This window comes from Rhinolophus sinicus, linkage group LG07 (genome assembly GCF_036562045.2).
Source record: "Rhinolophus sinicus isolate RSC01 linkage group LG07, ASM3656204v1, whole genome shotgun sequence".
Classification (NCBI taxonomy): Eukaryota; Metazoa; Chordata; class Mammalia; order Chiroptera; family Rhinolophidae; genus Rhinolophus; species Rhinolophus sinicus.
In genome coordinates this window covers 89,383-157,644 of record NC_133757.1, presented here as the reverse complement: position 1 = coordinate 157,644, position 68,262 = coordinate 89,383, and the positions used below count along the sequence as shown (strand labels likewise).

Sequence of the window (68,262 nt, the reverse complement as noted above, 5' to 3'; positions counted from 1 at the left end):
GAGTCACAGATCCACGTGTTAGACCACGCCCACTGCTCTCCCCACCTCCTCACAACAGGGAGAGGGGGAGGGGTGGGAAATCCACGGCCTGGGAGGAATGGGAATTACCAGGTGCAGGAGTTATCAGAAATTGTGCAGATGTTTAGCAGGCTCTCAGGGGTGGGGTTCGGACCCACCGCCTCCACCTCAGTCCCACCCAGTGTCTGGCTACGCCGCCCTGCCTAAGACCCACAGCTCCAGGAAAAGAGAAACCATGGAAAACGTTAGAGACCAGCTCCAGACGCCTCCGGGACCATCTGGGGAGGGTTCTGGAGTTTGAGCAGCTCACAAGGCCTGAGGCCAGAGGGGGGATCTTGACTGTCTGGAGTCCCCAACACTAGATCTGGGGAGGAGGGCCTGACCTGCCCGGACATAGCCCCGCCCAGGCCAAGAGCCAACATCCTCGTGACTACTTGGGGCTGACCAAGGCCTGCGCAGGTGCCTGGGTCACCCGCCCAGCCCTCAGTTTCCTAAAGAATGCCGTGGCAGGAGGAGTCCTATTCCGAGGCGGGATGGGGCAGCCAAAGCAATGCCGCCACCTCAAGACCCGGCTCTTCCCGGGCATGGGGAGTCGCCTCCGGCTGGGGACACAACCTGAGCCTGGACCCCTGTGGGGCCAGCAGAGGAGCGGGGGTGGGGGTTGGGAGGGTTGGGGTGCGCATGTCTCGCCAGACTTCTGCCCAGGAGGTGGGGGTCCCCGAGGCCCTGTCCCCCACCGGCTCACCGATCTCGTCTCCGTGCCCCATCCGCGCCAGGGCATAGAGCAGCTTCCGGGACAGCAGCACCGGGACACCATGCTCGCGGGGATTTGAGGGACAGACGAGTGTGATGCGGGGCTTGGAAGAGAGGGAGGGTCCGCGGGAGAGGGAGGAGATGGACGCAGGGTGGGCAGGGCCTACGGGTGCGGTGGGGAGGGTCCCGGAGACGCGCACCCAGGACTACCCACCGCGCAAGCTGAGTTGTGGGGTGGGGAGCCCGCGACACCCAGCCTAGTCCCTCAAGCGTCTTTCTGGGCCTTGCGTCCCTCGCCAGGTTCAAGACCGGAACGCCTATTTGTGTTCAGGGCTCCTCAACGCCCCTCACCACAGCCCCTCCATGGCTGCCTGCCCCCCTCCCCCCCCAGCAGCCCGCCAGGTCCCTGGTGTGGTGGGGTGGATAGGGACAGGTGGCCGGACAACGCGGACTTGCTCTGCGGACCAGGAGGGCAGGCTGGCGCGACATCCGGGCTGTGTGCTGGGAGCCCCCACCCACTGGGGGGGGGGGGCTGTCCCAGGCGTCAGGCTGCTGAGACCTCTCAGGATCATCGCTGAGGTACTGTGCCCTGCCCAGGAGAGCAGTGCCCTGACCTCTGATGCAGAGGCCCCAGGTGCCTGCATCTGCAGGGCTGGGGTGGGTGTGTGGGAAATGCACCACAGCTTCTTCCCTTCCATAGAGGGAGTTCCCTCCCCCTTGACTGATAGCCCCTGGGGATGCCTGGATTCTGGGCTCCCTGTTAAACCTTTCAGAGCTGAGACCACCATCCAGTTTTCTCCCTTCAGGATGCTACCACCTCCTAGGCACTGCCCACCTGGAGGTGATGCCCCCACTGCATTTAGGGCTGTGTCAGGATGGAGGTTCTCAGCCCTGATCCTGGTTGGGGTGTGTAGCCAATCGTCTTGTCCAAAAATGGCAGCCCCATTCCATCTGCCACCTCACAGTTCCATGGACACACCTTGGCTGAGAGGTGGGGTCTATCCCCTTCCCATGAACTAGGTGGACCTTTGTCACTGCCACCAGCAACAGAATATGCTGGAAATGGTGCTGCTGGCTTCTGGGGTGAGGTTAGGTCATGAAAGATGTATGGCTCCCTGATTCTCCTCAGGACACAACATGCCTCTGGGACACCAGGCAGTACTAGCAGAAGCCCAGGGCATATGGAGCCTGCCGTGGGCATTGCAGCCCACAGACCCAGCTGGGCCCAGCTGACAGCACCAACCACCAGACCAGTGACTGACCGGTCAGGCGCTTCCAGCTGAGACCCACCGTGGCCTGTCTGGATTCCTGACCCACACAGACTGAGAAAGAGTAACTGATGATGGCTGCGTTAAGCCACTAGGTTTAGGGGTCATCTGTTACACAGCAATAGCTAACACAGGTGGCTCCTGTGCCCTGCAGCAGTGTCCCTGGCCTCCAGCCCAGTGTCTGCTCCCTCCCAACACCCTCCCCGCAGGCTGGAGGCAGACACCAGCAGAGGTGCTCGAGAGTGCGCTGGCCTGGTCATACAGTCGCCTAAGAACCCACCGCCAAACCTCACCAAGCCTGCAGGCAGCCCTAGCCCTCTGCGCTGGTTCCTAATGCCTCACTTTGCAGGGCTGCCCGGCTGGAGATGGCCCAGCCAGGACAGGCCATCTCCCTTTGGAGCCCTCCATTGTCCACTTTATTCCCAAATGGACACCCTCGGCCATAGCCCTCGGCCTGGTGGTGACATGAAATGCTGAGGCCTGCAGGGGATGTTCTGTACGTGAACACAACAGAGGCGTGTTGCATTTTACAGCCTGGCGTCCAGCAGCGCCCAGCACACTGGGCAGAATTGCAGGTCAGTCAGCAGGACCAGCACTGGGCCACCCACTGACAGCTGTGCCTGAGCAGCTGCTACTTGAGAAGTGCCCAGATTCACAGCTGACACCCCCAAAGCTTTACCTTTAGTACAAATATGAGGGGAAAGCCGATTTTATATAGATGAGAAGGGTTCAGCTTCAAAAACATATCAAAACCCCAAAACGATATTGGGTGAGAGGTCAAGAGAGAGTGGCAGCTCGCTTTGGGGTCTGTGGTCCCGGGCCAGCCAGACTTGGGGTTGGTCAGCAACTCCAGCTGGCAGTCCCAGCGAAGCACGCGGTCACACACTAGTCTCCTGACAGCTAGAGGTCCCCGGATCCCCCAAGCCCTGGGGCCAGCATAAAGCCTGAGAGAAGGTCCCTTTCCACGAGGCCCAGGGGGTGGGCTGCTGTTCCTGCAGTTCTGGAACGCCGTGACCCTGAGGGTACAGACAATAGTGCCAGGTTCAGTGCTGAACCATTCTTGGCTTCCGGCTGAGCCAAGACAGATGCTGTCTCAGCCGCAAGGCTTGCTCCCTGGGTGCTCGCCTGGTCTGTTTGAATCGAGCAGACCCTGGCCACGCGGTCATGCATTCAGCTTCTGTATTTTCCATATGCATCACACGGCAGAATGCCCGGCCTTCCGGGCCCCTACCCCACAAGGTGGGCTGGATCTGAGCAGTGAGGCCTGAAATGGTCCCCTTGTACCTATGTCTATAATAAGCATGTGTCAAAAAGTCAAGATCCACAGGCTTATCTGAAGACTGTCACCCGTGGCGGCACTGTCACACGGGGGGCCAGCCGATGGCTTAGCCAACACCGCTGTCACCTCCTCTAACTCCTCCTTTCTGAATCCTGCTCTGAACTTGACACAGAGCAGACCGGGCCTGCTGGAGACTGCAGCCCTAGTCCCTGCGAGGGGGGACAGTGGGACGGTTCACACAGCACGTCAAACTCATCAAATGTGCTGTGCCAGCCCGGTGGCTCAGGCAGTTGGAGCTCCATGCTCCTAACTCCGAAGGCTGCCAGTTTGATTGCCACATGGGCCAGTGGGCTCTCAAACACAAGGCTGCGGGTTCAACTCCTCAAGTCCCGCAAGGGATGGTGCAACTAAGATTGAACAGGCACCTTGAGCTGAGCTGCCGCTGAGCTCCTGGATGGCTCAGTTGGTTGGAGCACATCCTCTCAACCACAAGTTTGCCCGTTTGATTCCTGCAAGGGATGGTGGGCTGCGCCCCCTGCAACTAACAATGGCAACTGGACCTGGAGCTGAGCTGCGCCCTCCACAATTAAGATTGAAAGGACAACAACTTGAAGCTGAATGGCACCCTCCACAATTAAGATTGAAAGCACAACAACTTGACTTGGAAAAAAGCCCTGGAAGTACATACTGTTCCCCAATAAAGTCCTGTTCCCCTTCCCCAATAAAAAAATAAATAAATTTAAAAAAACAAAAAACAAAACAAAAACTCATCAAATGTGTTTTGGTTGTGCCCCCTCCCTGTCAATGTAACCAAACCACAAGGGCTCGTGATCTAAGGTGTTCATAGCCAAAGTTTTGAGCAAGGTCATTTCAATTCTTTGGCAAAGGCACATGCGTTTCTCCTGGGTGTTCAGCTCAGGTCCTGGGTGGGGTGAGTACATACTTCCGGCTCCAGCCCAGCCCAAGGTCATGACCAGAACCCACACATGCAGAAAAAACCTCAGCCATGTTTTAACCAATGGCCTGGCTGGCGTCCCAGAGTCTGAGGCCATCAGAGGACCTTGGTGCGGGAGGCCTGTCTCCACAGCAGGTGGCACTAAGTGTGACAGCCGCTGACCACACTTCTGCTTGGGCACCTCCTACACCACTGGATGCCGCCAAGACTGTGGACAGCAGGGTCCCATGCAGTTCTGACCCAGGCCCAGAATATGCACTTTACGCAAACACCCCAGGGGCCCAGAAGCAAGCGGTCCTTATGTCAACCTTGGAGACTCGGCCAGCCCAGCACTAAGAGGCCCTCAGACATGTGGACGGGGCACTGGCTGGGCCCCAGCTCAAGCAGGCTGACCTCTCAGCATCACAGACATGCACAGAAGCAGTGTATCCATCAGTCTGACAACCAGCAACTGGATGGCAGTCCCACAATGCCACAGGAATTCTAAGTTACAACATACCAAGATCATGAAATACTTCCCGACCGCTGAAAAGAGTGCGGGTGGAAACATTCAACAAAGAGAAGGAACTATCACAGGCTATGACCTTGGTGGACTTTGGACATGTCATACTACATTCACAGGGACAGGAAAAGTAGCACAGAGAACACCAGGGCTGGGGAGGGAGAAACGGGAGCTACCGTTTAATGGGTACAGAGCTTCTGCCTGGGACGAAGCAGTTGCAAAACTCTGCGACTAGACTTAATGCCACTGAACTGCACATTTAAAAATGCTCAAAATGGTAAATTCTACGTTACATATATTTTACTATAATAGAGTGGTACTCAAATGAGAAGAGGGTGCCCTGGTGCGACAGATGTAGAAAGGTAACAGTGCACTTCAGAGAAGGGTGTGGAATGCAGATTCTGTACATAGCAGTGTGCGTGTGGGGACAGAGAAATCCTCAAAGCTACATACCTGTGAGAGTGACAGGGTGATTTACTTTAAGGACTTCTGTTGTTTGAATGTTGTCACTTAATAATGGCAAAACAAAGTTTAAAAAGGTAGACAGAACATTCAACTCTAGGGACGATTAAGAGAGGCACAGTGTGATTCCAAGTCTGTCATTTAGACAATGGAACGTCTCCTCCGAGCACCCAGCAGCAAAGCAGGCAGTCACCAGCTCTAGCCACACAGCAGGAAACGGGGATGCGCTTCCGTCTGAGTCCGATGTGCTGGACAGAGTGACAGTTTGGCATCGAAACCTCTCAGTTCCTGAAATCAGGTGGAAACTGAAACGCACCGAAGGCTCCTGGGTGGAACTTCTGCAAGCAGTTGTGTGGCCGAGATCTCCCCGTCCCCCCCAGCCAGGCCCCGCCCTGCCCCCCCAAACCCAGCGTCACTTCTGGGGCCTTTAAAAGAGGATTTATTTGCTCCTAGAACAGGATGACCGCATTTTTCCTTTAAGTAGCGGCTTGGTGCAAAGGCAACAGCTCTCACTGGCCTTTGAAGTTGGCCTTTCTCTTCTCCACAAAAGCGGCCATGCCTTCTTTCTGGTCTTCCTGGTGAGAAAGGAAAAGCAGGGAACATTCAGACATTCCATCTCCTGCCAGCTCACTGCGTTTGTCTTGTCTCAGGGCTCCCCCTGCCCCCGCCTGTCCACGTCTCCTAGGGGGTAGGAGGGGGTTCTGCTGTGGGGACACCTGGGGACCTGGGACTGGTCCAAATTCCCCCCGAGCGAGCAGGGCTGGCCTGGAGTGGGTATTTTTGTCTTCCAGCTGAAGGTCACTCAGGAACCATGACCTTGTGTGAAGGATAAATTCTCAGCTACAGAAAACCTCAGACACATGGAGGTGGGTCATCCACCAAGTAATCACCTGAGTTCAGTAGGACCCTGAATGACCAGGGTGACAACCAGGCAGGAACTCAGACCTGTGTCCTTTCCTGTGAGCACATGCACACATGCGCACACACACACGCCAAACCATTTTTTTCTTGTTATAAAACACCTAGGTATGACTTTCTGATGATAAAAGAAATGAATTTCGATGACTATTAGAGGAATAACTTCCATTAAGTTACTGGCAGAAATCCTAGCAAATATTGCTCCAAGGCTTCAGATCAGTATCAGAATACATTTGAACCGCAGCCTAAGTAACTGGGACAATACAGGAAAAGTCTGCAGACTGAATTTACGGTGCAATCATAAGACCTTTCGTAACAGGAATCACCCTGTTGCCGTCATTTTGAACTCCCACATACTGGACTTACTGGCAAAATCAATGCTCACTGAGAGAACACAGCTGAGCAGACACAGGGGAAGTGGACAGCTCTGACCGAGAGGAATGGGATGTGATGATACAACATCTACAGCCAGAACATGTGTGATTCCTTACTGAATGCTGTTTACTCACGGTAGCAAAAGTTGAATAGAAGAGTTTCTTCTCCAGCTTACATCCCTCTGTCAACGTCATTTCAAAAGCTAAAAAGAAAACCCCGAAGTTATGAACTGAGATGCTGACTGCGGGAATGCAGAACTTTTCTACGGTGATAGAAGCACCCCCAACAGCCCCTCCACTCTCCCCTAACGGCAGAGCCCCACCTGCATTCACAGACTCTTTAGCCATTGCCGTTACAAGTTTAGAATTGCTGGCAATTTTTTCTGCGCACTGGATGGCTTCTTCGACCAATGTGTCAACAGGAAAAATTTTGCTTACAAGCCCTGAAACACAAAAAGGTGAACATGTGGAAAGAGCACTTTGAATGTCAACGACGCTTCGACAGCAGAGGCCTTTCAGGGTGTGAACAGGGGCTGCAGCAACACGGGAAGGGTTCCACACCATCTGCCGTGGTCATGGGGTTCACGCAGACACAGGTCACTGAGGGTGGGGAGAGAGGGTGCGTGTGGAGGGTCTCGGAGAGCCCCCATTGTGTACTCTGAGCTTTGGGAAGCAGATGGTTTAATATTCTTCTTTAACCTATACATATGTTTCAGCTACTCTTTTGTACATACAGCATATCAAATAAAAGGCAGAGATCCCCTGGGTTCCCAGAACACCCGACAGCCCTGTGCTGACCACCCAGGAAACACCTAGATGCAGCCCTCCCTCCCCACTACCCACAGGGGCTCCATGGGGCGACCCTGGCTCTCACCGGCTTGCTTGGCATCCTGGGCTGAGATCCGGTCACCAGTGAGGACCATCTCCATGGCCAGTGACTTTCCAACAGCGCGGGTCAGCCTCTGGGTGCCCCCGGCACCTGCAGGGGCAGAAGGCTACTGGTCACAGCTGGCCCCGCGGCTGGTTCAAGCCAAGATGCAACAGACATGCTGCCGGCAAGTTCTAGGGCTGAAGGTGGACCTCTGGGGGGGGGGGGGCACTTCTGGTACCTGGGCCCTTGCATCAGGACCTCGCGTGTGGAGTCAGACTCTGGACAGGTGCACACGGCTCACAGCTCCTGGCTTCAGACACCTCCTGACCCCTCAGGGTCTGGATGTTCTGAATGTGCCCTTCTTTCTAACACCCTGTGGGTGGCCAGCCCCACAACACTCCCTCCCACCATCTGGAGAGTCATCCACACCACAGTGAACTCTGGGTGCCAGGGTGAGCCAAGGGGACCATCTGAGGGACACAGCACAGTCCAGCAGACTCAGGCATTGCCTCACTGAAGGGGACACCTTGGTATTGGGACGGGAAGAGCCCAGTGCTAGCGAGGCTCAGCAGGGCTCGCCTCACCCTCAGCCCATCGGACATACCCTCCTTCCCAGCCAGGCTGTAGGAGATGCCCCGGGCACCAGGCTCTACCCGCAGGGCAGATATACGCCCGGAGCCCTCATCAGGTGGGCCTCAGGGGGCAGAGGTGCCACTCTTTGCCCACTGCTCCTGTTGACCTCCATTTGAGGGTCTGATTTCCTGCTCTGAACTTGAGTGAGGTCATGGGACTTGCTCTGGTCACTGAAACCGGAGCAGATGTGACCTGTGTCACCTCTGGGCACAAGCTCTCGGCACTGGCCATTGGTCACCATGTTCCCTGTTCTGAGCTTCTGACCCACAAGGATCCTAAGCCACTGCGTAGTCAGCCCTTTCTAACAGCATCTGACACAGGATCTGGCCATCCCTCAAGAAGCCGGCACAGCTCCGTGGCCCCATGGCCACTCTGGAGTGCTGTTGTGTCCACTCACACTTAGTGTGCTGGTCGGCAGAGGGAGCAATGGCTCAGACAGGCCCCCCACACCCCCGCAGGTGTAAGCAAGCTTTTGTCTACTCCTGAAAAAGCCCATAAGCACCTAAGACCTGACAGGCTCTGCAGAGTTTATGCTAGAGATGGCGCCTCGCTTTACCTGGGATGGTTCCCAGCAGGATTTCCGGCTGTGCAAACTGGGCTTTCTCGCCAGCATAAATGATGTCACACATCATAGCAAGTTCACAGCCACCACCAAGCTGCAAAACAACATGAGGCGTCACTGGGGGAACTCACTCAGAAAATCACTGTTTACTTATTTGAATTGTCTATTAAAATGAAACACAGTCCAGGGTACAGCAAGTTAGCTAAGTGTTCCCATAAATCACGAATAGTTGATGCCGTCCAACTCTTTCTGTAAAGGGCCAGACAACAAGCACTGCCAGTCTGCTGAGGGCAGTGAGCGAACCAACGGTCCCAACAAACTTTACTCGCTGGCCCCAGCTTAGCCCAAGGGAACTTGACTAAACGACCACAGACTGAAATGCTCGTCACTCTCTACAGGCTATCAGCCCAGCACGTCTGAGCAATCCACATGCCCCAGGAGACTCCGGGGCCCCAAGCCAAGCACACAGCTCTCAATGGCAGCGAGAGGTAGTTTCTGGGTGCAGCGCAGGTCGGAAAGTCATTACAATGGCACAGAAATCCAACACGTGTGCCCTTGACATAAGAGAGGGGAGAAATACTCCAGGGAGCCCCAGGGCCATGGTGAGGACGGGTTCATGGACAAAAGCAGACCCCTCTCCTTACAGCCTTGGCTCTTTGACACCACTGGGGGAAAGACCTACTGGCCTGGGAACTAGACTTGGGTTTTCCAAATAAAAGCCGGTTATGTGTCATGTGTACAAGCACGATTCTGTAAAGACTTCTGAGAGAGGGAGAGGAAGGAGAACGCTCACAGCATAACCATTGACAGCAGCTATGACTGGCTTCTTGACCCTGGTGAGCTGGTCCCAGTGGCTCAAGAACCCGCCGGAGTAGCAGTCCTGGAACGTCCGGTTCTGCATCTCCTTGATATCGGCTCCAGCTGGTGGAAATGAGGTCCCAGTTACCTGCATGCATGGCCCTGCTACTGCTGGGTCCCCCAAACCAACGGGCAGCTACTGGGTGTCCTCCATGTGCAGGCACGATGGCAGCTGGGGTGCCGGCACAGGGCCTGGCCTGCGCAGTGATGGCCATGTGGACACATAGCTGGACAGTGGGGACAGTACCTTGGGGTACTTGTTCACGGAGGTAATGCAGAGGGACCATGGGACAGGAAACAGACGCGAGGTGGGCTCAGAAGGCTGAGCTCATTCCTTAGTCACTTGAGCCCTCAACACATACCATATGTGACAGCCGAGGACACGAATCACTCTGAATAAATTTATTCTCCCGGTGGGATACACCTGAGTGTCACACACACAGAATGCCTCATCTAAGCAATTCCCCAGCCCATCTCCAGCTTACACGTAAGGGACCCCGAACTGTACTGGCTCTTCTGACGCTACCTTGGAGGTGTAGTCTGTCTGCAATGCCACAGACCATAGGCGTGACCACGGTTAGACTGCCCCTTGCACACCTGGGTGACCTGCCACCGTGCTACCCACCTGCGAACGCCTTCTCCCCGCCCGTGACGACGATGGCTCCCACGACAGGGTCCGCCTCGAAGGCTGCCAGGGCTTGGTTGAGCTCAGCCATCAGGCCGTCGCAGAGCGCATTGAGTGCCTTGGGCCGGTTTAGTCGGATCAGCCCCACGTTGCGGCCCTTCCCCTTCTTCTCTGTGAGGATGTACTTAAAGTCGGCTTCTAGATGGAGAAAAGACAGGGCCGTTTTCACTAATGTCGGCATCAGCCTAAGTGGATGTGCCCCCGTAAGTACACAGAGTGACCCCGACAGACCCCTGCCCAGTGCTCGTGGGCTGCAGCACACGGCTCTCAGCCGCATGGGTCACCACTGCAATACGGTCTGCTTTCACGGATGTTTGAACATTTGCTTAAGTTAAAAAAAAAAAAAAAGGGCAACAAACAAAAACACAGCAATGAACAGTCGCCTTCCTTCTCCAAAATGCGTGGGTCAGCACTCCCCAGAAGGTGCACAGGACGGCCTGTGATTCTGCATAAATAAGCAGGCATGGGGAAATTCGCTCTTTCAACAAATGCCAGGTAGGCGAGTGGAATTAAGCTGTGAGCAGAACCAGTTCTGGCCTTATGGGGTGGACAGATTAGCCTGCTGGGGGCACACACAGGCCAAGGGGGCTTCCATCTCCAGAGGGGCAGCTGGCTCAGAAGTGGGGGTCTGCAATGACCTGGAGAGGAAGGTGAGCCTGAGAAGACTAAGGTGTGAGTCCGCCTGTGGGAGTGGCTGCTCTCTCCAGTGGGATCACAGTGGGAGTAACTGAAGTAACACATGCCAAGTGCTTAGCAGCAGTATGCCTGTCACACGCAAGACCAGTAAATGACTGCTGATTACAGGCCAGGCTGCAGAAGCCGAGGGTCCAGGAGAACTTAGGGCAAAATCAACAGGTAGTTAACTGGACACACGGGTGAGCGAGGACCCCAGCTCAGGGACACTGGAGCCGTGACGCTGCAGGTGGGTGCAAGAGGCGCGCCCGGCTGTCCGGGGCAGAAGCAGTGGACACGGATGGGCCTGGACAGGATGACCGCAGGACAAAACGAGCGCCATTTCCAATTCGAGGCCCTCGCTGCACATCCTCTTAAAGTCATGTAAACCCAGCAGAACTTCACAGCCAACACCAAACGCTCAAATGGCAGAGGCCTCAGCACTCAGTCCGTAGTCCCCGGAGCTGAAGGGGCACCAGGGACCCCAGGGCTCAGCGAGCTAACAGCAGGCGCCGGGAGGGTGCCACTCGGTCAGCGCCCCTGCAGCGGCGGGGCAGCCGGGCGTCCGGTGTGCGGCGGCCGTTCGGGCCCCAACCTGAGCCCGCCCCGCTCAGCCCCGCACTCACCGGAGGCGAAGGGGCGCAGCGCCGCGCAGCCGGGCCGGGGACGCAGAGGGCGGCGGACGACGGGCAGCAGGGCACGCAGGGCGGCCATGGCGCTCAGGGACGACTCGCTCCGCCCGCAGCGCGCCCTCCCGCTCGCGGAGCCGCCCCCGGCCGCGCCAGTCAGGGCCCGCCCCACCCACGGCCGGCACCGCGAGACCGCGCAGATATCGCGGCAGCGGCTCGGCGGCGGGAGGGGGCGGCTGAGACTGGGGCGGGGCGACGAGCCGGGGAGGGGACGCGGGTCAGGGGCGGGAGCGGGGTCAGCCGCGTGTGACGGTGGGCGCCTGCTCGTGCTGCCCCTTCTTCCGCTCCCTGGCTCCCTGCCCCCGACGTCCGGTTGTTGGCTGACTCCAAACGGCAGCAGTAGCCCTAAGACCCCTGAGCGCAGAGCCTGGCGGGGCCTCACCCCCACGGGGGACCCTCGCCCGGACGCCCGGGGAGGCCAGCGGCACCCCCACGCGGAGCCCCGCGCCTGCGTGCGGGCCCGCGGCTTCCCGCCGCGCCTCGCTCTCCACCTGGCCTGCGTCTCCTCCTTTCTTCTCTTGGCCAGTGGTGGGGGTTAGCTCTGCCTTGGCCTTCGGCTCTTGTCCACCCATTTTTTGGGTGGCTGTGTGGGGCAGGCACGTTCCCCCTACTTCCCAGGTGACTTGACCTGCAGCCACACCGGGGTTGCCTGGAGGCCTGGACTCTGAGCTGGATACCGGCTGTGGGGCTCACAAACACAACACTAGGGAACGGATAGGCTGTGGAGCTGTGACCATGCTGTCTGTATTCAGGGTTGGTTCAGCCCCAGGGAAACACTTCCCTTGTCTCACCCCACGGCATCCAAGCAGTTGACAGTTACAGCACCAAGGAATCAGGTGTTCTGCTTTGCAGCGGGTTAGGAGTGGAGGGGCAAGAGTGCTTAGAAAAGGAGACAAATTAGCAAAATCCTTCCTTCCAGAGGCATCATGTGGCGACTTTTTCATTCCTGAGCATTGTTTCCTAGGAGTGGCCAATGTCATTTTCTCGCTCCTCTCCCCGTCCCAGCTCATGCTCCAGAGTTAAAGGTTAAACACAGAGTCGCCATGTCACCCAGCAATCCCCCACATAGGTACACATGCCCAAGAAAAGTGAAGCGTACATGCACACAGTTGGTACACGAATGTTCACAGCGGCGTTATTCATAAATAGCCCAGAAGTGGGGGAAAAACAAGCGTCCATCAACTCATGAATAGATAAACAAAATGTGATCTATCCGTACAGTGACACATTAGAATATGCAATGGAATATTACTGGGCAAGAAAAAAGAAATGAAATGTACTGATACATGCCATGATGGGACGAACCTTGAAAACAAACGGAGTAAAAGAAGCCACATAGTGTATGACTCCATTTGTAGGAAAGGTCCAGAACAGACAAACCCATAGAGACAAAACGTGGGTAACAGGTCGCCAGGGGCTGGAGAGGGGCTGTGGAGTACTGCTGCAGCATCAGTGGCTTCCTTTTGGGGTGATGGGAATGTTCTAAGCTTGACTGTGGTGATGGCCGCACAACTCTAAATACACTGTAAGCCAGTGAATTGTACACTTTAAATGGGTGAAGTTTATGGTGTGTGAATTCTTTTTTTCTTTTTTTTCATTGGGGAAGGGGACCGGGACTTTATTGGGGAACATGTCTGTCCAGGACTTTTTTCCAAGTCAAGTTGTTGTCCTTTCAATCTTAGTTGTGAAGTGTACCATTCAGCTTCAGGTTGTTCTTTCAGTCTTTGTTGTGGAGGGCGCAGCTCAGCTCCAGGTCCAGTTGCCGTTGCTAGTTGCAGGGGGCACAGCCCACCATCCCTTGCGAGAGTTGAACCAGCAACCTGGTGGTTGAGAGGACGCGCTCCAACCAACTGAGCCATCTGGGAGCTCAGGGGCAGCTCAGCTCAAGGTGCCGTCTTCAATCTTAGTTGCAGGGGGCAGAGCCCACCATCCCTTGCGGGACTCAAGGAATTGAACTGGCAACCTTGTGGTTGAGCGCCCACTGGCCCATGTGGGAATCGAACCGACAGCCTTCGGAGTTAGGAGCACGGAGCTCTAATCGCCTGAGCCACCGGGCCGGCCCTCTTTTTCTTTCTTTCTTTTTTTTTTTTTTAATTGGGGAACTGTTTTTTTCCAGAATATTAAATCATTGTTTTTCTCAATCTAGTTGCGGAGGACGCAGCTCACTGACCCATGTGGGAATTGAACCGGCAACCTTGTTGTTAAGAGCTCGCACTCTAACCAACTGAGCCATCAGGCTGACCCTGGTGTGCGAATTCTAATCAATAAAGCTCTTCACAAAAAATGAACAGCCTGATTGGTTTAAGCCATGGGCAGTGTCACCGAGTAGTTGCAGCCTCAGTCACCATCGGTGGCCCTCGGGCATCAGGAAAAGCCCATGACTTTGTACCAGTCAGAATGAAACAAGGCATGCCCTCTGTGTGTTGCAGCTGCTGCTGGTGGCCTCAGACATAGCAGAACAGTGCAGCACTGACATGGCCACCAGTGTCCCTGAGCACGTGAAGCGGGGATGACAGACCCAGCCAAAGGTCAGAGTGTCGGCGGTAGCTGCCATTTGATTCAGGCAGTGGTGCTACATGGAGTGGATAAGAAGAGCATGAAGGGTCCTCTTGCACCTCCTGGGGTCCAAGGTACTCTCTCCCCAGGTGTCAAGAGATGTCGCCCTCTCTCCCCGGCCATAAATCAAGCATGTCAATTTCAGTTGTGTAACTTTGCTTTATCTCCAATCACCCCCTGCTTGCACCCAGGCTTCCCATCCTGATGTGGTCACGTGTCAGTGGGACCAGGGCATTTTTACCTGTTGGCCTGTGTGGGCCACCATGGGGTACTGGTCGAGCAGGGACTGAGCCAACTGGACGCTGCCTTCATGCACTAGGATCACGTCAATCAACAAGAAGACCCAGGGGGCTGAACCCAAAGGAAGTTCGGGTCCCCCAAACCCTGTTTCAGCTGAGTCCCCACCCAGGAACAGACAGAGTGGAATCTCAAACTTCCTAAATAGGCCTCTGCAATCCCTGATTATCCTGATCTTTACCAGGAAAAGGAGAGGAGATGATGGACCTGGAGGGGGTGAGAAAGGCAAAGCCGGAAATCTTCAAGGCTGTCCCCACTCAAGGAGAAACCAGATGCCTGGGGTGGAGTGTCATCAAATACCTTGAGTGGGGCCCATTGCTGCGTGGCCATTGGCAGACTGTAGAGGGACAGGAAAGCTGAAAACAACAGGCGAGGGAACCAGGGGATGGGTCGAGGGCTGCACCACTGCCATCTAAAGGTGTGGCAACAGCTGTCAGCCGCATTGAGAGAGGTCCAAGGTCTGATGCAGCCAGTCTGCAGGAGCAGCCACGGCCCTTGCATCAGGCCTCCATCACTGCAGGACCAGCATGCAGAGTTATCCCTCACAGGCCCATGCAAAGCGGCATTATGCTGCCAGGTCAGGGACAGTGTGTTGGGTTGTCCAGGCTCCACCAGGAGGCTGACTTCAGGGGTCACATTAGGGCACCCACCCAGGGCATACCTGTGAGAGACCCAGAGACCAGAGACCAGTTTGCAGAGTTCAGGCTCCCAAAGAGTCTTTAATCTGCCAGCGGAAGTGTACCCAGTGGTAGGCCAGATGCCTGGGACCCCCCTGGGCTTCAGCTCAGTTAAACCTTAAGAAACCCTAGGCAGGCCTGTAGGGGAACCTTTGAGGAGGGAGACTCCCTGAACCTGAGACTACTTCCTGCAGCACTGGTGGGGGGGAAGGGAGGTAAAGTTTCCCCCAAGGGAGGGCTGCCCTCCACTGCTGATAAGTGACACTAGGGCTGCACTCCAGACGTACTGTTTCACAGGACTGCCAGTTGGCCCTTCCCAACTTAGTGGCCGGATGTCAGGCTGAGTGAGAAGGCCAGGCGCCAGGCGGTCAGGTCAGCTCTTTGGAGAGCTGGTTCTAGGCCCCGAGCCTTAGCTGGGAGGTGGCACAGCTGACCCAGGGCCGCGTCTGGGGCCCCGTGCCCACAGCAGCCAAGACTCTCTGGTTACTTCCCTGGGCTTTGCGCTGCTTTGGCCCCGCCCGGGGGAGGTCGGGTGGGCGCCTCCCGACGCGAGGTGTGCCTCGCGGGACCAGCACGCGCCGACCTGGAAGTTCCGCTGCTCCTCTGCCGCGGTAAGCGGAGCCCTGGGAGCGACGTCCGGAGTCATCAGTGAGCTCCCGCAGCCCCCTGTGGAGCAGGAGGGCGGGAGGCGCGGAGAGAGGACTGCGGGGGGGAGGGGGAACGGGATGTAAGGGGCGGACGAGACAGGGAAAGGGTGGGGAAGGGGCTCGGGGAGTGGGGTGCGGAGCCCAGGGCCACCGGCCCAGCAGGCAGCAAACACAACAGCACGGAAACCAGCCCTCGCCCCTGCGGTCAAGGCAGCGGGCCGCTGCGCGCCACGCCGTGGGCGTCTCGACCTGAAGGTTGCCGATATGACCGGCTACAGAAACTGCTCAGTGTCAGGGGACGGGCCAGCCTGAAGTCTGGGCACATGGCAACACCTCTTCCGACATCTTGCACGTACACTGCACTGGAGGAAACTATCATATGTTTAAATGTGTACTTTCTGCCGCCCGTCACTGACCTCCATGAAGGCTGGCTCGCCCGACTACGTGAGGCAAGAGGGAGGCGCCTCCCGCTCCTTCTAGTTGGTCACCGTTCCCCTGTCTCCTTTGGAAGGAGACACGATCCGCCTGCCCGGCAGGCCCGACTTTTCCTCTGTGGAGACCCTCGCCCACACTTCCCAGCAGCCAGGGCTGCGGCGCCTGCATCCCGCCCGCGTCCTGCGCGTAGGCCAACGGTGATACACACCCCTCTACGCTCGCCCTCGCTCTCCCTTGCGGCCCGCAAAACCTGCCGTCCCCAGGCACCATCCTGGGCAGTGGGCCGGACCTCCAGGGGAAGCCCCGGGCTCAGCCCAGAGGGGCTTGCGGAACCTGGCGGGGTTGACGCGGGGACTCACCACGCGCCGCCTTCCACACCCACCCCCGCCTCCCCCGCTCCGCGCTCGCGCCCCGGCCCCGCCCCGCGCCCTCATCCACCTCTGGCCACACCCCCTGCCCCGCCTCCTGCCCCGCCCTCCTCCCCGCCTCGCTTCTCTGTCCTGCCTCCAGTCTCCTCCTTACTCTGCGCTTCGGAGCAGCGGGGACACGCGGGGACTGACGGGGACGGCGTGATGGAGTCGAGTGGCGGCATCACGGAGCCCCCGGCCCGCGGCCCGCGGGTGCTGGTGGTGGGCGGCGGCATCGCGGGCCTGGCCGCGGCGCAAAGGCTCTGCGGCCACCCGACCTTCCGGCACTTACGGGTCCTGGAGGCCACCGCCCGCGCTGGAGGTCGCATCCGCTCGGAGCGCAGCTTCGGTAACGGCCTGTCCCGGAACTCCTTACCGGAACCCTTTCCCAGAGCCAATTCCTGGAGCCTAACGGGTGCTGCTTGAGCCCTGTCGTCTCCCGCCCGGCCTGGGCCAGGCTTAACCAACCCGGAAGCCTCACCTGGCCCGAGTGAATACCCGCTCCTACCCACTCAATCAGCCAAAGTTCATTGGTCCCCGAAACTCAGATTCCCTGCCGGGGAAAGGTAGCCTATGGCTGTATACAGGTGCCCCTGGATTTTGCCCCCAGCAGCCTGCGGTTAGCTCCCAGGCACCCATGCCCACCCTCCAGTGCCCTCCCCCAGCAGGTGCAGGCCAGCACCCCCCTTCCCCCATCCCCGTCAGGTGTTCCCCTTAAATTAGGTCTGACCAGGCCTTTCCATGAGGGACTGTGGTCCGCAGGGACCCTGTGGTTTTCAGAACATGTTTGGGAAGGGCACGGCTGGCTGTGGTCCAGGAGAAGAGCTAAAGGACCACCTTTGTGAGGAGAGAACCTCAAGGTGGCATCTCGTGTCCCCTCCCAGGTGGTGTCGTGGAGATAGGTGCTCACTGGATCCACGGGCCCTCCCAGGGCAACCCTGTCTTCCAGCTGGCTGCCAAGTACGGGCTGCTGGGGGACAAGCAGTTGTCAGAAGAGAACCAGCGGATTGAAACTGGGGGCCACTTGGGTCTGCCCTCCGTGTCCTATGCCAGCTCCGGAGGAGGTGTGAGCCTTGAGCTGGTGGCGGAGATGGGCGCTCTGTTCTACAGTCTCATAGACCAGACCCGGGAGTTCCTGCACGCAGCCCAGACCCCGGTGCCCAGTGTGGGAGAGTACCTCAAGGCGGAGATCAGTCAGCACATGGCCAGCTGGACAGAGGACGAGGACACCAAGAAGTTGAAGCTGGCCATTCTGAACAACTTCTTCAACGTGGAGTGCTGTGTGAGTGGCACCCACAGCTTGGACCTGGTGGCCCTCGCACCCTTTGGGGAGTACACTGTCCTGCCAGGGCTGGACTGCACTTTTCCCGGGTATGTGCATACTGTACCCACCCAGCCAACCCTCCCAGCACCCCAGGCCCTGTCCATGTACCCCAGGCCCCTTGGGACCTCTCCCGTGCACCACGGGCTCCCTCCACGCACCCCGGACCCCCTCCATTTACCTCAGGTCAAGGTTTGGGAGGCAGGCAAGGTGTGGGAGAGACAAGGGGACCTTTTGTTTTCCTTGTTTGAGAGAGATTGGTCGTTTATTTCCCTAGTTTTGCTCATTTAAGAAAAAGGAAATAATTATTTTTTAAGACAAAGTGATTAATGAAGGAAACGCATCTTGTATGCTTTCTCCTCTCATGTGTACGAGGCCCCTTGTGTGCTAAGTGCTGTGTGAGGGCTTCAGCCTCAGGTGGGCAGACAGGCTCTTCCTTGTGCGGTGGCTGCCCCTCCACTAGCATTGGGGAGACACTTGCAGGACTGCCCTGCTGGACTCTCCCAGGTGCCACATCTGGCATTGCCACCCCAGGGCTCCTGCACAGGGGAGGGCCTTTATGTCTACAAAGCACAGAACAGCGCTGGTGGGAGGGGGGCCTTGTCATTACCTTGGGAGCTTGGAGCCCTTTGCTCTTTGACCCTCCCATTAGCTGTGGAGGTGGGATTAACATTCCTGTGGCGGATCAGAAACCGCAGGGGCAGCCCTGGGTGAGGCGGCCCCGCCCTCCCTGCCTCCCTGCTCCTGGGTACTGGGCTGGTGGAGCTCGGAGGCTACTTCAGTGTCTCGCCCGCAGGCTGGGCCTCTGAGCAGTGCCAACTCCTCTGTCTCTCCTAGGGGCTACCAAGGACTCACGAACCACATAGCGGCCTCTTTGCCCCAGGACGTGATGGTTTTTAACAAGCCTGTGAAGACCCTTCACTGGAACGGGTGCTTCCAGGAAGCCGGGTCTCCGGGGGAGACGTTTCCCGTGTTGGTGGAGTGTGAGGACGGAGGCTGCTTCCCAGCCCATCACGTGGTCCTCACCGTGCCCTTAGGTAGAGCCCCGCCTTTCCACCCCCGGTGTCCCTGGCCTCTGGCTTTCTCCCACCTGGCTCACCTTTTCAGTCTAAGTTTTGGGTAGATTTACTCGATGGTGTTTTGTAGTAATCGCTGGCTTTGGAATTAGGAATTTCACTCAGAGAAAAGGCAGTCAGCTGTCCTGCTTCTGTGGAGGTAGTTTAAGGCAAGGTTGGGAGACCTCCAGAGGGAAGATCCCCTGGGAGAGAGCGTGATTGCCTCTGGAGGTTAGGTCCCTGGAGTAAAAGTAATCGAGGAAGCAGTCATGTAGATAATTCTGTGTAGTTCTAGACCTGATGCCTTAGACGGAAGGTTTGAGTAGGAGGTGGCAGTTTGATAAAAGGTGGAGATGGTTGAAGTTGTGCCAGCGTTCTTTACTCCTCAGGCAGCGTGGGGACTTACCTGTCCCATCCCGTTACACAAATGTCAACAGAGAGAAGTCAATCGCCCAGATTCACCAAACTCGCAGGTGTTAGCGCCCATGTGAGATGAAGTGTCTCCTGTGTCCTCCTCACCCCACCCTGGTGGTGGTGTTGACATGTGGTGTGTCCTTTCAGAAAGCTTGGGTGTGGCAAGCTCACTCAGCACCCAGCTCCTTTGTCCACAAATGGAGCCATCTAGACGTAGCAACATATTGTTTGCTGCTCCGTTGGTTTTTCCTATTTTCTGGCTTAAAACTTTTTGTAATTGTTTCCATAGCACACACACAGCTGCATCACAGTCTTTAATTTAGTCATAGTTGCTGCTGCCGACCCTTGTTCAGTGGATGTATTATTGCAACTGTCGGTATTGTTCCCAGGGAGCTAGGACCTGTCACACCTGCTCTTTCCACATAGAATTTTCTTGTATGTAGGTATCACTGCTTAATCTTACTTGATGTTGATGGCCATTTAGGTTGTCTTTACTTTTTCTGTCTCACACAGTGTTTAACATGCACATTTAAAAACACTTGTGTCACTATGTCTGTGGGATCGGTTTCAGTAGCAGACCTGCTGGGTTGGAAACGTGACAGGCAGGTATGGCTGTTTGGCATGGACCCCTCTGTGGGTCCTCACGGCAGGTGCCTCGCTTCCTGTGGGCTGTCCATCTTCTCTTACTGACTTGCGAGCTATTGTGTCTTAAAGAGATTGGGGTGTGCTGTCACATCTCTCCAGGCAGACTGGTTCTCATGTGGCTTCTGGTGAGGCCTGTGCACCTCCCTGCTACTCCACTCGGACTCTGAGCTGCGTGCTCTGCAGGGGTTGAGAGAGAGGCAGAAGGCTCAGGAATTCACACAATGTGCCCTACAGAGCATTTGGGCACATTGTGTGAACTGTCCCTGCCCTAGCAGGTGGCCAAAGGGCCTTCTGTGTCCCTCCACTGCAGTCTGGCCACCGAGGCTGTGGGTCCCGAGCGGGCATGGTGTGTCTGGGGGCCTCTTCCTCTGATGGGGCCAGTGGGGTTCCCGTGGCCATTGATTCTACTTTAGAGACTTAAGTGGTGTAAGTCGAGTCCAATTATGAATTCCAGGTTTCCTTAAAGAACACCTGGACACATTCTTTGAGCCGCCACTGCCCGCCGAAAAGGCAGAAGCCATCAGGAAGATCGGCTTTGGGACCAACAATAAAATCTTCCTGGAGTTCAAGGAGCCCTTCTGGGAGCCGGACGTCCAGCTCATCCAGCTGGTGTGGGAGGACGCGTCGCCCCTGGAGGATGCTGCCCCCACGCTGCGGGACGCCTGGCTCAGGAAGCTGATTGGCTTCATAGTCCTGCCTTCCTTCCAGTATGTATGCTCCCTCTCGCTCTGATGGGCTGGTTCCACGGCCTTTTGGGTTGGGATCCAGCAGTGTGTCCATTCCTTGTGTGGCATTTCTGGGGGGCTTAATGCTGGGTATCCCAAGGGCACCCCAAGCACTGATGACTGGCAGACACCTTGGTCCTGACCCCTGCGGGACAGACGGAAGCCCACAGAATGCATCTTGTCAGCCTCTCAGGGCCTGGGATGTGCTGCTGGACCAGAAGTCATGTTCACAGGGGAAAAGGATTTACCAAGATGCTGGGCAAGCCGGGGCTTGTCGGTTACAGAGGGAGTTTGAAAGACCACAGTGTCCCTAACTGGGAGCCAGTGCTTAAACTGCTGTGATGATGGGCTGAAACATCCTTATGAGTCATGGGATCTTAGACACATGACGGGGGGGTAAGTGGTGTGGCCCAGGGGTATAGCGTAAACACCAGACATGATTCCAAGTCTCCATGCAGAGACGTGGTGGGGTTGGGGACCAGGATAAGGGAAGGGCAGTCTCCTCCAGCTTGTAAGGGGACCCTGTGCGTGTCCTTTGCCCTGAAGATAAAGCTGATATCCAGGGGCTTGGACACGTGCCCAGGTTGTGGCTGGGCGGTGGCTCGGTCAGCGGGTGTGCTCAGCCACCTGCTCCAGGCATGGCTGTGCAGCTCGTGCTCTGTGTTCAGAATGTCATGAGGACGACGGTCCCGGGTGATCCTGGGACACTCTGTGGCCCAGGACAGTGGCTGTCACACTTTGTGGTCTCAGGGCCTTATATACTCTTAAAAATTATCGGGGATTCCAGAGAGCTTTTGTTTATGTGGGTTGTATCTATACATTCACCACATTAAAAACTACATCTGAGAAATTTAAAAATATTTAGTATTTGAAATGACAGTAAACCTATTCCATGTTAATAAATAAAATTTTAATGAAAAATAACTATTTCTAAAAACGAAACTTAGGGAGAACGGTGGCACTGCCATGTCTTTCGCAGATGACTTTAGTGTCTGGCGTTGGTGGGCAGCTGCCCGGTTGCAGGTTCTTTCTGGTTGAAAGGCGAGATGATTGGGGCTCACACACACATGTAGCGGAGGAACGGAGTTTAAACGGGTCTCAGGTAATCGCGGGTTCTTTGGCCTACACCAAACTGAAGAAGTAGTAGTTTCTTAAAGGTTAGCTGCACTGAGTACTCTGAAGCCACATGATAGATTTTCACTCTGTTCCACTAAAATCCAGTGCCTGTCTCGTACTCTGAGTGGATCTCTTTCCTCTCCATGTTTTTGGTCATTCTGAAAACGGTGGTTCGTTCAGTCTTCCAAATGTTGATGCATTTCATGCACAATATTAAAATATTAAATTCATTACTGTCACCACTGATCATAGAAGTCTCTTGGTATTGGGAGCCCATTAAGCTGTTGGTGACAGATACAAGTTTTCTAAAATTCTAATTCTTCCTCGATAGCTTAAATTTTATCATCCGCACTAAATTCGTGCAGTTGTTTTCTTAGTGACAAACACACTTGCTCTTTTTCAAGATAGTGTGTGCCATGCACCTAAGCCTGTGGTCTGTCAGTCACTCTGAAATGGTGTTCATGAAAGAAGTGGCTTGTTCAGTGGGCACCTCAAACCATCGAACATGGGCTGTTGGCAAGACGCTGCTGCCGCTGTCCACAGAAGTGCTTGGTGCGACGCCTTCCCCGACCCATCACACATTAGAAAGATGAGCGTTCCAGAGTCCAGGCCTAACATACCCAGTAACTTTTATAGCTTCATCGAGCACACCTTCACGTGAACTTAGCTTTTCTTAAAGCACGTGTGTGGTGGGAACACACTGTGTCGCCGCCTCCCTCCTGCTACGGGCCAGCAGTGAGTCCCGTTGGGCCTGCACGGCGGTGCAGATGTTGGCAGAGGGGCACAGCAGGCCCCGTGCAGTATTCTGAGGAGTTCTGACCCAGCAGGGCCCCTGGCTCTTTGTGGCCCACGCTGACCCAAGGACAGCTCCCTGGTGGACCCTGTGTGGGTGTTGGCTCCCTGCACGGTCGCTGGGTCCTCGCTGAGGGACCCAGGTGATGGGTGGAGGGCTGGGCCCGACATAGGTTGTCTTCCCCACGCAGGCCTGCCCATGTCCTCTGCGGGTTCATTGCTGGGCTCGAGTCTGAGTTCATGGAGACGCTGTCGGACGAGGAAGTGCTCCAGTCTCTGACCCACGTGTTTCGCAGGGTGACAGGTACAGACCATGTGGCCACGGCTTGCCTGGTGCCCCCTGCTGGCTGACCTCTAAGCAGGGACCAGAAGCCCTAACGGAGGTCTGAGTTGGCCTCTGAACGTCCAGGGACAGTCCTTCCTTGTCTTGGTGGGAGCAGTTACCTGAGGAACTGAAATGGCTTTGCAGACACTTTCCACTCCTTTCTTCTGGAATGTGCCATCAAAATAAATGCAGCTGTCCTTAATCAGAGCTTCCAAGATGAGCACGCTGAGGCTCAGCACAGTAACGCCGTCACATGGTGGTGCATCGGGCGCAGCCTGCCATGGGTGGTGGTACCAGTTGGCGGGTCCTGCTTTTTGGGTATTCCAAGTGGAGCAAAGCGGATGAGACGGGGAGAGGCTGTCTTCATAACTCCTTCCTGCTTAGCTTCTTTCATTTTAAACTGCTCAGTCTTTCAAATGGTAGACGCACTGCAGACACGCAGCAGGCGTGCCAGCTAACATGTGACATCTCTGTGGTTCAGGAAACCCAGAGCTCCCTGCACCCAAGAGCGTGCTGAGGTCTCGCTGGCACAGTGCCCCGTACACCAGGGGCTCCTACAGCTACGTGGCGGTGGGCAGCACCGGGGACGACATTGACCTGCTGGCTCAGCCCCTCCCTGTGGACAGAGAGAAGGCCCAGGTATGATGTGACCGCTGGGTGAGGAGGCAGCAGGTCTCGCTGCAGGGCCTGTGTCCCCAGGACAGACCTGCAGCTGCTGGAACACGAGGGAGTGGTGGGTAGGGCTGGGACCCCTGACACTCAGAACCCATTTTCTTTTTGAAATTAAGAATAATTTTAAAATGTATTATTTTTAATCAGAATTATACACGCACATAACTTAAAGCATCAGAGAATTCACAGTTCCGGCTCAGAAACTAACAACACACGATAGGAGGCTGGTGGAGGGCACCTCATTGCCCCCTCCCCAGAATGCTTTAGCTGACCCTCTAAGGAACGTGTATGCCACCACTTTTTATAAAACATTGAATTGTGGAAAACTTCACATGGATACGAAAGTAGTAGAACCGTTGGGTCCCCGTCCCAGCTTCCTGCCACTGCCTCACCCCTTGCCCAGGCGGCCCTGTATGGGCCTGTGTGCCACTATTGACATCACTGTTTTGGCAGATACTTGCATCTCTAAAGGACAAGACCACCCTCCTAATGTGTGATTAAAACATTGCCATCATAGTTCGAAATGATTGTCCAACACTCAGCGTGGAGTTTTCCACGTGCCATGGTATCGCTTCAGTGTGCGTGCTTGATACTGTTACTTCTCGAATTTTCAGTTTAGGCGTTAGTGACTGACTTCTCACTGTGGCACATAAGGGTTTAGCTTCTGCTTCTCTGCTCACCCAGCGCTCTGACCGGGTAGTTTTGGAGAGCGCGCCATTCAGTGTTTACCTGGAGCGCCTTTGCTCCAGGTGCTGCAGTGGTGGGCGTCTCTTCCTGCCCGTTTGTAGGTGTCAGTGTGACCCCGTGTGGATGTACAAGTGAGGTGAGTGCATGTGAGTGTGAATGTGTCTCTGTGAGTGAGCAAGTGTGCACGTGTGTGAGGGTATACGTGTGAGTGTGTGTGTGCATGAGCGAGTATGTGCGAGGCTCAGCTTTCTGTGCACTTCTTTGCCTGGGTTCTGCTAGCTGCCCACGTCATCTCCCTTCCTTCCCCGCAAAGGTGTCTGTCGGCTTTGGCCCTTATAGGCGCCGCTGGGGCCTGGCCCCGCCCACCGCGGTCCCGCCCCGCCCCCTCCTGGCGCCTCTTCCTCCACCTTTGCCTTCGTGCTCCTGGTGCCTCACTCCTGCTGGACCCTGATTTCTGTGTTGTGCGCCATCTCTTAGTTTGCTGCCTTGCTTTGTTAGATCTTTTATTCCAGTAGCTGCTTGAGAAAGGGATGGGTGGGAGGTAAAGTTTTAGAGAAAGTTTGCCCTTATACTTTTTTTCTACCCTTACACTTCAGGTGCTCCAGTCCTGAACACTATGTAACAAACCCCCATACCCAGTATTGGAAACTACTTCATTATGCTGACAGGCTCTGTAGGTGGGCACTTGGCATTGCTTGTTTCTGCCCCAAGGTGTCTGAGGTCTTGGCCAGGAAGACTTGAGCCACTGCCCCCAGGACTCTGCCAAGTCTGGGGTCATCTGAGGCCCTGGGTTGGGATGACTTGAAGGTGAGCTTGTCTGGGACGTTGACTGGCGCGCCTGGCTGTGGGCTCTCTTTGTGGCTTGGGCTTCCTTACAGCATGGGGGCCTCAGTGCAATGGCTACCAAGGGCTCCATCGCAGGTGGTCCAGAGAGCCAGAAGCTGTATCGCTTCCTGCGACCAAGCTCGGAAGTCAGAAAGCCCCACTCTGCAGCACTCCACAAGCTTGCCCAGACTCCAGGGGCGGGACACAGAGCCCACCTTCTTGTGGGAGCAGTCCAAGAACTTACCGCCCAGTGAAAGCCCCGCAATGCACACAAAACCCTAGTTTGAGAATCATGCCTTCAGGGTTTTGAAGACTTTCTCCAGTGTTGCTATTGGGAAGTCCAAAGCCATTTGGAGTCCTTCCTTGTGTCTGATTTTCAAATCTTAGGAAGCTTGGAAGAGCATTTGGCTCCCCATGCACTGGGCTTATCCATCTCAGGCTGGGCCTGGCACCCGGGCTTCCTTCTGAGCCCCGCACTTGTCAGCTGGGAAGTTCTTTTGCATTATTGTATCTTTGCTATTTTTCTTTTCTCTTTTTCTGGGATTTCTGTTGCTTGGATGGTGGACTTCTGGACTGGTCTTCACATGTTCTTGTTTTTTTCCCTCTTCATTGCCATCTCTGGTTTTTTGGTGTTCTCCATGTTGTCTCCGAAACCTGTTGAGTTTCTTGTTTGCGGTCATGGTTAATTTCCAGGTGCTTGCTGTCCGAGGCGTCCTTCACAGCTGTGCTTTCCGTGACGGCAGCACCTATTCTCGTGGCCACATCAGAGTGTGGGGTTAGGTGAAGAACAAGGCCACACACTCACCAGCTGCAGTGAAAGGCTTGCAGCTCAACCCTGGGTGCCCGTGCTAACTCCAGCCCTTCTTTGCAGCTCCAGATACTGTTTGCGGGGGAAGCCACGCATCGGACATTTTACTCCACCACGCACGGGGCCCTGCTGTCCGGCTGGAGAGAGGCCGACCGGCTCATCCAGGCACAGCCACCCGGGCCCAGGCTCTGAGCCTGGCCCGCTCCTCCCATGCAGGGAGGCTGGCACCATCCTTTCCTCTGACAGATGATGTTCGGCCTGGCTTGAGACTTGGGATGCATTGTAATTGGGGTCAGCTCTCTCACTTTTCACATCTGTCGCCAAGTCTGACCAAGTCTGACTAGAGCTGGGGGCGAAGTCTTCCTGGAGAAGCAAGACACAGGTGCCGCTGTGGATGCTGTTGGCGTTGGCTCACATATAAAGTGTGTTAAAGCCTCCGGTGTCCAGACTCATCCTTAGGCCTCAGAGCTGCAGCATCTGTGGCTTCTGTCTTTGACTTGCCTCAGGCCCAAGTCATTGCAGGGCCCTGTGCCCCCGGTAGGTGGCCCACCTCCCCTGGACCCCCTGGCCTCTGGGTGCTGTGGTTGCCCCTCATCCTAGTTATTTCAGGTGCCCCTGAGTTCTCATTGCTGGTGGCTAGGGCCACAGTGTAGCCAGGGGACCTCCCCACTTTGTGGTGGGCCAGACGAGAGCCAGCAAATGGAGAGATGAGTGCGCAGGGCCACCGTGTCCTGAATGGGGGCCTGAGGTTTTCTGGAGGAAGTGAACAACAGTGAGGCCTGGACAGGGCAGCCGGTGAGTCAGGGTGAGCGTGGGGAGCGAGCGTGTTGGGGTGCCACAGGTGATGTGCGGGTGGGTGTGGGGTGAACATGAGGAACATGTCAGGGTGTGCTGGCCGGTGTTGGGGTGAGCGTTTGGAGTGTGTTGGCGCGGCTCCTTATCCTCCTGTCTGGGGTCAAACCGCCCCTTTAACTGTCTTCCCTGCCCCCTGCTCTGAGCTCTCTGTATGTGTGCCCACTGCTTTGTGTCACCAGAGTGGTTTTGCTTGCACACCTGCAAGCCAGATAGCTGTGAGAGCTATCCAGAATTCAACAGGGTTTTGTTTTGGTTGTATGGTCCTGGGGCTAAGAAAGAATGAAGCTTCTATCAGATGCCAAAGGTCTGTACTGTTTACATCCAAGGTTTCATCAAGCCATGCATCTCTGGGAGACATTTCTGCATCCAAAGAGACAAAGGCAGGACCCAGCTGCTTTGTGGGTGGGAGGGGGCCTCAGTGAGGAGGGGCTGGGGGTTAGGTCCTCAGCTGGCATCTGATTCATCAGGCAGCACATGTCACTCAGCTGGTAAGCCACCTAGCAGGGCTTGTCTCCTGTGGTGGGCACTCATTTCTCAACCCTGGGAACGTTTAGCGCTGTGTGTCAGGATGTTTAAGACCATCAAGACCAGAGTACTGATATTTTTGTACTGAGAATCTGAGCATGTTGGAATTTTAGAAGCTTGTTTCAAAAATTCCATTAGTCATACTCTTGTAACCCAATGTGCAGTTGAATAGTTACGTAGACTCCTGACTACATTTACGTGGAGTGGAGTATCCGGACGTCAGGAGAATTTCAGGCTCGGTATATTTACCGATTTAATTGAGCAGAACTGCAGTCAGCATTTGCAAAGGGTTTGTTTGTTACATTAAAATTGGGAGTACTTGCAAAAGAAAAGGAGGGTATTAACATTTGTAAGGTAAATTTTTGAGGTTTTTACAAACTTGCAAACGGAACTGCTAAATTTTCTTACACTTATACTCACGATACGCTGAAGGAAGAACTAGGATTTTTTAATTTAATTAATGTTAATATACCTACGAATTTCTTTAAAACCCTGTAAAAGCCCGAGAAGCTCGAGGCCGACGGGGGCCCCAGATCGGCTCGCAGACCTGTCCGGGTCCAGCCCGGGCCCCGCCCCCTGGGCGCCTGCTGCTCCCTGAAGCAGCGTTGTGCGCACGCGCGGCCAGCGCCAGGGCTGCTGGAGCCCGGAACCCGCGAGCCGGGTCGCTGGCTGGGCGGACGGGTCCGTCGAGGGAGCGGTCCCCCGCGGTGCACGGAGCTCGGGGACCAGGCGCCATGAGGCTGACTCCGCGCGCGCTGTGTAGCGCCGCCCGGACCGCCTGGCGGGAGAACTTCTCTCTGGACGGTCGCGACGTGGCGCGTTGGTTCCCGGGCCACATGGCCAAAGGTGAGTCCGGCGCTTGAGTGCCCGGAGTCCCCGGGGCCGGCTCTTTCCAGCTCGCCCGCCAGCGGGTCGGGGCGTCCCGGCGCCGACCTCATCCCTGACTCCCAGCAGGGCCCTTCTGCCACTTGATTCCCCGCAGCCTGACTTTCCATCTTTCTTTTTAAAAAAGGGACTTCCTGGAAATTGTTTTGAGGACTGAAGGAAAAGGGGGTAGGAGAGCACTGCACAAGCTGTGTTCAGCGGTCATTGCGGCAGCGTTAGAGCAGTCGTTTTGTGTTCTGCTTAGATCTCTCTGGGGGTTTTTATTGTTTATCCGTCCAAAGTTGGCGGAACGAAGACGTGCAGGACCCGCCCAGCCCGTGTCAGTGTCGCGGTCGCCACCCGCCAGCTCCTGCCCCTCTCACTGCGCCCCGCACACGGTGCCCCAGGCCCGCGCAGCCCGTGTCAGTGTCGCGGTCGCCACCCGCCAGCTCCTGCCCCTCTCACTGCGCCCCGCACACGGTGCCCCAGGGCCCGCGCTGCCGGCTCCGAGCCGAGGGCCGTGCACGTTGGGTGCCAGGCCGGGGCGCCCGTGGGTCGCCGCAGTGTGGATGGAAGAAGTGGGGAGATGTCAGGTGTTTGAGGCTGTGCGTAAATGACAGGGCTTGGCTGTGCGAGCGGAGGCTGAGGGGCGCTGTCACCGCTGGGGGGGACGCTGCAGGACAAGCAGCTGTGTTACTCTTGTTGTGGGGTCGTTCCTGGTTCAGGGTGAGTTGAACGCTGTGCTCTTACAGCAAAGAGAACGGAATGCGGTGTGAGTATGAGTCAGGTCGGTTCTTACGGCAGCAGCACCTCCACACAGTATCGAGGCCCAGTGAGTTGCTTAGATGACAGTATCAATTTTATAGCCCAGATCAAGACCCCTAGGGTTTAAATACTGCACCCAGAGTTGCGCAAGTGTCAGGTGGTAGAGACAGGATCTGGCCTCCGACAGGGGCCAGAAGTTTCCCCTGAGCCACTAGTGTTGAACTTGAAGGGGGCTCCCAGCAAGTGGTTATCAGTTAACCTTGCAGCACTTAACTCCAGTGTGTCCTTTTTAGGTTGTTTGTGGGTGCAACATTCTGGCAGTTCAGCTTCGATCTTGTCCTACTCTTGAAAGGCCGTGGACGCCTTGTCTCAGCTGTCTTCTGTTTTCCAGGGCTGAAGAAGATGCAGAGCAGCCTAAAGCTGGTGGACTGTATCGTGGAGGTCCACGATGCCCGCATATCCTTTGGTGCGTAGGGGACTGGCATTTATAATAAGAAATGTGTATCTGGCCTTCATCCAGCTCCTGGCACAGAACTCCTAAAACCCTTGGATTTCCTAAGTGATGAGAGTGACAAAGGGGTCTGTTGTTATGTTAATGAGGTGACTTCTGGAAAGCCCCTCTGGATGGGGCAGGTGCCAGGGGAACCAACCTGATATGGGAGGGTTGGAACTTTCAGTCCCACCCCTGCCATCCAGGAGTGGAGAGGGGCTGGAGGTTGGGTTCAGTCACCAACGGCTACTGATTTAGTCAGTTACACCACGCACTGAAGCCTCCCTAAATCCCAGAGGGACGGTTCGGTTCGGACAGCTTCCGGTTGGTGCACATGTGCAGAGGTGGGGCGAGGTGCCTGTCCGGAGAGGGCATGGCAGCCCCTGTTCCCCTCCCCCAGACCTTGCTCTGTAAGTCTCTTCTGTCTGGCTGCTCCTGAGTTAGACCCTTTTGTAATAAACCTGAGATCTAGTGAGTGAAACATTTCTCTGAGTTCTGGGAGCTGCTCTGGCGAATGACTCCAACCAGAGGAGGGGGTGATGGGAACCTCTGACCTGTAGCTGGTGCCTGAGAAGCGTGGGTGACACCTGGATTTGCGATTGGAATCTCAAGTGGGGAGGGACAGTCTGGTGGGCCTGAGGGGTCTGATGCTGTCTCCCGGTAGACGGTGTCAGATGGAATTGAATGGAAGGAGCCCAGCTGCTATCGCTGAACTGCTGCTGGTGTGAGGAGGTCCCCCCACCCCCCGTTGGAATGCAGTGGTGCTGAGGAGACCCTTCCTGAATCAGTGCTGAAGGCAGCAGGAAGCATTCCTGGCATGCTACCTTGTTCCTGTCCATGTCCTCTGCCTGGCCCCTGCTCTGGTCCAGTCAGCCACCACAGTGGCCAGCAGCCCCCCTTGTTGTAGTTATTGGCATTTAAAGCAGTGCTGCTTATCATTAGAATTTAAAATTAGAATGACTGGTCTGGGTCCCGTTCCAGACCAGTTAATCAGAAGGTAATCAGCATCTGGTGGAGCCCCCCACCCCCCCCACCCCCCGCCGGGAACTTCACTGGTCTTAGCCCTCTGCCTGTGGCCCAGCTTTGCAACCCTGCCCAGCAGCAGGGTTCTTTGGTGAGATGTGCACTGACCCGGGCTTCCCACCTGTGCCTGATCAGCATCGTGTGCTGACCTTGGTCACCAGTGACTACTTTCTAGACCCTGTTTTGTATTTGAGCTGTGTTTAGATTCTCCTTTTATGAGGAGGGGTTGAGAGTTACCACCTCTAGACTGGAGGATGAGGCACCATTTCACGATTTCAAAGGCTTATGGGAACTTCTGTAATAAAGTACCGAGTGTCTTCACTGCAGGTAAATATGTCAGTTCATACAGTGTCCCATGCTGGTCAGAAGTGTTTACTGGCAAGTGTACATCTGATGATTAAAGAATAATAGCCTTTGGTTATTATTCAGTATATGGTGAGGAGAAGATCTCTCTCTCCTATCCAGGATGTGGCAAGAAGCCCTAACACTGGACAGTGGGCCTGTGACAGGGTCTGGAGGCTTCAGTGTTCTGACTTCGCACAGGACTTGTTAACCTGGGGGGAAGGGTGTCCCTTTGTTGTGTGGGTGAGGACACGGTGGCTAACTGGGGACCTAGACCCCGATGGGCTGGGCTCAGTAAGAGATGAAGCCCCAGGCATGTCCTGAACACTTGGACATGAAGATAAGGAACTCCCCTGCTCTCTGTGTCAGTGTCACCCGAGGTCGGTCCCTGGCTGAGGGGCCTGGCAATGATAGCAAGGACGGGGAACCTTCAGGGACTGTCTTCCTTGATGGGCCCCAGATACGGCGGTGGTGGTTTGAAACACACCAGTTAGGTGGCAGTTTTTGAATGATCATTCATTTTGAACTTACATACCTTGGCAACTAATCAAAGGTTTAGTTATGAAACCTTCCACTGAGCTTTGTTGTTTTTGTCACTGTTGTTCCTGTTTGGAAAGCCTCATGAGAGCCACTGCCCTGCCTGGCTACCTGTCGTCTGAGAAGCAGCCTGCGGCGGCCGGTGGCCATGAGGAGGAGGCACCCCCTTCCCTGCTGGGCGGGCAGCTCAGGCCTCCCAGCTCTGGGACCATGAGACTGCGCTCTCAGCTGCGTCAGTTCCTCCCAAAGGTGGTGCCAATCGGGTGACAAGACAATAAGTCAGTTGGCTGGCAAAGCACTGAAGGAATTTTGCCTTAATTTTGCTACATCCCGCTTTCAGGCCGCAACCCTCTGTTCCAGGAAACGCTGGGGATTAAGCCACACTTGCTCGTGCTCAACAAGATGGACCTGGCGGACCTGAGCCAGCGGCAGGTAAAGGCCGCCTGGCGCACACCTGCTGCTCTGGGCGCCCGTGTCCAGGGACGAGCTGCTGCAGACGCGCGTGGACGTGCCCGGCCAGACTTGCTCCAGCACACCCCGTGTGTTCAGTGTGCTCTCCTTGGACATCTGGTTTACAGTCCAGGTCCTCAGAGTGTGCGTCTCCCGTGGGACGTGGCCGCTGGGTCCGTGCGGCTCCGCTGAGGAATGCATGTCCACGTTTAATTTCATTCAGTGGCTGCGTGAGGCTGTAGGCCTCTGGCCTGGGTTCCCCTCTGATGGCTGCATTCCCTCAGGTGTCTGCACTCACCAGTTCCATGGCCTGGCCTGTGGGCAGCCTGCAGCACACCGTGTGACCTGGGAGGGTGGCGGAGGCCCACAGTAGGTAAAGGTGTCTCCAGCGCCAGGCAGGATTAGGGACACAGGTCACCAAGTGCAGGCTGTTTCCTGGTGCCCAGAGGTAAACGCAGCATGAAGGCTCCGCAGTGTGGTTCGTGGAGTATGTGTCTCTGCATTTCTTGCTCTGTTGTCATTCTTCACAAAGGGTAGGTGTCAGGATCTTTTGAATTCCTATTTTTTTCGAGTTGTCAGTGGTACAAAGTTTTTCCGTTTACTGCAGCAGCAAGAACGCGTTTCAGGTATCTTAGTTGACCTGGTGCATTTGAATTACTCGAAGCCCCTGTGGGTTTCCAGGGCGACATCCAATCTGATGCCAGGGGTCTGCTCATGGAGACGCAAAGCACAAGGCCTCCCAGCCCTGCTTCCCGGCCCACTGTGTGCTCCCACGTGCTCCCATGTCCACCATCGAGGTCCTCCTGCTGGGAAACGGGCCAGGTTCCACTGCATTTGCAATGTCCTGTTGTCATCACAGGCTTTCAGTTGCTTTGTTAATTGAGACTGGAATCTTATCAGTGTTTGTTAGATGGTTTTTGTAGAGTGCTGGGCACACTGAGGTTACCTGACAGGGACCCACCATGTCTTGCCTGGTTGGGAAGGAGCAGGAGTGTTTGCTCCTTCTGTCACATGCTGCGGCTGGGGTTTTGGAGAGGAGAGGAGAAGCCCCCAGTGGTGGCCCTCCATGTACTGGGTAGGGACATCCCAGGTGAATTTATACATTTAAAAGTGTGCCTTCAAATACGTCTTCGTTTTGGCCTGTATCTTAATCTGCACCATAACAAATTAAAAAAAAAAAAACTAAAGCGAACTGAATTAATATGATTTTCTTGTTCGTTTAAGCGTCAGTCATACTTTTAGGTCAGTAGCTGATCAAACACTACAATACTGCTTTTCAAAAATACGATTCATACGCTGATTTCGCTGAATGTTAAGACCGGTAAACTTACATTAGCCCTAGTTTATGTTTGAGCTTTTAAAGTATTAGAAATACTTTGTGATGAGATTGGGTTCGGACCTCAAAGTGGATTTCATTTTGTCAAAGCTCATCAGGATACGGAGGGGTAGTGAGAGTCCTCAGTGAAGACCCAAACTGTAAGGTCTCAGTGCTGGGTGTGGCTTCAGAATAACCTAGTTTAGCCTCATTTTACAAGAAGGTAGTGGAGTGGAGGCCGGGTGGGCAGGCCGTGCACTGAGCACTCACCACCATGGGCCCTTCCCTCCTCACGCTGTCCGCAGTGTCATGCTGCGTCTCGCCTGTGCCCGCGGCTGCCCTCATGCCAGCTCCTCCCTGAGTGCCCGGCCACAGTGGCTCTGAGCCCAGAGAGGCCTGGGGAACGAGGCCTGCAGGGCCAGACCCTCGGATTGTGGTGTGTCGCATGCCTGTGTTCTCACTAGCATTTATAATGGGGATGTCTTGTCTCTTTCAGAAAATTATACAGCACTTAGAACGAGAAGGCCTAAAAAATGTCATTTTTACCAACTGTGTAAAGGATGAAAATGTCAAGCAGGTAGGCTTTTGTTTGTTTTATACTGTAATGCTTCTGCTTAAATACATTCAACAAACACTATGAAATACTGTACACTTTCATAAGAAGCGGAGTTTTGGAGACGGATTTGCTAGGGGTCCTGGGACGTACTCCTGTCCTGGACCGTCTGTGAGGGGTTTGAAAGAGCAGAGTCGAGTTGTGTGTTATGTCCCGAGGTTAAAAGTAGGAAAGGCATTGGCGGAGTCTGGAACATTCTTCTTCTCTGTTGTATTTGGAGGTTTCACTGGCTGACATGCATCTGTTAGAAGGTGGTTGTAGTCATAGCCTGGGATGACTGTCCAACAGTCAGCCTGTTGTCACTGCCTGGGACGACTGTCCAGCTCCTTCATGGGGGAGGGACAGGCCAGGGCACAGGTGACCCCCACCACCATAGTGTGACGTGGACGGAACCCTGGACACTAGAGCCCACCACATCTGGAAACTGAGGACGGGGTGGGTGCCCACGTGCAGCACTGTGTGGTTTGTCCAGGTCATCCCGGCGGTCACAGAGTTGGTCGGAAGCAGCTGCCGCTATCACCGAGGAGAGGTTGGTTGGTGGGGCCCAGTGCCTACTGCCAGGGAGCCCGGGCTCACCTGCTAAGCACAGGTGCGCCCGGCATAGGGTGGGCTGTGGCAGCTCCGGGAATGGTCACGAGCCTCACTGCAGGGCTGGTGCAGGGTGGCAGGGCGGACGGGAGGCCGCCAGATTTCCGCTCTCCTGCCTGCAGAATGTGGAACTCTGCATCATGGTCGTTGGGGTCCCCAACGTGGGCAAGTCCTCACTCATCAACGCGCTCAGGAGACAGCACCTCAGGAAAGGTACTGCCCGCCACCCTTATCCTCAGGCTTGCATCTCCCCAAGCTTGGGACCCTGGTGGGACGCGGCGGGTGACAGCCTGCTGTGCAGTTAACGGTGAGGCAGCCATCGTGGTATGTTCTGCACTTAATTGGTTCTCTCACGTGTTAAATGTGTAAAAAAGGATGACTTTGCCAAACATTGGTGATTTTGTCTCTTCCTTAAGTCCTTTGGTCAATTGTACCCAAAGTACTGTGCAGCCAGTAGGGTCTGGTGTCGTCGGGCCCTGGGCCACTGCCTGCTGTGGTCACAGAGTCGTCTCCTGGCATCACGGTTCTCCGATTTCGAGGCACACGGGAACGTCCGCAGCACTCTCACTGTGCCTGCCCTTTTTTCCTTAAGTGTTTTAAAGTTCAAAGCCAAGGCTGTGTTGGCTCCACTTCCCGTGTGAGCTGGTGTCCTTTGTAGACACGCCGTCCAGTGCTGGGTCGCACTCAGCCATTATTGCGGCCGGCGTTTTTGGCTCACGGGTGTGGTTCCTCCTCTGCTCTTGAAAGGTTTTTTTTCTTTAATTGTGGCTTAAAATCAGTGGCATCAAGATGTGCAACCAGCATACTATTTCCAGACACCTCCTCCAACTGAGAGCCTCACCCAAACGCTGCCTCCCCACCAGCCCGGGGAACCTTGAAGTTACTCTGTGGATCTGTGAGGATGTGAGACCTCACATGAGAGGAGTCACAGGACTGATGGCACTCACACACGTCCCCCAGACCCACCCACGCTTCTGCAGGCGTCAGAACGCCCGTCCCTTTGCAGGCTGGACAGTGCTGCACTGTGTGCGTGGCCCACGTTCGCTCCCCCCCCCCCAGTGCACACACGTGTCCCCTTCCGCTGCAGCTGATTCGGCAGAGGGTGCACAGTCGACTGGGGACACGCCCTGAGTTAGGTCCCAGGGCAGCCAGTGTTCAGTTCAGCCCCACAGACAGGCCTCGGTGGGCGGTGCCCTGGCTGCAGGCTGAGGGGCTGTGTACGTGTCAGGTCCAGGAGGGAGGGAGTGGATGCAGGAGGAGCAGCTGTGCTCTGGCCTTCACCGGCAGGCACTTCCTGTGGGTCCCTCAGCAGCTGTCAGAACACCTGTCCAGGCACTGGGGACGCACGTTCCGGAACCTGATTTGAACAGTCATTGCTGTGAGCTGGTGTTGGCTGAACACTGAACGCCAGCCCATCTGGGCTCAAGCGTCTCCCTGGGCCTTGGGCCAGGATTGTGTGTTTCATGTGTACCTGACAGCCCCTTTTATCCTGCAGGAAAAGCTACCAGGGTGGGTGGCGAGCCTGGGATCACCAGAGCTGTGATGTCCAGAATTCAGGTAGGGACCCCGCTGGGCTGCCGGGCCCAGAGCTCCGCACACACAGGCGCCAGCTGGCCCTTCCTATGGGCTGGCCGGCTGGCATGGCCGTCTCTGTCTGTGCGTCCTTCCCTTCACTCCACGTTCGCAGAACACTCGCCAGGTGCCAGGCACTGCACCAGTCCTTACACCAACCTGTGGGGGGACACACTGACCCCCGTTTGCAGACAAAGAAACAGGCGTGGTGGTCAGGGCTGAGCAGGCTGATCCCATTCCCTCAAGCACGGCGGGGCTTCTCCACTCATTCCTCCTGGCAGAAGATGGGGCTGTGGGACTGTTGCTTTTATTTTTTTTCCAAGTGAAGTGGAGCCGAGTCCCCTGGGGAAGCCGAGAGCTGGGTGACAAGAACACCCATCGGGGAGGATCTGCGTGAGGCTTCCTGAGCAGCTGCCCAACTGCCCTCTGCCCACAGGTGTGTGAGCGTCCACTGATGTTCCTTCTGGACACCCCCGGGGTGCTGGCTCCTCGGATTGAGAGCGTGGAGACGGGCCTGAAGCTGGCCCTGTGTGGTGAGCAGAGCCGCCCTTCGGGCCTTGCCGCCTGGCGCGGCCCCAGACCACAGAGCCGGGTGCCGGGTGTCTCGGGCGGCCCCGTGCAGCCCTCATGCACAGCTGCAGTGCATCTGCACGCTCTGGCCACATGTCCTCGGGGCAGGCCTGGGGCTGAGGCTGAGGTGCCCTCACCCTCAGCTGCCTGCCCCCAGGGACCGTGCTGGACCACCTGGTGGGGGCGGAGAGCCTGGCCGACTACCTTCTCTACACCCTCAACAGGCAGCGGCTCTTTGGGTAAGTTGGGGTGCAGGTTGCGGGCCCTCCTCCCACTAAATGAGGTGCAGGGCGTTGCAGACGACAGACAGTGCTCGTCACTTAGCGTATAGGTGGACACGCTGTGACGTGGGCACATCTGTGAAGCCCTTTCAGTCACGCGAACCCCAGGTCGCGTGCTGCTTGCTAGCCCTCCTCCTACCCCTCCCTGCCCACCCCACACCCCGGTGGCTACCGCTTTCTGCCCTCGGCTAGAATCCCCTAGGAATGGGGCCACACCGTATGTGCGCTCAGCACTGCTGCTTCAGGCTCCCTGTGTTGGCACATGTCAGTGGGTCGCACCTGGTCACATTCAGGCGGTAGTTGGTGGTTTACTGTCAGCACGGCGTGTCTTTCAGATGTCCTCTGTCAGGTCAGGCCATCGGCCTCGCCAGAGGCTTGTCAGGTGTTTCGATTTCCCTCAAAGAACTAGCTCTTGGCCTCACCGACTCCACTGTTACCTGTTTTTGTTTCATGGATACACTAAAGTCTGCACTGTTCATTGTGGGCTGCCTTCTCCTTCGCTGGAATTCTGTTTTCATTGTCATTGTTGAGAGAAGGGACTGAAATCCCTGTAACTATTGGTCTGTTTTCCTCGGGTTCCGTCAGGTTTTGCTTTGTGTGTTTCGAAGCTCCCTTATTAGGACAGACACAGCCACGCGGTGATGTTCTTGAGACAGTGGGACACCCGTGTCCCTGGGTGTGACCTTCCGCCCTTCAGGACATTCTCTGCCCTGACATCTGCTTGTCTGACACCGACATGCCGCTCCAGCTTTGCTCAGTTAACACGCGAATCTCTGTCTGTGTTCTTCTTTATGTTCAATCCCTCGTGTGTCTCCCTCTCTCGCCCTGTCTGTGTCTCCGTCTGTCTGTCTGTTTGTCTCTCTTTGGCCGTTTTTTAGGTTGATGAGACACTTTTTGTGATTCCACCTTTTCCCCTTTATTAGTTTATTATCTATAACTTTGGGAGGAGGGGCCTTGTGGTTTTCAGACCCCCTTTAAGTGACGTTATAACACATCGCATCTCGTAAGCGCTCACAAGAGTGTATATTCACTGTTTTCAGCCTGACCTTTGGGCCGTTGTTGTCATGTGTCTTTTGCATATTTTTATAAACCCCAGATACACTGTTACTCTTTTTGTTTATACAGAGATTTAAAGTATAAGACATAAATTAACTATTTGCCCATCCCATTGTTTTCCCAGTGTTTCCATCTGGTGTTATTTTGCTCTGTCTGAGGATTTCCTCTAACAGTTACTGTAATGCAGGTGATGAAATCTTTCGGATTTTGGCGGTCGGAAGTTGTCTTTATGTCACCTTTGTTTTTGCCGTGTGTGTGGTTCTAGAGGGACAGATTTCTCAGTACTGGACAGGTGCTGCCTGCCCTCTGCACACGGCTGCACCTGTCTGTCCTTCAGTGTAGACCGTTCCTCCAGCGGCTGCTAAGATTTCCTCTTTATCACACTTCGGAGAGTTTATGACGCTGGGTCCTGCTGCGCTTTTGTCATGTTTCTTGTCCTTACATTTCGTTGAGTTTTTGGATCTGTCGTGTGGCTTTGCAGTTTTCATCAGGTATGCATAATGTCCAGCCATTGTTTTTTCCTGAATTTTCCTGCCTCCTCTCTCGTTGCCTCGGGACTGCAGTTCCTGCATGCTGGCAGCGGACACTGTCCCCAGCTCAGCAGTGCTGGGTCTTCTGCGGGTCAGCCCACGCGCTGTTAGTCCTTTCAGTGCGTTCCGTGTTCACCTCTGCAAGTGCAGTTGGGTCATTTTACGTCTTCATGTCTCCACTGTGTAGCCATGTGGCATGTGGTCACAGTAACCACTCTAATGCCTTTGTCCGCTGGTCCTGCCGTCTGGGCAGTCTGATGGGTCTGTCTCCCTGCTGTGCATGCCAGTAACTTCTGCTTGGATGGTAGCCATTCTGAATTTTACCTTTTGGGTGACAAGTGTCTGTATATTCTTTTAAACATCCCTGGACTTTGTTCTGGGACACTTGTTTGGAAACAGTATGGTCCTTTCAGGCCCCTGGGTCTGGAGCGGTGCCCCCACTGAGGCAGGCCTGTCCCCTCCACAGTGCCCATGGGTCATGAGGTCCCCATCTGTCCTTGACTCAGCCAGTGCCGGCCACTGTCCCTCTGCCCTCTAGCGTGGGGAGTGGCCAGTTCCTCTACTGAATATTTTGGGCAGCTTTCTGCAGACTTCTGGAATTCTCTTTCTGGCTCTGTCCCTAGGTCTCCCAACATGTCTTGTCTTCATGCTCTGTGGGGTCTCGTGGTGCCAAGCTGGACGGTTGTGGGTCTGCTTACGTTCTTTGTGGACTGATGTCTGGTGGCTTGGAAACCATTATTTTGTGTGTTTATGGTGGTTTTAGATAGGGTCCTTCCAGTCCCGGTGACTTAATTTGCGTGGAAGTGGATGTCAGGTGTAATTTTTTCTCTTCTTTTGCATAGAAGTCAGTTCTGCCATCGTTCTGCCATGTTTCTAGAAAACGTAGCAGCCAAGCTCCTGCAGATGGCAGATCTTAGGTGTGTGTGTGAGGCCCTGCCCTGGCCTGTTGTCTCCTGGGAGAGGTCCTTGCCATTGCTGGGGCAGAGAGGTCGTGGGGCTGCTGCTCTCAGAAGTTTGATTCAGGAACTGCATTTCATAGAACCTAGTTGGCGGGGTCTGGGCCCGTGTCCTCGTCGACTGGACATGTGGCCTGAAGCCGGCTTCCTCACGGCTGAGCCCCGCCCTCTGTGGCCACCAGGCAGGTGCCACCACTCCCTCTGCTGTTGGGGTTCCAGAGAAGTAACCAACTTCCTGTGTCACCCAGCAGGGTGCTGTTGGTCCAGGTGTCTCCCGGCTCCTGGGGTTCTGTCTGTGGGGGGTGTTTGTCTCCTTCAGCCACTGTGTCAGCTGTGCCTGGCCTGGCCCTGTGCTGCCTTCCTGTCAGGCCCTGGTCCATGTCCTGTGAGGTGGGGCATCTGTGAGAGTCACCGGGCACTTCTTGCAGTTTTGGGCACTGAGTCAGCCGTGTACCGTGGGCTACAGGCACGCTGGTCAGACAGACCAGTCCATTCTCCAGCTGGAGAGATGCAGGTGATACCGGCTATGCTGACCTGCACGTCTGCCCATAGGCACCAGGGCAGCAGCTCTGAGCGTGTCTGCAGTGGCCTGTGTGCTGACCTCGGGCCTCAGGCCGCAGCTGCCCAGTGGTGGGTGGGGTGGGTGATGCCCATGAACAGCAGTTGTTTTGCAGCCAAGGGCACCAGTGGGGAGCTGTCCCTTAGGGTGGGGGCTGTGGCCATGGCCACGGAGGGGGACAGGTGTCAGTGACTCTGGTGGGCCCTCAGGAGGCTTAGCTCCCACCCACACTGCGGCCACTAAAACCCACGAGTGGTCGCATCATCTGTGGAGCCAGGAGTGACCTCGCAGGCTGGCCTTGGCTCCCTCGGGCTGATGGTGGCTTGTGCAGGTACGTGCAGCACTATGGCCTGGACGGGGCCTGTGATGACGTGGTGACCGTGCTGAAGCGCGTGGCCGTGAGGCTGGGCAAGACACAGAAGGTCAAGGTCCTCACGGGTACAGGTGAGATGTGGGGCCTCAGCCGGCCGGGTTTAGGGGACCAGCCCATCGAGCAGGCCTGGCTGTCTGGCGGGGACATTGTGGGGATACCCGAGTGAAGGTTCTGGAGAGGGAGGGCCTCTTGCCCAGCCTCCTTGCCGCAGGCCTTGGCGCAGCCTGTCCCATCTGCCCAGGTGACCCACCTGCCCAGGTGAACCGCCTCCTGTGTTCTTTCCTAGTAGGCCCTGCTGCCTGAGCTCCAGGTCCCGCTGCAGGGCTGCTGAGGGCGGTGGGGGGTCCTGGGCCCCCGTGCACGTGGATGCTTCCTCCTCACAGGCCCTCCCATCTCCCCAGGTGACGTGACCGTGGTCCAGCCTGACTACCCCGCAGCAGCCCACGACTTCCTTCGGACCTTCCGCCGAGGGCTGCTGGGCGCTGTGATGCTGGACCGGGACGTGCTGCAGGGCCCTCTGGACCCCTGAGCTGGTCCGGCCGGCGAGCCCTCCCCCCACAGCTGTGCTGCATCCTCGGCCTTCACATCTGGTTCTGATGCTTGGGGCTCCTTTGCCAGGGGCTCTCTGCTGGTCACAGTACACTCAGGTCTCTGCTCTGGTTAGGAGGCTGTGCCCTCCGGCTCCTGCTTACAGGGGACGGGCCTGGGCTGTGGACATAAGGGCCGCCGGATCCCTGAGTGGCCCCAGCGCCTACCCCGCGAGGACGCTCAGTGGTGCTCACTGTCCTTGTCCTAGGAGTGAAGCTGTGATCTGTAACTTAGTTGTAAATTAAAAGGCCCATCTGCCGTTGGCCTGCTCACTGTGTACCCATCGCAGCTTGAAGCCCATGTGTCAGGGTCCCTGTCACCCAGGCAAACACAGGTACAAACTGGTCAGTAACCTAGGGCTGTGGAGTCAGATCATGACAGTGCCCTGGCCCCACAGTGAGGAAGAGCTGTTGTCAGCGGAGTGTTTATTTCATGATGCTCCAAAACGTGCACACAGACGTGAACAGGAGGTTCCAGGTCCCGTGGCAGAACCCGGGACTGGCCTGTCCCCTGGAACCCTAGGGGCCACCCAGCTCACAGGCCAGCTGCGTGCCTGCCAGGAGGGTCTTGGGTGTGGTCAGCAGAGACCCAGGGATCCCACCACCCTGAGCACCTAGCCAGTGGGACAGTGGGACTGTTCCCAAGGCACCTCCTGGTACTATTGTGATGGCACCAGAGGGGTCTGGGCAAGCTTGCCCTGCAGCCTGTGTCAGGAGAAGGGCAGAGGTGGCTGGTTGGGAAGGGGGATCGGCTTCCCCTGGCAGTAGCTCTGCTGTTCTTTCGGGTGCATGGCGTGGCCTTTCTGCAGCTGCCCCAGTCTCCGATGGGACCTCTCCTTCCTGTAGGCACCCCTCTAGGTCCCCAACCGTGTGGCTTCCCACAGCCCGCACACAGTGCCCTCTCCTGAGGACCCACCCTGAGCACCTCTGTCTCTGGCTGGAACCCCAAGCACGGGTGGGAAGGACTCAGTCGGGCTGCACCCCACGCCAGGCGTTCCTGGAGTCGGGGTGCAGTGAGCTCTGAGAGATGTCCTATCGTCTCCACAGTGGCTGACGGCTCCCTGTCGTGCAGCCTGTGAGGGTCTGGCGCCCGGGGAGCCCACGCTCTCCGGCCTTGGGGAGAGCCGCTTGCCCGGGGAGGTGCCCGGAGGGTCTCCCTGTGCAAGACTTTCAGAGTTCCATGTCTGCTGCAGCAGGACGGTCACGCTGCCGCCCAGGCCTCAGGCAGGGCTGGGCCATGGCTTACTGGTCTGGTAGCATCCAGCCTTGTCTGGAATGGATGGAGGAGCTGGACTCACTGGGCCCCGAGAATGCTGGCAGTGTGGACACGGGAGGCCGCCGGGAGCGCCATCATGCAGCTCAGTGCGCCGGCCGGTCTTCGGAGAAAAATGCTTGGTCCAGGGTTCTGCCGACAGCCTGGAGACCCCTAACGAGAGCCACACAGGGACGCAGAGGCGGCAGGGCTCCCAGGCAGGGCTGGTCTCAGTGCTGCTGTCCGGCAGCTGAGTCCCAAGGCCCCATGGTCCAGGAGGCAGGGGCCCATTCTGGGAGACAGCCCCACAGACTCTGGGAGGCTCCCGCCGAGCACCAAGGAGGTGAGGCCCCAGGGAGCCAAGCCCAGAAGCTGTCCTGCCCGGGATAAGGGGTTGTTGGAACTGGAGGACCGGGAAGAACCCAGGCTCCCTGGGGCTGAGCTCACAGACGGGTGGGTGGCTTGAGGGAGATGGGCCGGCCTCCTGCGTAGGGGTGTTGGGTGCCAGGGCCCACCCCAGCCTTCCTCCAGGCCCTGCTTATGGCCCAGTGGGTCTGGGGTCTGACTTTGGCTCCCAGCCTCCTCCATTTGCACCCCCCCCACCTCCCGAGGGGGTGCTGCTTGCTGTGTCAGGGAGGGCTCAGCAGTGGCAGTGGCAGTTGCCACCCAAGTACAGGCGAGGGCTCTGGTTCCAGAGTGTGAACCTGAGTTCAGAGGAAATGGAAAGTTTAAACAGAATGGTGTTTCAAAATAGGTCCCAAGAAGAGTGAAGTGACTTGTTTCAAGTCAGAGCCCCTGGCAGTGGGTCACAGAGGGGACACGGCCGTGGGCCCGAGGGCAGGGTGCTCTCCTGGGGACCATCCAGAGAACCATGGTGGGCGTGCTGAGCTCTGAAACCCACAGCCCCTGCTTCTGAACAGGGGCTCAGCACCCAGCACTCGTGCTTCACCCTGGGAGTGAGACCTTGCCTTCCCGGCCAAGTCCTCAACTCCTTTGGTCCCTTCTGGCAGCTTCTGTGCCTGCTGGTCAGCACTGCACACCCTTCAGGTGTTCCAGGTGGGTCAGGGGAGATGGAGTGGCCTGAACAGCCTGGTCTTGGCACCTGTCTTTGGCAGCTCTGGTGAGAGATGGTGGGCAGAGGGTGAGGACCCTAACCTCTGTGGTGGGTGGGGCACCCTGGAGTTGATGGGTGCTGCCCCTCCCCATGGCTGTGGGGGGGGGCTCGGATGGGTTTGAGCAGGACGGTGGCTAGGAGGTGCCTGGGCCGTGGGGAAGAGAGGCCGCAGCTCTTGCACAGATGGCAGGAAATGGCCCAGGCAGTCCCTGTGCAGTGGGGACGTGGGCACCGGCCTGCCCGGAGGGCGCAGGCTGGAGACCTAGTGCTGCAGCAGCCCCAGGGTACCCAGGGCGCCGCCCAGCAGCAGGCAGAAGCACGGGCGGCACGTGGGCCCCGCGTCCGAAGTCCATGCCCAGTAGCTGTAGACCCCTGGGCCCGTCCCGTTGCTGCCCGGTGCCATGTCCTCGTCCTCCAGGCCGCGCTCCCAGGGCCCCCGGACCCTCCTCCAGCCGGAGCCTGTCGCCAGGCCCGCAGCGGCCCCTGCCACTGCCCCGGCTGCCGCCCCCGCAGCTGCCACACGCAGGGAGGAGCCCGTGTAGTGGGACGCCGGCCTCACACGCACCCTGGAGGTCCCGCGCGAGCCCCTACGCGTCCCTCCCCTGGCGCTGCCCCGAGACCCTCCACGACCACCCTTGGCCTCGCTGCTGTCGCAGAGGAAGGCGGCAGCCAGCAGCAGAGCCCAGCATGTCACTGCCATCCAGTTCATCTTTGTGGGGCCAAACCTGTGGGAAGACAGAGGAAAGGGCATCAGCTTCTGACCCAGCCTGGGGTCAGAGGCTGGGGACGGTGGACTGTACCTGGGCATCGGGGCCCAGGGCTGGGGCACGGGACCCTGCATTTTGGAGCACTGGCCGGAGGGGTCTGAATGCCTGAGCAATAGGATCAGGGCTGGGGAGGGGTTGGGAGGGCTCAGCACCTGGGGATTATTTTGTGCCTGGAAGTGGAGTGGGGGCAACGGTGGGGGGTGGGGGTCGTGAGGCCTGGGGCAGGGGGTTTCATATCCTGGGTTGCTCTGGAAGGACCAACCCAGGTCTCCAGGGCTCGGCGATGGGAGGGGGATTGGGGGGGCGGGCCCAGAGGCCACGCTGGGGTGGGGGTTGTGTTTGGAGGACGCAGTCTCAGCGACCAAGGGCCCCCAGGGACCCACATTTGGGTCTGGAGAAAGGACTTCAGGGCGGCACGTGTCTGGAGCGGAACCAGAACCGGGGTTTGGGCCTTGCAGGACTCGCGGGTGGTGCGGAGAACGCAAGGCTGGTGACACTGCAGACCCTGCCCCCACAGGCGGGGACCCATGGCACAATCCCTTCCAGCCCCACCCCCCGCCCCGTGCTCTACCCCTTCCCCCATCGCCTGGCCCAGGGACCTACGCAGGGCCTGTCCTGACACCGCGATCTGGTGGCTCAACCCTCCTCCCAGCACTCCCTCCCCCTCCCCCGCCTCCGGTCCATGTCGGGATCCTGCCACCGGCCTTACCCTCCGCGGGCCTCTGTCGGAACCGTGGGACGGAGTGGCTGTTACAGGGGCTGCCGAGAAGCAGGCTGTGGGGGAGACGGAGACCCTCCACTGAACGAACACCGAGTGCGGAGCCTGGGTCCGTCCTGTGCGAGGCCTCCGCCCGAGGATTGGGGGCGGGCAGACGCTGAGGCTCTTCCCTCGGGAGATGGGGAGAGGGGAGGAGATAAAGGCGGTCTCGGAGGAGCCCAGCAGTGCCTCTCCCTTCCCAGCACCGCTTCCTCCCTCACCAGCCCCCATCCTGTCGCCTCCCCAGTGGGCACTGTGGCCCCTGCCTCCGGCCTCACTCCACCCCATTCCCAGCTACTCCTGCCCCATTCCTCATCTTTGTCCTCGCCCCAGGTGGGTGTCCCAGACACAGGGACCACAGAATGCCCTGTGGCACCCTGAGCTGCAGGCCCTGGTGTCCAGAGCTCTGCACTCTGAGACCCAGGGAGCAGAGGACGGCTGTCCAGGCGCAACAGTCCCCAGTGGTAGGCCAGCAGCCATTTCCTTGGCACCCAGCCCTGGCAGGCCCCCGTCCAGGCCCGCGGAAGGGGTATGGGCCCCTCCTCCCGCCTGCAGTGCCCTCCAGGTGGCCACTCCATGGCAAGATCACCTGTAACCCCACTGCCCAAGCCAACAGGCCTTCCCAGTCCCTGCCCTGGGGGACCCTTGCCTCTCACCCGGTTTGTGTCATTTCTGGGCCCTCGTCCCCTCCCACTGTGGACACTAGGCCTCACCCCAGCCACCCCACCTGGGGACACCGGGCCCTCTGATGGTTTTGGGAGTGGGTGTGGGGATCTCGTCACTGCACAGGTCGTGTGTGTGTGTGTGTGTGTGTGTGTGTGTGTGTGTGTGTGTGATTGCTCTTAGCTCCCATCGCATCCTCATGACTCCAAAGGCTCAGAACCGCAGCCCCACATGCTCTCCTGGGCAATGTCAGTTCCTCTCAGTTTCACCTGCCACCTGGGCCTATAGCATCTCCCAGCCAGACCCCTGTTCTGGCCCCAGGGTCCCCCCACCCCCCAGCTCTCAGCTAAGGGCACTTGGCCCCAAGGGCAGGGAGGGCTACTCGGTGACTCCTTTTCCCAGAACTTAGCGGCCACATGGGAGTGCCCAGCAAAGATTTGATGAATAAGTGAATAAATGTTTGTCTTCTAACTTTCTGGATAATTTAGAAGGAAACAGGAAGAAAAAAAACAAACTTACTCTTTTAAATGATAACTACTGTTAAGGATTGGTGGGGAAGCTCCTTGTATCTCAGTCTTTCTGAGTGAGACGGGACAACAGTGTTTTTCAAACCCTTGGCAAGTCAGGGGCTGCAAAAAGCTGGTATTTGAAAATGAGACGGGGCTGCTGGCTGTAGCTCCGCCCAGCTCCCCTTCTGAGACCCATGGATCTCACAGTAAATAAATTAGCCAGGGGGACTGGAGGGGCCTCAGGAGATTTCCATGTTTCAAGGTGAAGAGGCAGGAGAGAGCCAGCTCGTCACAGGAGGGTGGGCTGGCCTCAGGAATCAGGCAGCTGTGATGACGGGCGGCTGGGAGAAGTGAGGACAGACACGGGGCCCATCAGGTCTGCTGTGACTGCCCCGTCCCCTGGCCCCATGAGGGGCCATGACATGCCATGTGGTTCTTCCCGGCCACAGTGGGCCTGCTTCCCAGTGCAGCCTGAACTGTGGTAGAGAGGCCGCTGTCCTGGCTGTGACTCTGGAGCCGTGACACTTATGGAACTGCCACACGGAAGCTGAAGCAAGCCAGAGGATGGAGCAGGACCAAGAGGAAAACGGGTGCATCCTGGGCAGGTGGAGCTACTGCATTGGGCAGTGCCAGAGCTGACACCTTGGACATTACTTTGATTTGAGCTTTTGGTCGCCTGCAGTTAGAAGGCTCCATAGCCCGATGGCTGGTGACCTGCCAAACCCAGAGAACTTCCAGGCAGCCACTGTCACATTCAAGGAAAGCGGCAGCACAACCAAGAAAGGCCAAGGGAAAAACACAAAAAGACAGATCAACAGGTTTGAGGAATCAGACGAAACCTAAGAGAACAACAGTAAAAAGACTCCAATTCATAGACTGAGAAAGACTGGGGCAGGCGTTACACTTCTAGAAGAGCAGGGTGCTGTGACCAAGGAATAGGGACTAAGAAAGAACTGGAAAAAGCGTGAATGCGAACCCCAGAAAAACCGACAGTAGAACTGAATTGAAGTGTCCCCACTGTCCCCACTGCGGTTTCACAGGTATTAGCAGGACACAAACGAGGGGGAAATGACGGATCCAAGAGGCGAGCTGCTGAGCTGCACTGACTTCTCCGCACAGGGCCCTGTCCCCGCGGTGGGTGTCTGCGAGTGCTTTCCATCCCCTGAAAGCGGGGCTGCCGCTTTCTATACCCTTTCCCGGTTTGTGCCGGAGTGGCTGCTGCCATTGGGAGACCACAGCTGGGTCACAGGCTGTGTGGCTGTGTGAACAGTGACACACAGGCTGCCCACGGCCCCTGCTCGGCCGACTGCCTGACCTCTTGTCCCTGTTTGTTCAAGTGATTGCTGCCTGCCTGGCTGTTCTGTGATGTGTATCTTAGACTTGATAGAAGGAAATTTCTCTACCAGAACAAGAAATAGCTAGAAAATATAAAATAAAATGCCAGCAGCAACCAACACTGACCACCACCCACAGGTAAGGGGTCTCTGTGGAAAAGATAGTTTCTTACAGAGCATGAGACCTGGTGACGGTGGGTAAGCAAGGGTAGCTCAGCCCGCACTGCGATGGCGTGTCCTCGCAGTGAGGTCATAAATCCAGTGAGAATCTCAGCAGAATTTCTCAAGAAACCCTTTTTAGGTGAACTGTGTCCCCTCCACCCCATTCACATGTTGGAGTCCTGACTTCAGCACCTCAGAATGTGGGTGTCTGTGGAGACAGGGTCTTCACAGAGGCGATTAAGGTCAAACGAGACCACGGAGGTGGCTCTAATCCAGTCTGACTGGGGTCCTCATGAAAGGAGGAGATGGGGACACAGACCCACAAGGATAACCACGTGGGACATCTGCAAGGCGGGCAGTGAGGCCCAGGAGGAGCGCACGCTGCCCACACCTTGTCTCAGATTCCAGCCTCCAGGTGTGACAGAACAAGCTTCTGGTGTGCAAGCCGCCCCATCTGTGGTAACTAATACAGAACCCAAAGTTTTCTAAAGTCCACATGGAAAATAAAGGTCGAATGACACTAATTTTGAAAAAGAAAAACAAAGAAGAGGGACTTGTCCTGTCCGATATAAGATGCTGGAGAAAGCCAAGATAATAAAACAATCCAGTCTAGTCAAAGAACAGAGACTCGTGGGGATGTGTGCATGTCTACAGAAGTAAAACAAGATTGAGAACTTTGATAGCAAATAGGAAACTATAAGAAGTACCAAATGGGAACTCTAGAACTGAAAAAATACATCTAAAAACACAGATTAGACATGGGCAGAGAGAATTTGTAACCCGGATAATGGGAAGAAAATACCCAGAAGGAAGCAGAGAGTGGAGTGTGTAGACAGCGGCGAGCAGCAGGGCCTGCAGAGTCCACCCATGTGCTTCTGGAGCCCACACCGGGAGTCAGGCAAGTGCAGTGTTTAAGGAAACTGGCGGAAGGTTTCCAAAACCAATGAGAGAGAGCAAGTCATGAACCCCAGAAGCACCGCAGACTGCAAGCATAAGTGCAAAGGAAAGTGGACCCTTGTGGGGACAAGAGCCAGGAGTGCAGTTTTCAGGCTCTCGGCCTCACGTGGAAAGGTGCTGACTCAGGTAGTAAATGGCCATCAACTGTGATTGGATGGCCATCAGCTGTGGCTAGTTGGCCGTCAGCTGTAACCAGTGAGCCATTGGTCACTAATATAACTGCTGTGGCTACGCTAGCAGAAAATGGGGGCTGGCAAGAAGATGGGGGCTGAGCTAGCAAGCGGCGGAGTGTGGATTGTGGATCGCAGAGAGGCAGATTGCAGCTAGCAAATGGGGAGTTGGTCAGTTGGCAGAAAAGCAGACAGCAGGTCTCACGTCATGTGAATCCAGCCTCCAGTGAGACTACAGTGGTATGACTCCCCTACCTATGGCTCCGTGGGTGTTCCTTTTTGGCCTCACCATATCCTGTTCTTATGTGGGGAGCGGGACCAGAGACCCCGCGTGATACCCTGCATGACAACCCTGGAAACCAAACACAAGGAAATCTTAAAAACTTCCAGAAGTGGGGGAAACCCAATTACCAAAAGAGTAAAAATAAGATCAACAGCTGACTTTTCAACAGAAACAGGTAGCAGATGGCTAAGCAGAAATATGGTTTGCAGGGTTTCAGCTTCAGCATCGCAGAGCTGATGACAGGAGGGTAGTTAGAGGCAACAGGTTAATAACCAGTTCAGATGTAATGTATGTATCATGCAAATAAATACTAGTGAGAAGGACACTGATGTAGCTGGATTAATGTCAGACAAGAGATGAATATTTACAGATTAAGACAAAAAGCATTCTGGAGACAAAGGGTAACACTTCTTAATGATAAAAGGCTAAATTTACCAAATATCACAAAACAGTTCTAAATTTCATGCACCTAATCTCTTAACCAAAATGTATAAAGTGAAATAATAAGATTTAAAGCGCAAAATCTTTTACGAGAATCTAAAACCCTCACACAAAACAACATGACACCCCTGTCGACAATGTATGTGTCTCTCCACAGACAGACACTGAACATATGGTGCTGGTAGCTGTGATGACAGGCCTGGGACTACAGTGTGGAAGAACACGGAGCCACGTATCGCTCACCCTAATCAACGACAGTGGCCCGGGAGAGGGAAAAGGAGAGCCGGGTTAACCCAGCTTCTGCCCCAGTGCCAGAGGAGAAAGAAATGGAGGAAAACCAGGTGTGCACACCATGTAGGCATTAGGCCCAGCAAGTTCAAAATGAAACGACATTCTCGTTTCCAGGAGAGGTGGGAACGTGTGGCCGGAGATGCTGCCTGGACTTCCGGGGACCTCAGTCTGCCGTCTGGCTGGTGAGGTTGGTCACAGGGTCTGAAGAGGCCATCCCGCTGGTCTCAGGGATGGGCCAGCAGTGGCTGGCTGCCAGAGAAGCAGGCAGTTTCCAAGCAGTCAGGGAGTGATGGTGGAGGGGACCAGGCTGTGACGTGGGGACCGAGCGCCTCTGGGCGAAAGGCCTGCTGCTGAGGAGCTGTCCCGGGCTCTGGTGCTGACGCTCCCTGGGTGAGGCGGCTGGAGGCTGTGGCATTTCTGCCGCTCCTTCAGATGCTCTCAGGGCCACTGCCCTCATTGGCCTGGCGCCGTCTGGGGGGGAGGCGGGAGCTGGCCAGCTGCCTGGTGGTGGTGTGACCAGATGGGAGAAGAGGGACTTGGAAGTTGTCCCTTCTGCAGCTGGTGCTCAAAGGGGTTGGGGGGGACCAAGGAGTGTGGCCAGGGCCTCCCTGGTGTTGCGTTTCCAAGGCAGCAGATGACACAGAAGGACAGGTAATGTGTGATCGTACTTGTGTGAAGATCTAAGTCAACCTCATAGAAACAGAGGAGAATGGTGGTTACCAAAAGCTGGGAGAGGGGAAATGGGGTTGGGCTTCAATTGTGGCTCCACACCAGGGACAAAGCTTTTCTGTAAAGGGTCAGAGAGCATATATTTTTGGCTTTGCAGGTCTCTGCCATTATTGTGTGAGCCAAGGCACAGACAACACACACACTCACACACACAAAAAGAGTGTGGCCACAGCAGGACCTGTTTGGCCCATGGCCATATTGAGTCTAATTACACTTACCGTGTTTCCCCCAAAACAAGACCCAGCTGGACCATCATCTCTAATGCGTGTTTTGGAGCAAACATTAATATAAGACCAGGTCTTATTTTACTACAATACTGTTTTACTGTTATATTATATTGTATTATATTATATATTATATTATAGTAAAATAAGACTGAGCCTTATATTATTTTTTGCTCCAAAAGACATATTAGAGCTGGTTTTCTGGCGAGGTCTTATTTTCAGGGAAACATGGTAGTGTGATGTATGGCTCAAAGTCCATTTTTAGCAATTTGGACATCCATTTTTTTCCAGCACTCTTGAAAAACCTCTTCTTTCTCCAGTAAACTGCCTTTGCGCCTTTGTCAAAATCAGCTGTCCTCCTCTGTGTGCATCTATTTCTGTCCTCTCTCTAGTCCATTCCACTGATCTATTTGTCCATCTTGATGCCAACGCCACTCTTTCAATAACTGTAACTTTATACGAAGGCTTGAAATCTGATGCTGTTCGTTTCCCAACTTTGTTTTCTTTTTCAAAGTTGTTTTGAATATTCTAGATCTTTTTCTTCCCATATAAACTTTAGATTCAGCCTGGCAATTTCCAAGATAAGTCTGCTTAGATTTGATTGCTGTTGACAATATTGAGTCTTTCAACCAAGTAACATGGTTTATGTCTCCATTTCTTTGTGTCTTTAAAAAAATTTCCCAGCAATATTTTGCAGTTTTCAGTGCACAGTTAATTCTTGCACATCTTTTATAAGATTTACACTTAGCTATTTTATGTTTTTTGATGTTACTGCCAGTGGTATGTAAAAATGTTCCCTGTTGTTCTTACTAGTATATAGAAATACCATAGACTTTGAACATTGCTCTGGACCCTGCAAACTTGCTGAGCGAGCTGTTTCTTCTAACAGCGTTACTGTGGATTCCATTAGCATTCTCCTGTGCTGATCACGGCAGCTCCTTCCTCTCCTATCTAGACTCTTTGTTTCTTTTCCAGCCTTATTGCACTGGCTAGACACCCCAGGGCAATGTTGAGTGGAAGCCATGAGACAGATACCACTGTCTCGTTCCTGATCCGGGAGCAGTCAGCCTCAGCGTTAGCTGTGACACTCGTTAGGCATCTTCCCATCACCAGACGGAGCTTCTCCTGTATTCTGAGTCTGCTGAGAGCTTTTTTCAAAAGTGAAGGTTGGATTTTGTCAAATGCTTTTCTGTATCTACGGGAATAGTCACATGGTTTGTCTTTTAATGTCTGTTGTTTGATGAATTACACCAATTGGTTTTCAAATGTTAAGTCAACGTTGCATTCCTGGGGAAACCACCCTTGTTCACGATGTATGAGGCTTGTGGACATTGCTGGGTTCTGTAGACTAACAGTTGTTTAGAAAATCTGCACATGTATTCATGAGAAATATGGCCTGTAGCTCTCTTTTTAATAATCTCTTTGGTTTTTGAATCAAAGTAATGCTGGTTTCATAGAATGAGTTGTGAAGTTTTCCATTCTCTTTGGTTTTGTGGAATTCACAGTGAAGCCATCTCTGCCAAAGTTTCTGTGTGTGGAGGAAAGTTTTGATTTACAAAGTTAATGGATTCAGGGCTGTTTAGGTCATCTGTTTCTTCTGGAGTAATCTTTAGCAGTTTGTTTTTCAAGCAATTTGTCTATTTAGTCTAAGCTATCGAACGTGTTGGCATAAAGTTGTTCATAGTGTTTTTTAAGGTTTTATTTCTTTTATTAAAAAAGATCCCCGGCAGAGATGACACTTGTCGAGTGGATATGTGTTTGACAAAGGCAAGGTACCAGCTGGCACATAAACCAGCTGTGCTGGAGCAGGGTTCATGAGGAAACCCACGGAGAAAGGACCACTACTCCCATTGTCTCTGTGTTGCCTGACACCCTCCATGGCCTGCACAGCAGGAGGACTTAGATTCTTAACTGTGGAAGTTTTAAGCGACCTGATTTCTGAAAATCTGATCCCTCCCTGATGTGATCAAAAACCAGAATAATATTGTGATACGACATGGCAGAGCACTGGCTCCAGCCCCTATCCTACCAACTCAAGGTTCGTCTCAGGGGGTGACGTCAGCCTGGGGCCGGCATGGACAGGAGCCTGGGGTCCCAGCCTTGCAGTTATAACTGTGATGTAGCTAGCTGTCAGCAGGATTTACCATCACATTAGCATTTATTGTTTTTTAGAAAAGATTTGTATTAACACACAAATAATGTATTAACATACAACATTATATTACTTTCAGGGATACACCATAGCTATTCAATATTTATCTACCTTAAGAGGTGATCACCATGATAAGTCCAGCAACCACCTGACACCATCCCAGCTGTCACAATATTATTACTGTATTCCCCGTGCTGTACATCACATCCCCGTGACTTACGTGTCTTATACCTGGAAATTTGGACCTCTTATTCCCCTTCATTCCCCCCCCCCCAACTTTTAAATTTTTCAATTACTGTTGACATTCAATATTATTTGATATTAATTTCAGGTGTACAACATAGTGGTTAGACATTTATATAATTTACAAAGTGATCCCCCTGACCAGTCTAGTATTCACCTGGCACTGTACATAGTTATTACCATATTATTGACTATATTCCCTGTGCTCGACTTTACAGTGACTATTTCATAACTACCAATTTGTATTTTTTAATCCCTTCCCTTTCCACTCACCATCCCACCCCACCCCCCACCCAACCTGGCAACCATCAAAATATTCTCTGTATCTATGAGTTTATGTTTTAGTTGTTGGTGTTTATTTTGTTCTTTAGATTCCACATATAAACAAAATCACCCTGCATCTGTCTTTCTCTGTCTGATATACTCCACTCAGCACAACACCCTCCAGGTCCATCCACGCTGCCCAGATGGCAAGAACCCATTCCCTCCCATGGCCGAGCAATATTCCATTGCATATATGTCCCACCTCCTCTTTATCCATTCTTCCAAGGACAGACACCCAGGCTGCCTCCACATCTTGGCCACTGTAAACAGTGCTGCAATGAACATGTGGATGCACACGTCCCCTCGAAGTAGCGTTTTGGCTTCTTCAGATAAATACCCTGAAGTGGGATTACTGGGTCCATCTTTGTCTCTTGTTATAGCCTTTGTTCTTAAATCTATTTTGTCTGATATAAGCATTGCTACACCAGCTGTTTTTTTCCATTTCCATTTTTATGAAATATCTTTTTCCATCCCTTTACTTTCAGTCTGTGTGTATTTTTCAATCTGAAGTGAGTCTCCTGTAGGCAGCATATGTAAGGGTTTGTGTTCTTATCTGTTCCATTCAGTCCTCCTGTCTTTTGATTGGAGCATTTAATCCATTTATATGGAAAGCAATTGTTGATAGATATGTATTTATTGCCATTTTATTATTCATATATATATATGTGTGTGTGTGTATATATATATATATAATCCTGTCTTAAAGAATCCCTCTAAGGTTCCTTGTAATACTGGTTTGGTGGTGATGAACTCCTTTAGCTTTTTCTTGTCTGGGAAGCAGTTAATCTGTCCTTCAATTCTTTTTTCAAAAATTTTTATTGGGGAATATTGAGGAACAGTGTGTTTTTCCAGGACCCATCAGCTCCAAGTCAAGTCATTGTTTTTCTCAATCTAGTTGTGGAGGGCACAGCTCAATAGCCCATGTGGGAATCGAAGCAGTGACCTGGGTGTTATGAGCACCGTGCTCTAACCACCTAGCAAACCGGCCATCTCTGTCCTTCGATTCTAAATGACAGCTTTGCTGGGGAGAGTAGTCTTGGTGGTAGGTCCTGCTTTTCATCACTTTGAGTATTTTGTGCCACTCCTTCTGACCTGCTAAGTTTCAGTTGAGAAATCAGCTGACAGTCTCATGGGAGCTTCCTTGTAGGTAACTACCATGTTTCCCCGAAAATAAGACCTAAACCCTCTGGCTGATTGGTTGTGAAGACTGGCTGTGACCCTGGCCAGCCAGTGGAAGAGCTGTGGTGCAGGGGCTGACCCTATGGAGCAGGACTCACTTTAGCTGGGCTCTGGTGCCTGCCCAGTCTGCCCTTTGGGTGTGTTGTCCTTGGAAATGGCAGGGAGATGCTCGGGCCCAGTCCAAAGCTGGCCACTGGGGCTGCCAGCCCTGGGGCCTCCTGAGAGAGGACCCGCTACAGGTCAAGTTTTGCCACAGTCTGTGCCCTTCCCAGTGCCACCTGACATGAGCCACAAAGCGATCCAGAGATGGCTGCTGCCCACGCTGTGCTTGGAGGTGCTTGAGAGGCCAAGTTGTAAACCAAGGCAGCTGCTGCTAGTACTGGGCTTAGAGCTGCTCAGCTAGAGATGCCGGACACACTGAAGCCAGATGCTGCTTGCTTGGGTTTGTGAACCTTTGAGATATTTTAGGAAAGTCCACAGCATGAGCAAAGGCAGTCCTTTTAAATGAAAAAGCCACTGGAAGTGGCTTGGATGTGCCTGAAAGTTGGGTGGGGCGTGGTCTCAGGGAATCACTGTGGGGACGGGGGACAGATGAAAGGTGATAGTCAGTTTGACGGAGATTCATATGTAGCGCCCACCTGGGTATGCGTGCAGGGAAGGGAAAGGCTAACAGAAATGATGGCCTCTGCCAGCTCCTCCAATCAGGAGAAAGCTGCCCTTCCAGCCCTCACCCTGGGGCCAGACAACTCAGTTCCTCCCTCTGTGTGTCCCTGTCCCCTTTCAAGCTGCTGCCCCAGCGCTGGAGTTCGCTCAGAGTGAGAGAGTCCATCAGTGAGTAAGTCCATGCGTGGGCCCTTTAAGAGGAGCAAGCGCCTAGGACTCTAGCTGCCCCTCGTCTCACTCAGGCACAATCTCTGCTGCTTTTCACAGCCAGAAGTTATGGGGATTTCTCTCCCCAGCACTGAAACCTGGTCTGGGGAATGGCTGGGACCCCTCACTCCTCACGGGGGGGACCTCTGCAGCTGAGATAGCCCTCCCAGTTTTTAATGTTCACACACGGGTGTGAGACCAGCTTGTTCCGCATTCCTGCCCCTCCTACCAGTTGAGACGGCGTCTGTACATCGGTAGTTGTCAGGATTCTGTTTAGCTGGACTTCAGGTGATTCTCAGTGATGGTTGTTCTTGGTTTACTTGTAGTTGATGTGGTCCTGAGAGGAGGTGAGCACAGTGTTTACCTGCTCTGCCATCTTGACCGGAAGTAGCCCATAGTTTCTTTTTATTAGCCTTCTTACACAGATTTATCAAATCTGTAGTGATGTCAACCCTCTCACTCTGGATTTTGGGAATCTGTCTTATTTTTTCCTGATCACCTTGACTAGAGACCTATCAATTTAATTGATACTCTCAAAATAACAACTTTCGGTTTCATTGATTTTTCTCAATTTTTTTTCTGTGTTCTATTTAGTTGATCTTTATTATTTTCTTTATTCTGCTTGCTTTGTGCTTTGTTATGTTTCTGGTTTCTCAACATGGAAGCTGATGTCATTGATCTAAGCCTTTCTTCTTTTCTGATATGGGTGTTTGGTGCTATAAATTTCCCTCTAAGTAGCACTTTTGTAGAATTTCACAGTTTTTAAGAAGATGTGTTTTCATATTCATTTTGAAATATTTTCATATTTCTCTTTTGATTTCTTATTTAACTAATAGGTTATTTAGAAGTGTGAAATTTTCCAAATGTTTGGCGATTTTCCAGATATCTGAATCTTTTATTGATTTCTATTTTAATTCTATTATGGTCGGAATACATATTTTGCATTACTTTTAATTCTTTTAAGTTTGAGGCTTACGGCCTAGAGTGTGGCACCATCTTGGTGAGTGTTCCATGTCCGCTGAGGAGCAGGGCGTTCTTCTGTGTCGGGCAGCGTGCTCTCTGACTGCCAGCTGGTCAGGCTGACGCTGTTGTCGAACTCTCTATCCTTCTGACTTTCTACTTGTTTTCTCTCTCTGGGACTTGAAAATGTACTTGTCTTTGTTTCTGGTAAGTCCCCCAGCTGCTGCCGCTTACGACATTTCTTCATGTGCCTGGTGACCTTTGATTGTGTGCCGAGTACTGTCTCTGAAGAATTATTTGAAGGACTGACTGGGACTTTGGTACCTTCCTCTAGAAGGGATTGTTTTGCTTGTTTTTACATCTTCCGGACACATGGTGGTGCTCATAGTGTAGAATTATGTGCCTCCAAGTTCAAAGTCAGCAGGTTAGGTTGTGCTACAACTCCAACCTATCCTGGGCGCACAGGAGCTGGGTCTGCTCCCATTCACCCTCCCTCCTAGGATGCAGCCCTTTGGCTTCCCCGCCCCACGCAGGGTGTGCGTTCTAGGGTCGCCGTGTCAGTGGGGTCTGAGGCTCACCCGGGCCTTTTGCTCTGTGAAGCCCCAGCTGGCCCAAAGGCTGAACACTGCCTTCGCCTCACTGGGCACCAGCCATTTCCTGTCCCTCAGACTGGCAGTTCCTTGCTCACTTTTATCATTTTGCTGTTTTAAAGGAGAAGATTAAAACCTATTTCACTCATCTGGTTGTCCCCCAAGAAGGTGTTGATCTGAGTTGCTCCATTAACTGGGTCTGGGGCTCCTGGGTCTGGTGTTCTCTGACTTCTCACACACACACACAGGCACCTGGACACACACCCGTCAGCTCTCACCTGAGCAGAGACTTACGAAGCTGGAGTCCCAGCCCTGCTCCACATCTGCTCCCACTGGCCAGCCCTGACCCCTCACCTGTTGTGGACAGGATCTAACAGTTCTTCTCTGGCTTTCCCGAGGACTCAGTGTCCCTCTGGGGCAGGGACACAGCAAATGCAGCTCCTGAGCTGGTCCTGGAGGCCTCAGAGGGGCTCGCTCAGTGGAGGAGAGGGGGTGATGGTGACTCTGTAGGGTGGCGGGGGCTGATCACAGCTCGGACGGGCCATGTCCTGCTCTCAGCTGAAACCAGACCTGGGCACTGGGCCTGCAGATCCCCCTCGCAGGACTGTCTCCTTCCCTGTGACCATCCAGGACAGAGCCTGGAGGAGGAGGAATGAGACCAGCCTTGCCTGTCACAGAGACAGTCTATTCAGGGACAGCAGTTGGTGCCCCAAACGGAGCAGGTACCTCCCCCAATGTTTAGATTTTGCAGGAGGAGTCAGGTTTTGGGGCAAAAGCATGAGGGTCCCCCAGATTCCCACTTCTGGGTGCGTCCTCTCTGCGTGGGGACAGTGGCCGAGGGTGGGCAGCCAGGAGCTGACTTTCCCACCCTCCCAGGCCCGAAAGATAATCCTATGACCAGTGGAAAGCAGTGTCCTCGGCCTCACCCACTTCCGTCTCGCATATGAGGAGCTCACAGAAGACAGAGGCAGAGGGGCAGGACCTGTGGCAGGAGTCAGGCTCTCTTCCACCCGCTGACCAAGGGGCCATGCACACCGACACTAGCTCACACCAACTTGGGGCTGGTGGCGACTTCTCCCCTGTGACCAAGGGGCCAGAATCAGAGGCCAAATGGAAACCTACCCCCCCCCCCCCACTGTTCTCGTGGAGACAGGGCAGGTGTGATCTGGACGGTAGGATGTGGGTACAGGTGGTCACCCTCCCCCACTCAGCAGCTCTCACCCCCTAACCAGCCAGGGCTGAGAGTTAGGGGCAGGCCCCAGACCCCGCTCTCCTGCGTGGGTTTCCATGCTGCCTGCTCAGAGTCATGGTCACCCACCTCCCTGATCTCGGACAGGCCCACTGCTGGGTCACAGACGTGGACAGAGAAACCTCTTCGTGAGCTATGAGGGGTGCGGGCAGCAGGTCCCTCTGCCCAGAGGGAGGTGAGGGGAAGGCGCCCAGGACTGCACAGGGGCCTCCACTCCTCCCTGGCATGTGGGGTCCAGGGTCTGCCCCTGCTGTCCAGCCAGTGTCTGGCTCAGAGGAGGGAGCCTGCAGGTCACAGGGGACAGATGACCAGACCTTTAGAGGTGGGTGAGGGGCCTGCCTGGGGTCCTGACCCCCATGGAGCCCAGACTTGCTGGGCTGCCCTATCTGGTGACCCAAGGTTGGCTTGGTTGGCTGTATCCCTCTGCCCCCAGGTCACTCTACAGAAGTCACATTTACTGTTAGTCAGTGACATTTGCTGGGTCATTACTGTGTCTCCGGGGCTCTCTCAACTGGCAACACAGCAGTGAGCAGATGAGTTCTTGCCGTGGGCAGCTCAGGTGTTGGTGGGAAGACACAACATGCTAGTGGACTGGCTACTGTGGATGAAGGTGGTCTGGGCTCGCAGGGCTGGGGGATGAAGCACAGGGGTGCTATGGTGAGTGCAGGCCCTGGCGCAGGGAACAGCGACTGCAAAGGCTGGGGCCAGGGTGTGGACTGGGCATGGGGGTGTTACGGTGTCTGTGTGGGGTGCGGGCATGGGCTGAATGCTGGGGAACCGGTGTGGCTTGGTGAGCTGGGCGCAGAGGCAGGGGCATGGTCAGTAACGAGGTGGCGTCCTTGGAGCCCAGCTCTCACCCAGCTGAGTCTGCAGGGCTCTGACCAGAGGAGACGCCTGATGCGACTTCTCGGCAGGACCCCGGCTGCTGGGTGACAACAGGCTGGGCAGGGTCTAGTAGGGCTGCACTTGCAGGCTGTGGTCAGCACAGCAACGGCCATGGTGGGGCCGGGATGTCACTGGATGCGTTTCTGGCCCAGCCTGTAGATTTGCTGATGGATTGGATGTGGGTGGAAAGAACGAGGAGCACTGCTGTGGGAGCAGCGTGGCCGGGGGGGTCAGGAGGAGGTTCCGTGTGCTAATGGCGAGACGAAGTGACAGCTGTGTGGGGATGTGGAGTCTGGAGTGCAGAGCTGGGCTGGTAGTGGCATTTGGGGTCCCTCAGGGCATGGTGGCACTTCTCTATGAGTCTGAGAAGGCAACCAAGGCCTGGGGCTTCCACCGACAAGCACGAGGGAGAAAACAGCCAGGAGCAGGTGGGATGGGGGGTGGATGATGGGCCAGCCAGGTGAGACGGCTTCTCCATCACCGTAGGTGACATGCTTTGCCTAGTTCGGGGCATCCTGAGGGTGCTAGAGCTCATCCACTGAGGCTGTACTTCTAGGCGAGCCAGAGTGTGGCCAGTGCTGGCGGCCAAGGAGCAACGCGCAGCACTGCACCATCTTCCCACTGGGCCTTGCAGTGGGGGCAGCTGCGGGCTCCGGGCCAGGGCTGCCTGCCCTCCATGGCCTCTGCTCTGCCACTGCCCCCAGGCAGCCTGCGGAGAGGTGGCCAGAACCTTCCAGGCGCCTGAGCTCCCCCTGGTCTGCTCAGGCTTCCTCGCCCTGGTACAAACCCCCACCAGCCCCGAGGCCGGGCACCGAGCATCTCAGGCCGCAGAATGGCTGGGGCTTCTTGCTCTTTTGTTGAAGACTCTGGCACATGGTTAGAGATTTTCCTCCTGGGAACCCCAGCGTCTGTGCACAGTCCTGCTGACTGAGGTGCTGCTCCCCCACCCATCTCAGTCCCTTCTCCCAGACACCCCAGCTTTCCAGCGCCCAGAGCTTCACCTTCAGGTTCAGGAGTGGAGGTTAGGCCCTGCCCATTTCTCAGGCCACTCCCATAGCATCCCTGTCCCACGTCAGTGAGCGCCCAGGACCTGGCACCGCCACCCCTCCCTGACCTCCAGGGCCAGCTTTCCACACGCCCAGAGAGCCCCAGTCTGTGCCAGTAGCAGGACCTTTGCAGCTGGCCTGCCTTCCCGCCCCCTCCTTGGAAAACAAGCCCCGGGCAGGCTACTGGCTTTCTCTTCACCCACCCACCTCCCGGGCCTCCGCCCAGGCCCGTGCAGCAGCCAGAGCTGAGCTCCACTTCTCCCCACCCCCTGAGGACCCTGCCCCTTCCTTCTCTTCTGACTTCTATCATCAGTGTGGAAACAGGCTCAGGCCTCCTGCGTATAAACAAGACGGAAGGAAACACCACCCCTGCAGCCTCCCCAGCATCCTCACCCCTGCCCCTGCTCATGCCCTCTGGGCAGGACCCAGCCTCCCCACGCCCCTGTGACTGGACCTGGAGGCGCCCAGTGTCCCTGTTGCGGCCACCAGCATCCCCAGCCCCCCTTCACCACACCTGGGTGGCTGTTCCCACCCATCTGGATTTCCATTGGAATTTTAGAATCAGTTTGTCACATCCAGTCCATCTCCTTCAGTAGTTTCGTTTCAGGGAGATTTTACATGTTTGCAAGATTGAGTCTTCCAACCGCCAACCTCAGTGCATTTCCACATTTACTTGAACCTTCCTCTCGGCCTTCATTTTCTGCATGAAGGTCTCCCGTGTCTTTCGTCAGAGTAATTCCTAGATACTTTTTGCGGTTTTTAAAATAGCTAGCTAGTTAAAAGAACTCATTTTCTGTGTATTGACTGTATGTAGAAAAACAAGTGACTTTCATTTGTTGACTGTATCCAGTAAACTTGCTAAACTTGCTTAGGAATTCTAACTTACTTGTAGATTCTGGATTTTTTATTTCCAGTGGCATTTTCTCTTTTTAGCCCTTAGGACGGGCTCTCCCCCTAACTTGCTTCGCTGGTTAAGACCAGGGAAAGTAGGACAGGAAGACAGGAAGAGTGAGGGTGCCCCCCCACCCCCCTTTCTGATTTCAGAAAGTAGGTCGTTTGCTGTGGGTTTTGTTTTGATGATATGTGTTATCAGATTAAGGAAGTTCCCTAGTTCTGTGCTATTTCTAGTGTGCAAAGACGTTACTTATTGTCATAAATGGGTGTTGAATTTTATATAAATCTTTTTGCATCTCTTAAGACGATAATATGATTTTTCCCCCCTGAGTATTTTCGTGTGACAAATGACAGTGATGCTTTAATGTTAAACCAGCTTTGCAGCCCTGGAGAGAAGCCAGCTTGGCAGTTAGGGTGCTGTGTGCACTTGGCTGGTGTGCTGGCCCTGGGCCTGGGGTTTCTCTGCAGGAGGTTTACCTTTATTTAACAACAGCATTATTGAGGTGTAATTGACAAACAATAAATAGCATGTGTTGAAAGTGTGCAGTTTGATTAGGTTTGACGTGTGTATACACCATGAAACCATCACCAAAACCAGGAGATTGTATATTTCCATCGGCCCCAAAAGTCCCCTCCTTCCTGCCCCTCCCCACACCCACCGTTGCAAGCCACCACTGACCTGCTTTCTGTCATTATAGGTTTGCGTTTTCTAGAGTTTTTATACATGGAGCCATGGGTGTGCACACTTTGGGTCTGGCTTCTTTCACTTAGCCTGGTGTTGAATTCACCATGTTGCTCTGTGTCCAGAGGTCAGCATTGTTACCCCTCAGTTGTACCCACTATTGGTCAATGTCACATCTGTGTTTCCATCCCTGTTGACGGACATTCCAGCTGGTTGAAGTTTTTGGTCATTGTGAATCATGCTGCTGTGAACATCCATGCACAGGTCTCTTTTTGCACACCTTTTGATTTCTCTTGGGTAGTGAAATGGAAGTAACAGGGCCGGACAGCATGCAGGGGTTTGCGTGGCTTTTTATGAAACCCTGAACTGTTTTCCAAAGTGGTTGTACTATTTTGAGTTCCTGTCCCCCACAGCTTCTCCAATAACAGGTGTAGTCAGTGTTTTAATTTTAGCTACTCTAATAGGTGTGTAGTGGTGTTGCAAATAACTAGTGACTTGTTTGCCATCCATGTTTCTTCTTTGGTGAGGTTCAATATTTTGCCTATTATATTATTGGGTTGTTTTTTGTTGTCTTATTCTTGATTACGAGAGTTCATTATATCTTCTGAATGTAAGTCCTTTATTAGCTATATATGATTTTCAAACATTTTCTCAAAGTCTGTAGCTTGTCTTCTTCTTATCTTAACAGTCTATTTCAAGAAGAAGTTTTAAATTTTGATAAAGTACAATTTATCTATTTTTGCATATTTCATTTTTTTGTGACATAGCTAAGAAATATTTGCATAATCCATGGTCAAAAAGATTTCTCCTGTGTTTTCTTCCAGAAGGTTTAGGTTTTACATTCAAGTGCATGATGCATTCTGAGTTAATTTTTTCGTATAGTGTGATGTATGGATCAAAATTCATGTCTTTCCTAGTGAATTGCCTTTGTACCTTTAACAGAAATCAGTTGTCCATATATTTGTGAATCTAGTTCTGGTCTCATGATTCAGTTCTGTTGATCTATTTGTCTATCTTGACACCAACACCACATTGTCTTTAATCTGCTTTAAAAAATATCACTGGACAGAATCAAAATCAGGACATGAAATGAAAGGATCATGTGAAACGCTACAATATTAATTCAAGGTAGGCTCTTGTAGGTTAGGAGTATAGCGGAAAAGCCAAGAGAAATAAAATGAAATACTAAAACAGTACTTGGTTAACTCAAAAGAAGTTAGGAAAAGAGGAGCAGAGAGTAGATGGACAAATGGAAAACAAATAGCAAAATGGCAGACTTAACTCCACCATATTAATAATTTCATTTAATATAAATAGACTGAATAATCTAATTAAGTGGCAGACTGGATTAAAAAAACAAGGTCAAGTTATATACTGTTTACAAGAGATGTACTTTAAATACAATGACACAAATAGGATAAAAATTAAAAGATGAAAACTATATGTACCATGCGAATCCTAAGTATATGAAATCTGGGGAGGCTACATAAATGAGAGACAAGCTAAACTTTAAGAAAAAGATCATTACTGAAGTTGAGGACCCTATCATAGTGATAACAGGGCCAAGTAACCAGAACGACCTGGTAATCAAAGGTGAAGGCAATTATTAACAGTTTCAAAATTTAAGAAGCAAAAATTGACATACCTAAGAGCAGAAATAGACAACAGCACATTACAGTTGGAGGCTTTAACACTCCACACAGTGATTGATAGAATATGTAGACAAAAGATTCAGTAATTGAAAATGTACATAACATATCAACCACAAGACTTAATAAAAATTAATAAACATTGCACTGAATGCCTGCACAACACACAGGCTTTTCAGGAGCACATGCCTATCCAAGACCAACTGCATACGGGCCATGTGATAAATGTCAATACATCTTCAATGAAATCCTAAGAGTATATCGTCAGACCACATGGAATCAAACTAGAAATCAATAACAGAAATATATCTAGAAATCCCAAAATTTGGAAATTAAACTACACACTTCTCAGTAACCCATGGGCCCAAGAAGAAATCACAATGGAAATGAGAAAATATTTCAAATTGAATGATGATGGATATAAAATAAACCTTTCCACAAAGAAAAATCCAGACCCAAATGACTTCACTGGTGAATTCTATGAAACATTTAAGGAAAAATAAGGCCAATCACACAAAAATTGGAAAGTAAAAACAGAGGGGAAGGAACTAACTTCCCAATGTTTCAATGAGGCCAGCATAGCCCTATTGCTGATAATACAACAGCTATTTTACCATCAAAAATGAGTTTATTCGGGAATAGCAGAGAATTGCAGTTTGGGACACGCTTATGCTATGGCAAAAACCATAGGCAAGTCCAACGGAGAGGAACGTTATTTTATAGAGAAAACGGAGAAAGCTGGGAGGGGCCGTTCTGAACGAAAGTTCACGGGGAAAGTGAGAGCCCAGGTGATGACTGGACTGAGTTGCAGGGTTTCTTGTAGGAGACACAAGAACGTCTTTTCCTGCTGGGCCTGGAATGGAGTCTTGCTGTCGAGGTCTGGGATTGCCGTCCTTCCCGTGGTTCATCCTGGTCCTGCTGTGAGCGCCCCCTGCTGGCATCCCAACTCCATTTATGTATGTATTTATGTATTTAATATTTAAGGATTTTCATTAAAATATAGCTAACATTCAGTATTATATCAGTTTCGGGTGTACATCATAGTTATTCAACAGTAGCCACCTGGCACTATACAGAGTTATTAACACATTATTGATTATATTCCCTGTGCTAAAGTGATCACCATGGCCACCCATCTGACAGTGCACCATGCTATCACAATATTAGTGATCTTCCCCCACTTTCTAAATTTTTCAATTAGAGTTGACATTCAATATTATTTTATATTAGTTTCAAGTGTATAGAATAGTGGTTAGACTTTTATATAATTTACGAAGTGATCCCCCTGACTAGTTTAGTACCCACCTGGCATTCTACATAGCTATTACCATGTTATTGATTATATTCCCTATACTTTACCTTGCCATCTGTGACAACATGGGTGGACCTAGAGGGTATTGTGCTGAGTGTAACAAGTCAGGCAGCAAAAGACAAATGTCATATGACTTCACCTATAAGTGGAATCCAAAGAACAAAATAAATAAACAAATGAAACATAAACAAACTCATAGATACAAAGAACATTTTATGGTTGCCAGATGGGTGGGTGAAGAGGGGAAGGGATTAAGAAATACAAATTGGGGACGGCCGGTTACCTCAGTCGGTTAGGGTGCGATGCTCGCAACACCAGGGTTGCCAGTTCGACCCCCACATGGGCCAGTGTGAGCTGCGCCCTCCACAACTAGATTGAAACAGCTACTTGACTTGGAGCTGATGGGTCCTGGAAAAACGCACTTAAAAATGAAAGTTAAAAAAAAAAAGAAGTACAAACTGATTGTTACACAGTAGTCATGGGGGGGGGTGTATAGCATAAGGAATATAGTCAATAATATGGCAATAACTATGTATGGTGTCAGATTACTACTAGGCCGAATCCATTTTGAATGAGGTTTCCCTGTATTAATTTTCACAGCTGTGATACCAAAGTCTGTCAGCCAAATACAGAACAATACAGTTTATGAACATAAAATCCCTAATAAAGAATTTATAGTTAAAATTTAACAATATAAAAAAAAAAAATATCATAACCAGGTTCAGTTTGGCCCAAAAATGGAAGGTTAGTTTAACATTCATCAAAGTAATTTACCATATTAACAGAATAAAGGGGAAAATTATATGCTCCTTACAATAGATGCAGAAAATCCATCTGAGAAAATTCAGTGCTTATTCATGCTGAATCCAAGATATGGACACACAAAGGACTTAGAATGGCCACAGAAAAATCTTGAAAAAGAACAAAATGCCGGAACTAACAATGTTTCATTTTCACCCTCATTCTACTGCTACAGCCACGGCTGTGTGGGGCTGGCGTCAGGGTAGAGCAAATGGGGAGCCCAGAAACGCCCCCCACACACACGCACTTAGCTGATTTCAGTCAGAATGCAAAGGCATTTTCATGGGAGAAGGGAAGACTTCAACCAACCGTGTTAGGGATCCACGTGAGAAAAAAACCCTGGCATCTCCCTCACACCACATACAAAAATGAGTAAGGTGGTCCTAGACCTAAACGTAACAGCTAAAACAGTAAAGTGTCTAGAAGAAAACTTGGGGAATACCTTTACAACCTCAAGAAAGCAACACTTTCTTGAAGAGATACAAAAAGGGGGAAAAAATTCATAAATTGGACTCCATAAAAATTAAAACCTCTGCTCATCAGAAGATACCAAAATGAAAAGACAAGCCAGAGAAAATATTTATAAGCCACATATCTGACCAAGAACTTGTATCTAGAAAACATAAAGAACTCCCACAAATCAATAGTAAAAAGACAAACAGCAACAACAAAAGGACAAATAACTCCAACAGTTGATTCTCAGAACATGTGTGACTGGTGAGTGAGCACATGAGCAGGGGCTCAGCATCACCAGTCATCAGGAAAAATAAACTGAGGCCACAGTGAAAGGACTGCCACACACAAGAGTGTACAGTTTAAAAGACTGACAACACCAAATGTTGGTGAGGGTGTGAGGCAGCCAGGACTCTCCTCCGTGGCCAGTAAGAATATGAAGTGGTGCAGCACTTTGGAAAACATTTCTTTTAAATTTTCTTTTAAAGTTACATACACCTATGACCTGGCAATTGTATCCCTAGACATTTAAGAAATGACAAGGCATATCCACAAAATAACTCACACCAAAGAGTTGACACCAGCTTTACTTATAATAGCCCAAACTGCAAATCGTCCGAGGAACTGACATTGGTACGGCCATAGAGCTTATTCCGATTTCGCTGATCACACATGCACTCGTGTGTGTCTGCGTAACTTCCAAGTTGATCCCATGTGCAGCTTCATGTAACCACCACTGCAATCAGGTTAGTCACCTGAACTGTCACCGTAGGACTCCCACATGCAACCCTTTATAGTCACACCACCCTCCACCCCTGACATACCTAACCCCAGAAAACCACTAATCTGGCCTTCATCTCTGTAATTATGTTATTTCAAAATGTTTCCTAAATGGAATCATGAAGTGTGTGCTTTTGATATTTTGTTTTTAATCTAGCATCATATCCTTAAGGTTCACCTAAGTTGTTGCGTGGTTCTGTAGCTCGAGCCTTTTTAGTGCTGATTAATTGTCCATGGTGTGGACGCACCACCGTTGATTTAACTATTTGCCTTTTGATAGACATTGAGGTAGTTCCCAGTTTCTGGCTGCCATGAATAAAGCTGCTATAAGCATTGCTGTGGAATTTTTGCATGAAAGTAAATTTTCATTTTTCTGGTAAAAATGCCCAGACGTGCAATTGCTGAGTCATATGGTAAGTCTAGTTTTCACTTTAAAAGGAACTGCCAAGTTATTTCACAGAGTGAGTGAGTGACTGTGGCTCCGTTTCCGATGCGTGTGTCAGTCTCTGGTGGCATCCTGGTGGTTCTGTAGTGATAGCTCGTTGTTTCTAGTTTGCATTTCCTTAGTGGCTAATGAGGCTGAACATCTTTTCACATTTGTACATGAATATCGTCTTTGGAGAAAGGGCTTTGTGTGCCCATTTTCTAAGTGAATATTTTAAATGTTGAGTTTTTGGAGTTTTTAAAAATACCTATACTCTGAATATAAGTCCCGTGTTGAATATCATGTCATTTGCAAGCATTTTATCCCAATGTGTATTTTTACAATACTTTCACAAAGCAAAGATTTTTAATTTTAACAAGACCCAATTTATCATTTTTAATGGAATTTTGCATTTGGTGTCAAGTCTAAGAATGTTTTACCTCATCTTAGGTACCAAAGATTTTGTTCTATTTTTTCTGGAAGTTTTACAGGTTTACATTATACATTTACATCCACAATCCTTTTTGAATTAATTTTTGTATAAGGTATGAAGTTTAGATTGAGGTTCATTTTTCCCACCATGGGTATCCAATTCTTTTGGGACCACTTATTGTAAAGTCTATACCTCCTCCATTTAATTGCTTTTATTCTTTAGTCAAAATTAATTAGGTATATTTGTGTGAATCTGTTTCTGGATTCTCCACTCCATTCCACTTATCTATGTGTCTTGATTACTATGTTCTAGGACTTTTCCTTTGTCATATAAATTTTAGAATAGGCTTGTCTGTGTCTACAAAAAGCTTTGTTGAGATATTGATAGAAATTGCCTTAAACCCATACATCAAATTAGGGAGAATTGGTATCTTTGCTGTGTTGAGCTTTCCACTCCATTAACACCCCTCTCCATGCATTCAGGTCTTCTCTGATTTCTGTCCTCAGCACTTGGGAATTTTCATCAGACATATCCTTTGCATATTTTGTCAGATTTATGCCTAAGTGTTTCATTTTCTTTGGAGAAATTGTAAATTGTATTGCTTTTTTTATTTTAGTTTCCACCTGTGAATTGTTCGTATATAGAAATGCAATTGATTTTTGTGTTCTGATCTTGTATCCTGAGACATTACTGAATTCACTTATTAGTCCTAGGAGTTTTCTTTTTGGACACTCCTTGGTATTTTCTACATAGACCATTATGTCATCTGTAAATAGAGACTTTAAAAAAAATTGTCATCCTTTCCGGTCTATTTGCTTTTGTTTTCTTTTTCTTGCCTTTGCCGTAGCTAGAACTACCAACAATGTGTTGTGTGAGAGGCAATATGGACATGACTGTGCTGTTCCTGATCGTAGAGGGAAAACTTTGTC

General features: G+C 53.3%; 4 protein-coding genes across 7 annotated transcripts; 2 read left to right on the top strand and 2 right to left on the bottom strand.

Annotated features, from left to right (window-relative positions):
- Positions 1–5,231: 5,231 nt before the first annotated feature.
- Positions 5,232–11,605, bottom strand: ECHS1 (enoyl-CoA hydratase, short chain 1). Its single transcript, XM_074338736.1, has 8 exons — positions 11,437–11,605; positions 10,079–10,276; positions 9,389–9,516; positions 8,590–8,689; positions 7,404–7,508; positions 6,853–6,972; positions 6,665–6,732; positions 5,232–5,812 (listed from the first exon to the last, which is right to left on the bottom strand). Exons 1-8 carry the CDS (start codon positions 11,522–11,524, stop codon positions 5,747–5,749), a joined length of 873 nt encoding a protein of 290 aa, XP_074194837.1. The 5' UTR covers positions 11,525–11,605; the 3' UTR covers positions 5,232–5,746.
- A 4,947-nt stretch (positions 11,606–16,552) lies between these two features.
- PAOX (polyamine oxidase) lies at positions 16,553–26,338 on the top strand. Its single transcript, XM_019728327.2, has 7 exons — positions 16,553–16,867; positions 17,403–17,889; positions 18,677–18,876; positions 20,408–20,660; positions 22,778–22,890; positions 23,393–23,550; positions 25,967–26,338. The coding sequence occupies exons 1-7, from the start codon at positions 16,684–16,686 to the stop codon at positions 26,093–26,095; spliced, it is 1,524 nt and encodes a 507-aa protein (XP_019583886.2). The 5' UTR covers positions 16,553–16,683; the 3' UTR covers positions 26,096–26,338.
- A 1,564-nt stretch (positions 26,339–27,902) lies between these two features.
- MTG1 (mitochondrial ribosome associated GTPase 1) lies at positions 27,903–41,034 on the top strand. Of its 4 annotated transcripts, none has more exons than XM_074338735.1 (11): positions 27,903–28,129; positions 29,304–29,370; positions 31,634–31,736; positions 33,566–33,646; positions 34,155–34,211; positions 34,393–34,483; positions 35,766–35,827; positions 36,279–36,375; positions 36,570–36,651; positions 40,072–40,238; positions 40,569–40,830. In XM_074338735.1, exons 1-11 carry the CDS (start codon positions 28,018–28,020, stop codon positions 40,694–40,696), a joined length of 1,047 nt encoding a protein of 348 aa, XP_074194836.1. In that variant the 5' UTR covers positions 27,903–28,017; the 3' UTR covers positions 40,697–40,830. The 4 variants fall into 4 exon arrangements, with proteins under 4 accessions (XP_074194836.1, XP_019583889.2, XP_074194835.1 ...); XM_019728330.2 differs by having other exon boundaries at positions 27,915–28,129; positions 29,304–29,378; positions 31,645–31,736; XM_074338734.1 differs by having other exon boundaries at positions 27,921–28,129; positions 40,126–40,238; positions 40,569–41,034.
- Positions 41,035–41,165: 131 nt separating this feature from the next.
- On the bottom strand, positions 41,166–44,866 carry SPRN (shadow of prion protein). The gene is made up of 2 exons (XM_019728334.2): positions 44,597–44,866; positions 41,166–43,845 (listed from the first exon to the last, which is right to left on the bottom strand). The coding sequence occupies exon 2, from the start codon at positions 43,827–43,829 to the stop codon at positions 43,383–43,385; it is 447 nt and encodes a 148-aa protein (XP_019583893.2). The 5' UTR covers positions 43,830–43,845; positions 44,597–44,866; the 3' UTR covers positions 41,166–43,382.
- Positions 44,867–68,262: the final 23,396 nt, after the last annotated feature.

What these genes read in the sequence shown, in the direction of transcription:
- ECHS1 (XM_074338736.1), bottom strand. Translation starts at nt 11,524, where the DNA reads ATGGCCGCCCTGCGTGCCCTGCTGCCCGTCGTCCGCCGCCCTCTGCGT. An exon ending in CCTGCTGGGAACCATCCCAG is followed by an intron (nt 7,509 to 8,589) that starts GTAAAGCGAGGC and finishes CTGCCCCTGCAG; the next exon opens with GTGCCGGGGGCACCCAGAGG. An exon ending in TAAAGAGTCTGTGAATGCAG is followed by an intron (nt 6,733 to 6,852) that starts GTGGGGCTCTGC and finishes TTTTCTTTTTAG; the next exon opens with CTTTTGAAATGACGTTGACA.
- SPRN (XM_019728334.2), bottom strand. Translation starts at nt 43,829, where the DNA reads ATGAACTGGATGGCAGTGACATGCTGGGCTCTGCTGCTGGCTGCCGCC.
- PAOX (XM_019728327.2), top strand. Translation starts at nt 16,684, where the DNA reads ATGGAGTCGAGTGGCGGCATCACGGAGCCCCCGGCCCGCGGCCCGCGG. An exon ending in GGTCCTCACCGTGCCCTTAG is followed by an intron (nt 18,877 to 20,407) that starts GTAGAGCCCCGC and finishes TATGAATTCCAG; the next exon opens with GTTTCCTTAAAGAACACCTG. An exon ending in CGTGTTTCGCAGGGTGACAG is followed by an intron (nt 22,891 to 23,392) that starts GTACAGACCATG and finishes TCTGTGGTTCAG; the next exon opens with GAAACCCAGAGCTCCCTGCA.
- MTG1 (XM_074338735.1), top strand. Translation starts at nt 28,018, where the DNA reads ATGAGGCTGACTCCGCGCGCGCTGTGTAGCGCCGCCCGGACCGCCTGG. An exon ending in AGGATGAAAATGTCAAGCAG is followed by an intron (nt 33,647 to 34,154) that starts GTAGGCTTTTGT and finishes TGGTTTGTCCAG; the next exon opens with GTCATCCCGGCGGTCACAGA. An exon ending in AACAGGCAGCGGCTCTTTGG is followed by an intron (nt 36,652 to 40,071) that starts GTAAGTTGGGGT and finishes CTGTGGAGCCAG; the next exon opens with GAGTGACCTCGCAGGCTGGC.